Source organism: Lissotriton vulgaris, chromosome 4_1 (genome assembly GCF_964263255.1).
Source record: "Lissotriton vulgaris chromosome 4_1, aLisVul1.2, whole genome shotgun sequence".
NCBI lineage: Eukaryota > Metazoa > Chordata > Amphibia > Caudata > Salamandridae > Lissotriton > Lissotriton vulgaris.
The window spans coordinates 2,106,045,063-2,106,117,151 of NC_141691.1; the positions used below are offsets into that span (position 1 = coordinate 2,106,045,063).

The 72,089-nt window shown below is 43.8% G+C and overlaps 1 protein-coding gene across 2 annotated transcripts; it reads left to right on the forward strand.

The window, feature by feature from the left end:
- Window positions 1-3,124: 3,124 nt before the first annotated feature.
- On the forward strand, window positions 3,125-32,336 carry LOC147725134 (phospholipase A2 inhibitor and Ly6/PLAUR domain-containing protein-like). 2 transcript variants are annotated; one of them, XM_086967114.1, is made up of 6 exons: window positions 3,125-3,176; window positions 6,237-6,239; window positions 11,213-11,329; window positions 11,922-12,077; window positions 24,638-24,787; window positions 32,206-32,336. In XM_086967114.1, the coding sequence occupies exons 1-6, from the start codon at window positions 3,125-3,127 to the stop codon at window positions 32,334-32,336; spliced, it is 609 nt and encodes a 202-aa protein (XP_086823240.1). The 2 variants fall into 2 exon arrangements, with proteins under 2 accessions (XP_086823240.1, XP_086823241.1); XM_086967115.1 differs by lacking the exon at window positions 6,237-6,239.
- Window positions 32,337-72,089: the final 39,753 nt, after the last annotated feature.

The following is a 72,089-nucleotide window of genomic DNA, read 5'->3' on the forward strand; positions in this document are numbered from 1 at the left end:
GTAGAAGTTTAGAGATTAATTTTTATAAGAATAAATGCAAAAACACGTCTCAGAAGCCAATCGCGCTAAAGACTTACTTGAGGTCGCAATAGACAAGTGTAAATCTGAAAAGTCAAGAGGACATCCATGGTGTGCAGGATATATACAGTTCCAAACACGTCCCGCAGAAGTTTTACTGTCTCAAGCTGAGCGAAGAGTTGCTTTCCTGGGGCAGAGGTTCACTGGAGCACAGTAAGCATCACTGACGATGGTCTGCTGTGCAGGAAGAACCGCCAGGAATTGCAGACAGCGAGGCGGAAGCCTCACAGTCACGGGTGGTGATGCTGCTGTGTGAAGAGACATAGTTGAGCATCCTTGCAACGCATTTACAGAGCTAAAGGGCCAGTTTGTGGTCTTGAAGAACAAAAAACCTGATTTAAAGGACCCAGGAGATGTAGATAATGAAAATAGGTGCAGAACCCAAGCCACAGGCCCAGAGCCTGGAAGGGGCACCTCAGGCAAGAGTATGACTCACAGAAGGCAGAGTCCCAAAGCTCCAGCAGAATTGTAGGAAGTATTTTGTACCTCTGAGACTTAAGAACACTGAAAGCAAGCCAGCATGGGCTTTGAGTTACTCTGGGTTCAGTTCTTATCCTCAGCGGGGCAGAGATCAACAAGAAACAGGACAGCTCAGCAAAGCAGAGAAACAGTTCCTCAGAACAGCCAGTCACAGCAGAGTGGCAATCCTTCAGCCCACCAGGCTTTACTCCAACAGAGTTCTTCCTAGGTCCAGTAGTGTACTGATTTGATAGAGACAGTGGCCTGATACGTATACCGAAAAGTGCCTTTGATGTAGAGGGTGAAGTCAAAGCAGTTTTCTGAAGAATCCCTTTGAACCGACCCCTGGCTCTAGACAAGCAGTGGGGGGTAAATCAGCACTTTTGTGTGAGGGCAGGACACAACCTATTCAGGGGAGAGGATGCGGCCTAATAGCTAGAGCAGAAGACCTAAGACCTGGGGATCTGGGTATGAGTTTTGATAAGGACGCTCAACACCCAGTAATACTGGGCAAATCACTCAAACCCTCTATGCCTACCAAAATACATAGGTCTGTCTGTAATGCAACTGGTGAACGTGTAAAGCACTCTGATACCTTCCGGTCGAGTTCTGCACTTTATAAAAAAAAAACTTCCAAAAACAAAGATGTGAGCCACCTCTCCTGCTTCCTGCCTAGGAAGGCTTTCAGTATGCAGATGAAAGCAGATGAATCGACCTGCCACACCCAACCCTTCCTGTGTTGCGGTTTTTCTAGAAGAATGCACACAGTATAGTTGTCACCCTGCCCAAACATGTATTGGAGACAGGCTGCAGGCACAGAGAGCAGAGTTAAGAGCAGCACAATCTCCAATTTCTAAAAGTGGCATTTCTAAAATGGTAATGTCAAATCCAACTTTACCATTAAAGAGGATATAACACCACTAGGCCAAGGATATTAAGCATAAATCAGCTACTCCTTTCAAATCTGGAATTACATCTTAAAAGATGCTTTAATAAATACCCAAAGACCACCCTAAGGATGATAGGTCTAACATCGCTGTTAAGTGGAAGCTCAGCGCTGTGACAGTCCATGGAGTAGGCATGCACGTTCCCATTCAGTCATTCATTCATTGATTCATTCATATCTAACACTTCAAATTACATCTAGGAGCATCCTTAGACCAGATACATGGCTCACCGGTTACAAGTCATAAGCCTTAAACAATGGCATGTTCTGACATGGACATAGCACCATTCCCATTTCAACCTATAATGCTTATATCAGAGTTATCTAGAGTAAGCAAACATCTATGAAGGGCCAACCAAACTCTTTAACTTATTGAACTGCCACACCAATCCCACCAATGTTTTTATATGGTGTCTTCTCTCCCACTTACCCTCTACAATTGATCGTTTAGGTTTTCCAGTGCAGAGTCATACCTATGGTGTTAACAATCCCTATCTTTGAATAATGGCACAACTTGTCTTATTCGTAAAGTTCATAGTTTTGACCACCTTAATCCCTTATCAGGTCCACTCATGTCGGACCGCCTAGCAGAAAACAACAATAGGCCCTATTAATTTTATGTACAGAGATAACTTTCCATTTAACAATCAATGCTGCCCTATTCACTTTAGTCTACTTTTGAGGAGCTCTTAAAGTGCCCCTCTTTTCTATCAGCTTACAAAGTATACTATTACAGTGGGTTAATGTCACACCTCTGTGTTGGCTGTCCACTCCTCAGTGTGTCTCTAAAGTGATTAATGTAAACAAGGTACCAGAGAACAAGGAACACTGAAGAGAATATATAGAACATAAAAAAATGTATGATAGAAGAGGGATACAGGTCTGTCTTATCCATGGTGTCTGTATCTTCACTATACATGTTGAATTAATTATCAAACGTTTGCCTCAGTATTCAAGTGGTTGTATTCCACTTTGCATATGTACTCAACAGTTAATAATGTATGAATGAGATAATGTACAAAAGTCAATGAACATCTGCAACATATCTGGCAGGAAGTAAAACACAAAGGCGGACGTGGTGGAATGAGGATTGGCCCTGGCAATGTGGGAAAGCATGTGGATGCAGTATTTACCACTAGAATTTCTTCATGTTTTGCTTATTCTCTGGGAATTTTCCCTGATAAATCTCAGCTTCATTGACCATTCAAAATGTGTCAGCGGAAAACTGTCAGAGATGAGGTAATTATCCTGTGCATCCAATTCCGTCCCTGGGTCTATACCCTGAGAAGAAAATTAATGTTACTCATAATTATTGTTCTTGCACACATTTTTATTTGTAAAGGAACTAGAATTCAGCCCTGCACTTACAGTTGTGGCTTCAGTACAATTTGGTATGAAAAGAATTCACATGACATCATATCATAAGATTGTTTTAGTATATCTCTAAGTGCATCCGTTCACAAGGCAGACACAAATTAAAAGTTCAGCCACATTACGTTTTTTCCTGTGTACAGAGCTCAAGCATCCTGTACCCCTCCTCTTCTGTGACAGTATAAAAGAAATGCCCTGAGCATGAGATGTACAACGGACACAGGAAGGTGATCAGGCACAGAGACTCCATCACCCAACTCCCCTACCACCATGAGAGCCATCCTTGCAGCTGTCATCATGCTCCAGGCACTGATAACTGGAGGTAAGATGGTCATAGCCTTCTGTGTTCTTGAAGTGTGTCAACGCGCAAAGATGCACACTGATATGAAGAAGGTAGTGTTCAGGATAGGGCTTACCTCTCTCCAGAAATCTGCTGTAAAGTGACATGGTTCAAGCTAACTCTTACTACTCTCACATTATTGCCATTTCCTCTTCCCCCCTTTATTTGTTTTCTTTAGCTCAGTTTTAAACACTCTTTAATTGCAATGGATGTCTCCAAACGTAAATGTTTGTGTTCTCTAGGCTCACCCTTGATGCACTCAGGAGTAGGCTATGACTCAACCTTGTCTCAATGACTTGTAGTCCTCACATGATGTCCCACTTTACAGAGGTTCTGCCCAGTTACACCTTGCTACGATTTTGAGTTGCAGTAACTGTACCCAGGGACTATTCCTGTATCTCTCTGTGACATCAGAGTCCAATGACCTCATATAAACTAAGCACTGTTTGTTAATGAATGTAAATCATCATTAACACGATTTGGATTGTGTTTTCAACAATGATCCTAAATATTGCAATAGGTGCAATGGAAGTATGATCACAATCCCCTTCAGGGAACCAGTTGTCATGGTGACCATTAGATGATCACTAACACAGTTTTGCACGAAAGGTGACTGTAAGATGGAGGATGGCTGCTGCCAGCAGAGAAACAACAGTTTTTGAAGTTCCACAACAACCTATTCCTGCCTCATGCTATTTTGTCCCCAATGTATGATAGAGGGAAATACACAAGGGTCCCTCTAGATGTACAGTGCACTCCTGGAAGCAGAGTAAACATGATATACTTAGGAAGGACAGTCTGCTCAGAGTAGATTGTTGGATATTTTTAGTTTTAGAATGGACCTAAACTGATTAGTAAATATTCAACTGCTGTCTTGGAATAAACAACCTGTTTGTCTTTATTTCAGTTATGTATACCTTCCATTATCTTTTCATTTTAAAACAGTGAGCCTGATTCACTAAGACATTAAAGATAGTAGATGTATTTGTGCAGATTTCTGATATATACAAATTGACAAACGTTTCCAACAAAACTGGTAGTTTGTATATTCCAATTTGACATCAGAAGCTATACAGCATTTATTAAATTCATGTTTTGCTTTTCTACATGAGTAAAACAAATAAAATCCAGATTCAACATGGCCTTGGGCTTCTCTAAAGCAGCAGATGTTACCTTTCTTCAGTTGATATTGTGTCCCTCCAGACATAACCAATAGGTTTCAGAGGATCAAGCTAGAGGAAGGTCTACTTTCCACTGGTGAACTAGTTCTTATCTGGTGACAACAGCTTCTTCAGGACCTTTTATTATCTCCATCGTAACATGTCAAGGGTGAAAGCGGGCTTCACTGGCAGGACCTAGACACATGTATGCTTGAGGGTTAGCGCGTGTCTTGTGCAACTAGTCAATGGATAGGATCTCTGTCCCGTTGGGGTCAAGACACAGCTGCAAACAACTGTTTCCACAATCCTCTGTTAGGCATATAGGAGTCAGTAACGTCTTCATCTGTCCCAGGTAGTTCTATGCTGGGGTTGGGTCACATTTTAAGCGATATAACCAGTCGGCCATTGCAGATAATGTTGAATGGAAAACCATTACAATTGTCAGGCTTTTCCACACAGAACTTGCATCAGTTTGACTCGGTTTGTTTCTAGTGAAATAAATCCTATTGTCTCATTTAACCCAGTAGTGAGTTGGTGAAATTGTGTACCTGAGTTTGGCTCTTCAAATAACAAAGCTACTTGCTATGATGGCCCAGTTACTCTCATGAAGTTTGAAACATAATCTGTTCCAATACCCAGAATTATACATTCTTGGACTATTTTTATGCTTGTTGGCTACTGAGCTGAGACCTAGCTTGGTATCTTGTGCTGCTCTGTCTTGTTTTGCATATTTAGGGCCTCATTTATGAAAAGTGTTGCATCACTGGGGGAAACAAAAATGCAACCGTTGTCAGTGCGTCTTCCTTGCTAAATCATGGATGAGCCGTATTTACTGTACGGCGCTCCATGTGGCAACGATTGACAGATGCGTCAGGAATCCTGACGTATCTGTCAGCTCAAAAAGCCACACATTGCTGACGATGTATATTTTTGAAATTGCATCCCCTTTTAATTGATTTTACTTCTGCGAGATTTGCAAACTTTCTGCCCCAGCTAGAAGTCTTCCGTAGTGCCTTTTACGGGACTTCGGACTCTGAGGCAGGCATTTTGAAGGTAGGCAGGTCAGCGGGCCAGTGCTCACAGCCCTCACTCTACTTAAGCAAACACTGGCGCGAGCCTGTCGGCGCACTTCTTCCCTCGTGACGTGCTCAGCGCTGTCCCCCCTGCAAAAATGAACACAGGTATCAACTAAACCTTTCGATACTCTGCTAATGAATTGGTTGAATTCAACCGATTTACCCCCAATCATAATTGCTACAAGCTCTGTCCTGTTGTCACACGACTTCATGGTCTTTCCATCTGCCCTTGGTGTAACCCCAAAATCCCTGAGTTTATCTTCCTGCCCATAAAAGACATCAGAGCCAAACAAGCCCCAGAAAGAAAAGACGTCTCTCTCCTCATATGGAAATTTGTACTTCTTAATGGCAGGTCTCTGGTTAAACATTCTTCAGAAATTGCCTCCTTCATAGGTGATAATAAATTGCACGCAGCATTTATTGCCGAGTCTTGGACTGATCAGGCATCCGGTCCCGATCTCGTGAAGGCCACACCCGACTACTTCTGTTACACACTCAACAGACAACAGAGGCGAGGGGGGGTTTAGTTTTTATTTATCATAAATCTATTATGGCCTCGTTCCATCCTTTAGCTATTGAAGAATGCGAAGCTCTTGAGTTTGGGTTTGGCCTCTCAAGTCACTTCACCTTTAAAGGCACTCTTATATATAGAGCACCAGACCCTAAAGGTCGTTTTCTAGAACAAATCATATTTGGCGATTTCAATTATCACCTAGAACTCACCTCTGACCCAGACACCCTCAATTTGATAGACCTGATGAAAGGTGGAAACCTTGAACAAAAAGTAAATTCCTCAGCTCATCAAGCTGGTCATACTTTAGATGGCATTTTCTCTAACAACTTGCAACTCTCATTTACGAAGGTCTTGCCGTTAATTTGGTCTGACCATTCGGCAGAATTATTTGAGCTCAATGTGCCGGACCGCACGGTGCCGAAAATTAACTGCAAATCATTTCGAGAATAGGGCCTGAAATAAGATTAAGGCAGAGGACTTTCACGACCTTTTAACCTCTTCTTCCACACCAATTCCCACTAATCTAGATGTGGCTACTAGCTCTTACACTAAGTGGTTAAAGGCGGCAGGGGACAAGCTAGCTCCCACCAAACGTCACAGTCACAAGAGACAGCAGCCCTCCTCTCCAAAGTATTCGATATATTTGGAAAGAAATTGGTGGAAGGGCTATAAGAAACAAGATAAAAATTAATACAAAGCAGGATTGGCACTTTATAAACAGGTACTGAAAAATACTAAACAAGAATATTTCAGTAACAAAATTAAAACAGCCAAAAATTCTCCTAAAGAGCTTTTTAGAATTATAAATGTACTAGCCCATCCCTGCTCACCGCCTTTTTCAGCTAGTCAAGAGCACTGTGAAACTATTGCCAAATGTTTCTTCAACAAAGTTAATAGTATTTTCTTAACCTTCTCCGACCTGGTACCCAATACCAATTCAAACTTGGGATTTGATCAGGTCAAATTATACCAAGAGGCGCCTATCCTGAATAACTTTTCCTCCCCGAACATTTCTGACACTCAAAAAACTACTGGAGAAAGTGAAATCAGGCTCTCCATATAAACCCTGTCCTTTCTAAATACTAAATACTAAAACTGGCGGCCAAGCCAGTTTCAGGGCAACTGACCCTTATCATCAATAATATGTATCAAGAAGGTTACTTTCCTAATGATTGGAAACATGCATCCATCCTACCTCTTCTTAAAAATAAAAAAAACTTGGACGCTAGTAATCCCAATAATTTCAGACCGATCTCCAGGCTAACTCTCCCAACAAAAATTATTGAAAGCAATAAGAATATCCAACTTAACAAATTCTTGCAGGACTCCCATGCCTTAGAACCAACTCAGTACGGGTTCAGAGAGGGCCACAGTACCGAAACGGCACTCTTGAAGTTCACTGAAGAAATCAGAACCATTTTAGACCAAGGCGGACACACAGTTCTGATTATATTGGATCTTTCCGCGGCTTTTGACAAGGTCCATCACACACTGTTGATAGACCGTTTGTACGAGAAAGGAATTAGGGGCAAGGCGTGGAAGTTCATTAAATCATTCCTCACTGATAGAACTCAAACAGTGGCATTGGAGGAATTTGAAGCAGAATCCTTCTCTCTACCCTGGGGGGTGCCTCAGGGCTCCTCGCTGATCCCAACCCTATTCAAAGTTTATGTCTCGTCTTTAGCACCCCTAATCCAGAACTTTGGGTTTACACTGACGACACCCAAATAGTGGTGACACTACTCCCAGGGGTCACTCATGAGAATGCGTCAATGCTACAGGACAGCATGAAAGCAGTAGGGGGGTGGCTGGCCCAAAACTGGCTGAAAATGAACTCAAGGAAAATGGAGATGGTGTTGTTTGGTAACAACCCTACTTTCTGGATTCCCAAATGCTGGCCGGAGGGCAAGAATCCTCTACCTACGTTGATCAAGAAAGTGAAGAACCTAGAAGTATTGATTGACGATAAACGACATTTTAGGGATCAGGTTAATCAGGTTGTATCTGCCACATTGTTTATCCTCAAATCTTGTAAAAGAATAATTCCTCTTCTGCCGACAGACGCTCACAAAATTGTAGTCACCACACTTATAATGTCCAAATTAGATTACTGCAATAGTCTGTACCTTTCCATCCATAAAGAGTCGTTAACCAAATTACAGATGTTGCAGAACGCCATACCAAAGTATGAGTCAATCTCTGCCAAAATAAAAACGCTTCACTGGTTAACAATCAGAAAAAGAACTCAATTCAAGTCTCTCTGCTTGGTTTTTAAAGCCCTGCATGGAATCGGCCATGAATTCCTCAAACACTGGTTCAAATGGTATTTACCTAAGAGAACACTGCAGTCCTCCAACGCAAAACTTGTAGATGTCCCACGGGTAAAAAAAGTCAACTGGGGTGGCAGAAGTTTCACGGTCAATGCAGCCAAAGCTTGGAATGCTCTCCCTCTGGATCTTACAAATATGACCAATCTTCTGCCATTTAGAAAAGCACTCAAAACATGGCTTTTCCCTAATTTATTGGCTGTATTTCTCTCTCCCGCCCCTGCCCAGGGTGTTTCTTCACATAGCACCAGGACACCTAGTATCAGATGGGCTCTATAAGTACTCATAACATTAACATTAACAGTTGTGCCGTAAGCATGACGCAGCTCCAGAAATGCACTGGGGAGGCCTATATTTATTGCACTGCATAACCGTTACGCCTGCTGTGAGGCGGACATAAGGTTTTGACACAGCGGTGTCCTAGAAGTGGCACAGTGAAATCTGATGGATTTCACTGCGCCACTTCTATAAGGCTTTCTTGAGTCTGAACGCCCCCCATGCCTACATTATACCTGACACAGGTGTAATGTATCCAGAGGTTTACAAAGTGATGCATTTGCACTTTGTGAATAACGCACCACATGGCACATTATTAACAATGCCGCTGCATCAAAAAAAGTAACGAAAAAGTGTTGCAAAAGTGTTGCAGGGGAGTCATAAATAAGCCCTTTAATTTGTTCATGTCCTGAGACTAGTATTTTTGCATTTTAATAAGGAAAGATTTATTGAGCTCTTTTTTCTGTGTGACTCTTTTATGGATAGTTTTAAACCAAAGTAAGATTTATTGCTTGATTGCAAAAAGTATAAGGCTTATGTCCCAACTCAACTTCAAAGATTATGTGAAAAATATTCAAAGCCAAACATATTCACAATGTTACCATCCAAGGCAACTTCATCTGTTAAACCAGACCTTGGCTGGACCGTTGCCAGACAAGACGGTGAAGTCTGACCCATGCAGCACTACAGCCGAGCTTTGGCAGACTGTAATGTTGCAAAATGGCGGCATCTATAGATAAACTATCACTAGTCCATTCATTGTTCTATACTGGAAGCCTTAATCAAGATTTTATTTTGAAAACAATTTTGGCATCCCTTCTCCAGAAAGCATACACCTCTAGCAGCAAGTTACAGTTTAGGTGTCAAATGTTTTACATTCCCACCAACAGTTTATTTAGAAAAGTAGGATAATAAAGTAAATGTGGTTCATTGCTGATTAAGTACAAAACGTGCATCTGTTGATTGATGAGCAGGTCTGACCCACAGAAGAGGTCTGAAGTTCTGTTGTGATCCTGTGTCTTACAGGACAGGACTGGCTACCGGTTGCTTCAGTGGGCTGGCAGGGTGGGGGCTGCTTTCACTGCTGGGGCAGGTTTACTAGCTGGGGTTCTGTGGGCCTTGTTCCCTCTTGCAACGCTTTTAAATAAACAATGCAACAACAAATAGTTTTAAAGTGTGTTTTCCCCTTGTTTATTTAGAATGAAACTCCCAGTAGCCAGTCCAGGCGTGGCATCTTCGAAAGCAGAAACACCTTTCATTTCGGCATGGAAACATGGGTTATTGAACATGCAGGAAGCGATGAACTGTTATTCCAGCAAACGCACGTTCATAGCATATTCTTCTGTACTGTAAATTCGTCATGAAGTTATGATAATCCAGATGAAGCAAAAACACAATCAGTGATTGTTTAGTTCAAAAAGCATTATAAACTATCATAAACACTATATCTGTGCCTCTTTATAATTCTATTATTTCATTTATTTTATTTATTTGCTTTTCACGCTTCTTTTTTTCATTTTAGTAAAACATTTGAGGTTCTTAAACACATGCAGCCCAATTTACTAAAGTGGGTGGGGGGGGATAGATCATATTGAAGGGTGGGCAGAAATTCTCTCCGCCTGCAGAGTTTTGCCCTTCTCGCGTTACACTTGTGTTTCAGAGTTGGGGCAAAATTCTGCCAATTGCGGTGTGGCACAGTTTATTCTCACGTGCATTTTGCCAACTTAAAATTGTCTAGTGTGAGCGAGACGTTGTGTCCTCTAGTGTGATTTTCAGATGCTAAAACGCCACCTGGTGAGATTTTCTTTAAGTTGGGAGTCGCTGTAGGTCGCAACCGTTGGAGTTGAGAAAGCTGCCTCTTGAGTAGGAAATCTACTTGAGCAGCAGAAAGAAGCAGCGCCCTCTGGTGCACAGTTGATGCCATTCTCGCTGATTTTTAAGTGCTGAATAAGCTTTTGGTTCTAAAAATCAGTGCAAGCAGTGCAACGTGCCAAATTCTGCCAACTCGCGGAACTCTGAGGAATCTTGCAGAGTTTATGGATCTCCGCCCAATTCCAGAATGGGACTCTGTGTGTTCCACACACCCTCAATCATATCTTAGTAGATATGGCCCTGTTCTGCTCTCTCCCTCTGACACAAATCAGCACATCAACTTTGATTGCTGCTCTTTGTTGACTCAAATGTTAGTAATTCTATCCCCCGTCTTTACCTGTCTCTTAAGTATGTCTGTCATTGCCTCCGTGTATTTGTATCTCTTGCTATCTGCCTCTGCCTTCCCATTTCTCTGTGCCTGCTTGACACTTTCTTTCTGTTGTAATCTTCATTCTGCCTCAGTTTTTGCTTGTCTCTAGTCTTCGTTTGCCATTTGGGGCTTATTGTCCATCACTTTTCTATGCCCCAAAGAATGTAACTCTCTGCTACATTCCATTTCCATCCTACCACCACTAGTTGCTGGTGCATTTTTTTTTGCATTTATTTTTGCAATATACTGTGCACCAGAACCTTCTTATCTTCTCCTTATGTCCAAAACCTTTCAACCCAAAAGATGAAAGTCCCCCACTCCAGGCACCAAGACTCATTTTTACACCTGTATTGTTTTTTTTTTTTTTTTTTTTTTAAACAAAGTGATATACAGAACTTTCTATTGAATTTCTGTTTCCTGCAGATTGCCTACAATGCGAACAGTGCTTTGCTCTCCACACCAGCAGCTGCTCGGGTATCATTACACAGTGCCCTCTTGACGTCACTCACTGCATCACAGGCCTAGAGAACAACACACTGGGTGAGTGCGACACGCCATGTATTTGTAACACGTGATCCCATTGGAAGCATTGTGTCCATTTATGAAGGTGCCTGCAAGCTTCCTGTCTGACCTCCAGAGTGCCCCTCCCTTGTGTCCACAGGGAACCAACTTCTGTTTGGCTATGTGCTGTCTGGTCTAAGTATCTCAATCCTCACTTCCAGAGCTCTTTCTTGCCTGATTTCAAACTCTTAATTTGCAAACAATTTACGGAAGAAAACAAGCTCAGGAAGGGCAGACTTGTGAAAATGGATATAAAAGGACATGAGGTAAAACCCAGTGGTAGAATGCCATGGAGTAAGCAGCATTGTGGGAGGAGGGAAGTGTGACACCTGATTCATAAAACGTTCAGAAAAATGTATTGCCTAATTAAAATTGTTATGTGATGAATAACATAGATCTATGTTTAAAAGAAAAAAATAACACATGAACTCTTGCTTGAACACATTAAAGATGATCAAGTAGTGGCTCTACCTGTTTCACCACCGGTAAATCACCAGACTCCTTCAAGATGACCATCTATGTGCTGCAACTTATGCTCAGATCTGTTTGCAAGTATGCATTTTTCCAACAGGGAATGATGTTATTCTAACTGCGTTCAAGGACTGTCTGGATCCTTCCCAAAAAGCCGCCTGTGGAAGAGAGTTCTCCATCAAATCCTCAGTGTTGTCTTTCCGGATCAGTAGAACATGCTGTGACTCCGACTTCTGCAACGGAGGGGATGTGCAGGGTATGTATGATTTGTGACTCTGAAAACTGTAACACAGGGATGGACATGGTACATGCAATCTGTGTCCCCACATCAGTAATGCAGGAGATGCATAGAGTATATGCAGTCTGCGACTCCAACATCTGTAACAGAAGGGATATTCAGGGTATGTGCAGTCTGTGACTCCAACATCTGTAACAGAAGGAATGTTCTGTCTGTGACTCTGATATCTATAACAGAGGGGATGTGTAGGGTATGTGCAGTCTGCGACTCCAACACCAGTAACAGAGGAGTTGTGTATGGTAAGTACAGTTGGTGACTTTGAACACTTTAACACATGGGATGTGTAGGGAACGTGCCGTCTGTGACTCCCACATCTGTAACGGAGGGGATGTGCAAGGTACATGCAACCTCTGACTCTGATATCTGTAACAGAGGAGTTGTGTATGGTACGTACTGTTGGTGACAGAAAAGTGTAACACAGGGGATGTGTATGGTACATGCAGTCTGTGACTCAGATATCTGTAAGAGAAGCGATGTTCAGGGAACATGCAGTTTGTGACTCCCACATTTGTAACGGAGGGTGTGTGTACAGTATGTCAGGTCGCACTCCGCACTCCGCAGGGTCCAATTACAGCAATATAGGCTCCACCTCCTGACCTCACCAACACCCTGATATAGGAATACACAGGGTGTTCGAGTGATCGGGCGAGGGAAATAAAGAGAAGGGAACAGCTGGGAAGGGATAGCTGAAAGAGAAAACACACCAACGTTATAATATACACAGGAAAATACTACTCTCATTTTATTCTCGCTAATGCCCCTCTATTCACTTGGCTCAGGTTCTCCAAAATGCCCTCCTGCTTCTGTAATGATATGGTGAGCTTAATATGTTCCTGATCCCTAAAGGTAGAAGAGACAGGTTACTTCTCAGACACTCGAACATTGGTGGAGTACTGTTTTAGTAACATATCATTATGAAAACGCACCCCTTAGTATTGAATCTCATACTGGAAGAAATGCTCCCTTGAAACCGTTCCCAGCATAAGGAGAACCCTTCTCCGTTGTTCCCAAAAAGCACACAATCCAAAGTCATCCAGAAGGGTTCCTTCACCCAACAGGAGATGCAAAGAGAAGCAGTTCGTTAAACGGTAAGATGTAGCCTCCTACTACTATCTTCTGTTTTTTAACACAGTGCTTAAGATCCGTATTTATCCAAAAGAAAAGGTACAAAACGCCATACTCCAAATACGGCAAAGTGTAGGACTTGCCCACTACTTTCCGCTTTGGCACTTCCACCTCAATCCTCCTAATTCCACATTGTTTAATGTTTGTCTTCGTAACGGTAGCGCATAGCGCTGCCACAGCGCTCCGCTCACGGCATGGAAAATAAATGAAAACTCGAAGTAAGCAGGATAACACTCCACAATGTCTTGGAAGTCTAAACAAGGCAGAAAGCGTTTACTCCCGCTAGAAAGACGGGAAGAATCCTCCACTCGCACCGCTATGTAGCTAGCAACCCCTACACTCACCAGCCAAACTTCGAGTCAGGAGAAACGACCCGGAAGTACCAAGACCCGAGGAAAGGCACTCGGCAAGCACAGCGCTCGGAGAACCCGAGCGGAGTCAGCGTTAAACCAGGGCTTCTCCGAAGCAACAGCAAAACAGCGAGTAGACCTCCACCAAGCAGGAAACTATGGTAACGGACAAATGTGGAGATTGTCGACGACTCACAAACCAAAATCACGCACAAAGTCTCTCGGTCCCGCCTTCCGTTATATACCGGGAAACCCACACCGGGCTCATGGGACTTGTAGTTCAACCTATTAGGTAGGCACGGCTAAGAAATCCTGACACGGTACGTGCAATCTGTGACTCTGACATATGTAGCAGAGAGAATGCACAGTGTAGGCACAGTAACAGAGTGGGTGTGCAAGGCACAAACCATCTGTGACTCCGATATCTATAACAGATCAGATGTGTATGGACCATAAAGTTTGTGACTCTGTAAACTGTGACACAGGAGATGTGCAGGGTGCTTGCAGTCAGTGACTCTGACATCTGTAATAGAATGAATATGCAGGGTACTTGCAATCTGTGAGTCTGATATCTATAACGGAAGGTATGTGTAGGGGACGTGCAGTCTGTGACTCCCACATTTGTAACGGAGGGTGTGTGCAGGGTACATGCAACCATTGACTCTGATATCCTTAACATAGGAGATGTGCAAGATACATGTAGTCTGCAACTTTGAAATATGTACCAGAGAGAATGTACTGTGTAGGCACAGAAACAGAGGGGGTATGCGAGCTACAACAGTCTGTAACTCCGATATTAATAACAGATCAGATGTGTATGGTATGTACAGTTTGTGACTGTGAAAAATGTAAGACAGGGGATGTGCAGGGTACATGCAGTCTGTGACTCCGACATCTGTAACAGAAGGGATGTTCAGGGTACGTGCAGTCTGTGACTCCCACATTTGTAATGGAGGGTGTGTGCAGAGTACATGCAGTCTGTGACTCCGACATCTGTGACAGGAGGAATGTGCAGGGTTTATCCAGTCTGTGACTCTGACAGCTGTAGCAGAAGGGATGTGCAGGGAACAAACAGTCTGTGACGCCATTTGAAACAGAGGGCAAGTGAAAGGTGAATATACTTTGTCCCTCTGACGTCTACAGCAGAGGGAGCAGCAGAGTAGGTACAGTAACAGAGGGAATGTGCAGGGTAAGTACAGTCTGTAAAGGTGAGGACGCGCAAAACCTACCTGAACAATTTCTGCCCCAGCACGGAGCCGTGAGGGAAACTGCAAGGGGTTCTAGCAGTCCTTGTCGTGCCGTGAGGGTAATGGCCAGCGAGACCCGGGCTGCGAAACCACAACTCCCAGCAGCCTCGGGACACCAGGCGCACCAGTGACATCATAGCCTGCGCCCAGAGGCACTTGCAATTCGGCGAGCGTACCACACACCGCGGGACGCGCAACCTACCTGCACACTTTCTGCCCCAGCACGGAGCCGTGAGGGAAACAGTAAGGGGTTCCAGCAGTCCTTGTCCCACCGTGAGGGAAACAGCTAGTGATACCCGGGCTGCGAAACCACAACTCCCAGCAGCCCGGGACACCAGGCGCACCAGTGACATCACAGACTGCGTCCAGAGGCGCTTGAAATTCGACGAGCGCGCCACGCACCGCGGGTCGCGCAAAACCTACCTGAACACTTTCTTTCCCAGCACGGAGCCGTGAGGGAAACAGCAAGGGGTTCCAGCAGTCCTTGTCCCAACGTGAGGTAAATGGCACAGCGGGACGCGCGCGGGTGGCGCCCGGGCAAAGCCCGGGCCAAGGGAGGGCCCGTTTGCGCCCGTCAGGGCCAGAAATGGGCAGGGCAGAGCCACCCCCCTTGGACGCATTTTCGGGGACTATCTCCTGAGTCGCGGTAAGAACATTGTTGACTCTGAGCCCCTTTTATGACTTTACTGTCCACGTCATTTGTTTTGAACAATTGCAAAGTAACATTTTAATTGTAGGTTACTTTATAGCCCCCAAGTACGTTTTATTCTTTTTGTATTATTGTCCTTTGGGGATGTTGACTGGTAAAACATTCTTCAGTTTTACCATCTTATATTTGGAATACTTCCCCCCAGCTCAGCGGCATATTAAGAAGATTTGTTGTCAGCCCCAGCATTTGTATCTTAACCTCAGAGCTTCCCTGTCCTCACCTCCTGTTTTACTGGTTGGTTTTTATTTCTGTATCCATACAGGTTTATTCAGTAGCTTGTTTATAGGGGTTACTATTGTCACCAAAACTGAGAACTATGGAGAGACGCAAGAGTACCGTAGGCACGTTAGACGCCTTCCTGGTTAGAGCCGAGTCCCTTCTCACCCACGAGATACAGTTAACCGAGCGGAGGCTTTCACTAGATCCTTCTCAGTTCCCATTGACCAGGGAGGAAGAATCTAATTGATCATTAACACCTAAGGTTATAATTCAACGAAATAATACCAACTCCCCCCTCGTTAAACAATCCCCAGCCCCTCCGATTCAAGATAGGGAGACTGAAAATACGACATCAGTAGGGATAGGGCCTCAAACACGGAACCAATCCAAACTGATGAAAGGGAACGTAGCAAGAACTAGAATGAAGGGAGAAAGGAAGGGCAAGGATGGTAAGAATAAAGATGCCCCTGGCTCTCGCTCACAAGTAACTGTTCAAGCAGAAACCCAAACAGAGGAACCTCCTAATACCTTTGGCCCTCAGACAGAAGTACCGATCCCAAATTTAAATGAATTGTTATCGGGTAGCAAGGTTCTCTTTGAAGATTTAGTTAGGGGGTTGCTGGAAGCTCAGATCAGTGCCATGATGACCCAGATGAGTGTGCTCATTGAAAAAAGATTTGGCCGCATGGAGGAGAAAATCGAGCAGCGGAAAGAGGTTGTAGGGACACTTAGCAACTCACTGGACAACATGAAAATGGCCCACAGTAGTAAGGTTTCCAACACCACACAAACAGAGGGACACAGGCCCATGATCCAGGTAAATACATCTGGTACCCCAAGAGAACCTCAAGAATTAATTTTACCTAGACATGTAGCAGAGGATCCCCAACTTAACCCCCAGCTTAGAGTGGAGGAAAAGAGTAGACGAGGGTCAAACAGAGGGGAAAACATAAACAACACTAGTGTCCAACCCAGCACGGATACTTTAGATCTACCACCCGCCTCCTGTCCCTATGTACTAATTCTAACTGGGGCTCCGGTACTAAAACAGGGACAGAGCGAGTCCTGGCCTACTCTCCGTAACAAAGTGGTGGTCTGGTTGACCAAATTCAAGAATTTTAGCCCCCAGTATTTAAACGAAATACTGATGGTCCGCAGAGTTGGGTGGGTTGGCACCTCACCAAAGTCCATTCCTGGTGACTGCATTGTTATACATTTTTGATTCCCCGAATGGTCCGATCTCTCCTGAAGCATAAAGAGGAAATTTCTCATCTACATTCCAGCATTATAGCCCTCCCTTTGGGTTTCTTTTACAAACCCCCCACTAGGTCCAGAGGAGAAGGGAATGGCTCTATTGTAACTTCATATAGGTTTGAGATGTTATCCCCTCTTGAGGAAGTGGACTGACAATCAATCTATTTTTCTAGGAACACGTCCTGCACGACCAAAAGCCCTAAAGAGGCTCACTCAGAAATCCCCTCCCCTACATCACAAATCGTAAAGGCGCAGTTACCAAACATTATACCTCCCACCTCAAATCCCATCTTGGTCCAACCTGAGATGGAGCAAGAACCTACCACAGTCAACTTTGGTAATAGCTCTACATCACAGAGTTTACCAATAACAACTAGAGTAGATCAAGGCCCGGGCACTCCTACTACTGGAATTTCCTTAAAGGAACCTGGAGGCCCTGTAACAGTCCTTCCCTCTGACGCAAAATCCACGAGAGGGGAACCACTCAGCATTATTTTGTGGAACATTGCCGGCCCACGCTCAAAGGTCAATCTTGGAGAGTAGCTTACCTTCTCTCGGACCTACGGCATCCTCTGTCTCCAAGAGACTTGGGCGGTCTCACCTATCAATTTAAATGGTTATAAAACCTTTTTCTCTTCCGCGATTCCGTTAATATTAGGGCGCGCAAAAGGAGGGTTGGTGGTTTATATTTCCAATTTAATCTCAGTGCGAGAAAATATAGCCCTAAAACTCGAGGCTAATTTTCAGATTAAATATTCTTGACAATAACAAAATGGATTTACTCGTGATAGTCAATTTTTATAATAACTTTCAGCAATGCCAGCTGATCGACACCCTGAAAGAAATTTGCTACCTCCTTTTAGAACTCAATAACAAATATCAAGGTAAATACCCTATTATCATCTGAGGTGGTGACTTTAATTCATTCTTGTGCGCCCAACATGACAATATAAATTGTGGCCTATTAGATGAGAAAGATAACAACATGACACATTTCACTCATACTCAGACTGGGGCCTGTTTGAATGAGACAATTTTTATTCTGCAATTGGTCCTGGCCAACAAATTACTATCTCCCCCTGTCCCCCTTACTCCGACCTTTAATGGTAGAGTTGCTGCTAGTTGTATAGATTTTATTTTTCTGACCAACAGGGCCTCATCCCTTATCTCGAACTTCACAACAGTGGAGAAGTGTGGCTCAATGATTAGAGCGGCAGACCCTGATGCAGAGGTCTAACCCGGGACCAGGGTTCAATTCCCCGCCTCGGCGGGTCTTGGGCTCAAAATTCCACGGACCTGATAATTCTCGCCTCGGTGCCTATTCCAATCATGGAGTCCCACTCTGCAACTCTGGGCAATAGCTTGCTTAATCTCCACAGCGGCCCCCACAACGCTAAGGATGCCTGGCCTCCACCTTGGGGGTGCCCAGGAGTGGACGCCTCACAGGGAAAGCCAGGATGGGTTCCACAGCGGTATTCGTACAAGCGCCTTGAGACCCTTGCGGGTGAGTAGTGCGCTATACAAGTATCAATTTACATTTACAACTCACAACTGTGCTTTTAGTGACCACTTCCCTATTTCCATTGTTCTTTCTCTTCCATTGGTGCGAGGAAAGATAAACCATATGAGGTCCCACAGGGAGGAAAGCTTGGTCTTGAACAGACTAAACGGCTATTCACTTAAGTGGGTACACGCTGACCCAGCAACGATCACCAAAAAAGTCGTTAAGAACTCAATGACAGCAATCATGAACTGTTTGGCTGATTCATCAACCCCTCAGGAGATTCTTGACAACTTTTTGGTTGTAACCAAATCTGTAAAGGAAGCACTAAATATTAAAACTAATGGGGAAAGAAAGAACAAGGGGGCATATTACCAAGCATAAGCGATAATCGAGCGGCGGGACACCCGTTGGGGTAGCCGTGCGCTATACAAGATACACTAAATAAATAAATGAAATAATTATCGCTATGCTTGGTTAGCGGCAATAATTTTATCGCCATGCTTCGCCTATTTTTATCGCTTAGGAGCCTTGCTATTATCAAGGTTTATCTCCTAGCGATAAAAATCGGCCGAAATGCATGAAAATCGCTGAGAAGTCAGCGATATTCATGCATTACCGAGCTAATGCTCTTAGCCATGTTATCCACCTACCATTGGATAACATGGCTAAGAACTGCTCAGGGCAGGCGTTAGCTTTTGGAGATATTCGCGCTTAGCGCAAATATTTCCAAAAGTTGGTAATAGGAGATAGAGATATTAGCGACTGTTTTCAGTCGCTAACATCTTGGCACGCCCACTTTGCATGTCATTAGCGATAATGATCGCTGACATGCAAAGTGGGCCCCTAAATGCCCGCTATCGCTTGGTAATAGGGCAATGAAATTATCGCCGCATTAGCGGGAAAAAGTCCCGCTAATCCGGCGATAATAGCCCTTGGTAATATGCCCCACGGTGGGCTGGTTTAATAAAACCTGTACCAAAGCATATTCAAATCTTTAAAACGCTCTAAATAGAATGGTAAGAGACAGGCAAGAGATAATCCAACTTAGGAAAAACTATCACCTGGAATTACGGCAAAGGAAAACAGAACTAAAAGAGGAGCTGTGGGCAGATTTACATACTAGTTGTTTAACGAATGACAGTGCCACTTTTTGGGAGGTGATTAACACACCTTTTTTGTCTGGATCCAGGTACAATTGAAGTTACGATTGACAAATCATCCTGGATAACTCATTTTTCCCAAATATTCGGAGAAACTGCCAACGTGCCCATAGTCCAGTGTCACTCAGGGACGAGCGTTAACAGTACTAAGTCCACATGCACCTCTTTTGCTTTAGACTTCACTTTGACTGAAGTTGAGCAAGCTTTAAGGGCAAGCAGAGGGGGTAAGGCGCCAGGCCCCGATGGGGTTCCCGGTTCACCTTTACAAATATAAAATGGACCTCTGGGCCCCAATTTTGCTCTGGGTATTGGAAGCTACTTGCAAAGTTGGACTGTTGGACTCATGGGCAGAATCCATCCTGGTTCCAGTCTTCAAAAAGGGGGATCGCCAAAGCCCAACCTGCTATCGTCCCATCTCATTACTTGACTCCTTGGGAAAAGTTGTGGGGTGCATTATATTAGCGCGCCTACAGCTTTGGGCTGAGGATGACATGATCCTATCAGATCTCCAGTACAGATTTAGGGAAGGTTTTGGCACCATTGAGCAAGTTTTAAACCTGACTTTACTTACGGGCAAATATGTAAATGCTAAAGGCGGGAGACTGCATATGGCCTAAGTAGATCTGACATCAGCTTTCGACTGCGTAGGCCATTCGAAGCTCTGGGACATTTTAACAGCTATAGGTGTCGATCCCCCATTAGTAAATTTTCTTCGGGAAATATACTCCAATGCCACGGCCAGAGTGAGATTCGGAGCGGGAGGAGAGGAGAGTTGACAGCCCCATTTAGGGTTGAGCGGGGAGTCAGACAGGGTTGTGTCCTGGACCCCTTCCTTTTCATTCTCTACACTAATGGCCTAGAAGAAGCCATGTTGGAGGGGTGCCAGGACCTACCTCAAATTCAAAATCGTCCGGTCCCCGCTCTCCTCTATGCGGACGACGCAGTGATTATCGCCCACACTCCCCTGGAAGTCCAACGCTCACTAAATAGATATAACTCATTCATGTCTAACTTAGATTTAAAAATTAACATTAAAAAAACCCTTCACCGTGAATTCCGGGCCAAAGCAAAGAAAAGGGAGAGACACTTATATAAATAATTCCAGGGTGGAGAATACAACTACTTATCCCTATCTTGGAGTTTTAATAGACGAGAAAGGCTCATGGAAAAAGCTATAAAGGCCAGAAAATTGCTGTTTTTAAAGTCAACCGTGGCTTTAGTAAACTTCTCTCAGAGACTAGGAAAAAGACCTCCGGTCGAGATAATCCGTATTTATCAGGCAAAGTGCATTAGCACTGCTATTTATGGAGCAGGGGTATGGGGCTACATACAGGCGGAATCCCTCCAAAAAGTGGAGAACAATTTTTTGAGGTTCCTCCTCGCCGTTCCCCAGGGTACTTCAACCTTCTGTTGCCCTTTAGAATTAGGTTTGCCTTACATTACAGATACCATAAAGATGCAGCCAATCCTGTTATGGCATAGCCTCTGGTCATCAAGTAAGTTAGTTTTCACTCAAAGTCTCCTAAAGGACTGCCTTTTACTCGAAAACTCTGCTAAGATCGGTTGGCTCCGATATGTTAAGCAGTTTTTATATGACCTGGGCTTAAAGAAATATTATCATAACCCTCACTAATAGCAGAGCTCTCAAGGAAAATGTTAAAAACACAGTGCTTATGCCATCTAGCGGACTTTCGTCTGGCCTCTGAAGCACAGCACTCTTTGCTGAAACAATCCTCCTTGGTTATTCAGCCTTACCTAACTTGGAAATTAAGCAGCTATGACAGATTTTTGTTGACCCGGTTTAGGTTCAACACTTTCCATCAACTAGTCACATTTCCAACTGTAAATGACTGATCAAAGCTGCTATCCCTTTGTCCCTGCGACGGTGTCTCGCCCCAATCTCTTATACATATGACCCTTTTTTGTAAATTTTATATTGAACCTAGAAGGCGATGGTTAGCTCCAATCTTAAAAAGCCTAGGCTTACGCCAATGCCGTCCTGCTTTCATGTTTCTCCAAATTTTGGATTCTGATTTCTTAGCTCTAAATGTTGCCAAGTTTTTAAAATGTTGTATTCGTCATAGAAGTAACCATTCACCGAAGACTGATGCACTTTAATCTTGTTGCTGTATATTCTTTTAATATGAACTTTGAAATTTAAGCTATGTTGGTAATCTACTGTGTTTTAATTATTTATGTAACATTTGTGGAAAATGTATTTATATGACATGTCTATACTTTTATGGTTTTCTACTAATTGAAACCGAATAAAGTAAACATTGATTGATTGAGTGAGGGTGTGTTCGGAAGGATGCAGCATAGGGGAGCAGTGGGGTTTATGTGAATGTGGTCGGGTGTTTGGTATTTCCAGTGTGTGTTGTGTGTAGTGTATGCAGACGTTGTCAGAGTGTGCAAGAGACACAGGAGAAAGACCCTATGGTGTTTTCTAGTGAGCCTTGGCCATAACTCAGGGACAAGCAGCTGGGCTGAGGTGCTTTGAATGAGTGGATGACAGCGACAGGCATTCTTGAGACAAGTGCTGTGACTAGGACCTTGAGATGCCTCACAGAAGGGACTCTTGAGACAAGTGCCTCAACAAGGTCCTTGGGATGCCTTCTGCCAGGGACGCTTGAAACAAGTGCCCGGACAAGGTCTTTGGGATGCCTTATGGCAGGGACACTTGTGACAAGGGCCCGGACAAGGTCCTTGGGGTGCCTACCGCTTGGACTCTTGAGATAAGTGTCTGGACAAGGTTCTTGGGATGCCTCACGGCTCGGATTCTTGAGAAAAGTGCCTGAACAAGATCCTTGGGATGCATTTCGGCAGGGACTCTTGAGAGAGGCGCCCGGACAAGGCCCTTGGTATGCCTCACGGCTATGACTCTTGAGACAAGTGCCCAGTCTTGGGAAGCCTCACAGTTGGGACTCTTGAGAAAAGTGCCTGGACAAGGTCCTTGGACTGCCTTACAGCTGGGAATCTTGGGACAAGTGTCCGGACAAGGTCCTTGGGATGCCTCACTGTTGGGACTCTTGAGAAAAGTATCCAGACAAGGTCCTTCTGGATGTCTTACCACATAGAGTCTTGAGATACATGCCCCGACAACATTGTTGGTATGCCTCCAGGAAGGGCCTTTTTTTTAACGCGCCCAGATGAGACCTTGGGATGCGTCATGGCAGGGATACTTGAGGGCACACAAAAGGGTAAGAAATGGTCACCGCTAGGTGGACACAGCACTTGTCGCCTAGGCATGGCCACGGGGACAAAAACACCACACATTTGGTAGCAAGTTGAAGCCCCGAAGCCACAACCTGATGGACTAAGTGACAGAAGTAGAGCTGTCACAGCAATTGAAAGCGATTTATGACAACATTGAAGGGACATTATGACTGTAAGGTTGATGCATTGCAGTATTAGGTAAGTTATGGTTATTAATATGGAATAAAGTATAGGATGTATACTGTATAACCTGTTATGAGGTGACTTGTGTTGTAATCTAAAATAAGCCAGAAATGAAGCATGTTGATGACCAATACCATCATGACAAGTGTGTACCAACTAATCATGTGAATAAACTGTGGAAGTTCTAATGGAAGAAAGGTCTTTGTCTCCAGAATTGATGGGAAAGAAGGAATGGCCGGAAGGCCCATGAGATGCTCGCACAGCTGGTGGGGGGAGGGTGTGTTAGTGGAAAGAAGGCGCCAGACAGCAGCATCAAAAGGTGGCAAAGAGAGACTTTGAAAAGCACTGCAGAAGTGAAAAAGATAGATAAAGCTTAGAGCAAGTACACAGCAAATGGTGATTGTGGTGAGAAACTGTTAAAGAGTCTAGAAAATAAGGAAAAATCGGGGTTCAAAGGGCACGGAGAGTGGTGAAACAATAGGGAGCAAGGGAGTGAGAGGGAGGATGAAGTAGAATGTGAGAAAGAAAAGGAGGATAAGCTGGGGGGCCTTGAACAACACTGGAACTGGGCACAAAAGGGAGTTGGCCCCAAGGGCCCAGGTGCAAGCCAGGCGGGGGTCAAGTGTCATTGGCTTCATGGCTGGTTCCCTTGAGGTTGCAAGAAAGTAGAAATGAGGGGAGGCTTAGAACATTGTGGAAACCACCCCTGGGGTGGAAGGAAGACACAGAGAAGAGCAAGAGGGCAGAATGAAGGGAATGTGTAAGAGGATACAGATGGTAAAACAAATTTAAAGGAACGTCAAAGAAAATGGTACATTAGATGGGCAAGTCTTCATTGGCCTGATTCACAAAGGTAAATTACATTTTAAGTAACTGTACAACTTTTGGTTGTCACACAATCTGAGTGGAAGTTACTAATGAAAATAAAAAAAATTCAACATTTGTAAGTGCAGCACCACACAGGGACAACCACTGCTACTGAAACACCCTCCATTAGCACATAATGGAGGTAGGAGATTAAGATAAAACCCAGTAGAAAATAATATTAATTCAATTATTGAATGTTCAATAGTTCAAATTGCAAATAAATATACATTAAGTTTATTGTTACCTCAATTTCTAAGTTACAACTTAGTATATTAAATCTTCCTATATTTACGTTTTTATATTTACTATTTGTACATATTTTTAGAATCAATTTATATTTTGATTTAGTAGCATAAAATGCAAGAGGCCATAGCATATTTTTGCATCATTGATATGTGTGTGTATTTTTGCCCTTCCTACTCACATACATGAAACATACAATCAAGCCAGTGAGCTACTCAAACCACACACATTTCTACAGCACTCGCTGATAACATATCATTTTTATAGACAAACATACAGTTGAGAAATCTGGGACTCAAGAGACAAATCTAACATTTCTGTATGTGCATTCAAAGTGGGTTGTCTAAAGCTATTATTGTGAGAATATGGTGATTGAGACATGACACCACCATTTTTATGAACAGAAGTATGCTTCTCTATTCCTGTACTTGGTTGTTTCAGTGCCTCCTTCAGACAACACACCCAACGGATACATATGTGAAGATTGTTTCAATGACCAGTCCACAGACCCTTGCACAGCAACTGGAGTGGTTCAGTGCACCGGGAAGCAGAACGCCTGCGCCGGCATCTTTGGAAAGGCCTCCAGGCCTGGTGAGATTTGTTAATTCTTGCACTTAAGAGTTATATATCCTGCAGCACTACTCTTCATGATTTCCAACTATTTCTTTAGATTTTATATCAAGGCTAATTATTTGCAACTCATAGAAACTCACTGAATGTCTTCAGCAAGCATCATCATTCTACAAAGCATACATCATGTAGATATACATTATGTTTTTTTCCATTATGTTTATAACTGGTACCTGATCAGACGGTCTTCAAATGGTGCCAATATTCTTTCAAAAAGTGTCGGTTTTTGTGAACCGCAGTGTTTGTGAAATGAAGTCTAAGGCTCCCGGGATGTGTGTGTCTTGATAGATCCATCCTACCCCTTGATAGATGTTGCTGCACTTCAACAGGTCCATCAGACTCCTTTATCAGCTTGGCCTTCTCTGCATTGGTTGGCGCTTGTCAATGTCTCCAAGTAAAGACTATGTGCATAGTGGATAAAGCATTTAAAAAGACATGGATAACCCATGCTTAGAATAAAATGTAATCTATATATAACAGCGGTCAGCTTTGTTCCTCTAACATTTGTCCTGCAGGTCTTAATCTAAGTGAAACCAACAATTGACCCCAGTACAGAGATCTGGGCCTAAATCCATTGTTTTTTTGCACTCCACACCATCCCAGTTCAGACATGGCCCTATGCAAATCAGCCTTGGCCCTGTGCCTCATGGGAACAGTCCAGCCCGAACTGCGGTCCATCATCTTGTGTGTTTTGCTATTCACCCTATGTGGGAAGGGTATGCCCAGACGTGGGTCCCTTGCTCACTAGGCCACTGGAGTCAAGCTATTCTGGCTGAAGATGGCTGATAGCCAGAAACCGGTCCTAGGATGCTTGATTCCGGTCCAAGAAAGACATGGCTTGGCAGTTCGGGCTGGACTGTTCCCATGAGGCACAGGGTCAAGACTGATTTGCATATGGCAATGTCTGAACTGGGGTGGCTTGGTGTGCAAAATAACGATGGATTAAACCCAGATCTATGACTGGGGGTGAATGTTTTGCCAATGTGCAACATTCCGTCCATCATCTTGTGTGTTTTGCTATTCACCCTATGTGGGAAAGGTATGCCCAGACGTGGGTCCCTTGCTCACTAGGCCACTGGAGTCAAGCTATCCTGGCTGAAGACGGCTGATAGCCAGAAACCGGTCCTAGGATGCTTGATTCCGGTCCAAGAAAGACATGGCTTGGCAGTTCGGGCAGGACTGTTCCCATGAGGCACAGGGTCAAGACTGATTTGCATATGGCCATGTCTGAACTGGGGTGGCTTGGTGAGCAAAATAACGATGGATTAAACCCAGATCTGTGACTGGGGGTGAATGTTTTGCCATTGTGCAACATTCCGTCCATCATCTTGTGTGTTTTGCTTAATCTAAGTAAGTCACCTGCTGTACTGGGAGAGCTCAGTTCTCACTGCCAGAAGGCTACCTATTGTAACATTCATGTGTAATATCCATGTGAGAAGTTGGCCTGGTATATGCTGTCCACTAATTAAAGTGGGCACCTTGCACCAGTCCAAATGACCTTTATTGATGATTAGGTTAAAGACAACCTTAATTGAAAGCTATCCTAGTGATAGCTATGGAGAGCAGCATTCAGGGTAAGTCTTGAAGGAATGTAAAGCAGCTTGTTTTACCAGATCATAACTTCCTCAATGACCAAATAAAAGGAGAACCACATAAGTATTATTATAAAAATATGTATTTATTACTAAACACTCTCTTTATGAGATTAGAGCACAAGATACACAATATTAAATCACTAGAACAACAGTAAATAGCACAATACACACTGGGCTCCAGGGGGAGACCAAACCATATACTAAGAAAGTGGTATAACAACCACGACTTGACTAGACACAGTGACTAGATCACGTAGAATCACTGCAATCCAAGGAACCACCCAAGGTATTGTCACAGGGGACCCACGGAGGACGTGTGCAGTGTGAGAATACAGGCGCGAGCTCAGTACAACTCTCTGAGAGATTAAGGAAACTTAGGAGAGGACTTTAAGCAAACCCTTTCAAACTTAGAAGATTCTAAGGCCAGAACCCTTGAGAGTACTTGAGTACCCGTGTTACCTCAACCAGGGAAGTGGGGTGCAAGGGTATCAAGTGGTGTTGGGAATCTTCGTTGTTTTCAATGGCGTGATGCTGAAAAGTGCTGCTCTCATGAAGAGGAAAAGTGTCTGGTGTGATCCAAGCCTGAATTGGAGCTTAGAAGAACCTGAAAGCAGAGGGGACAGAGTAAGGGTCACTTCAGGGTGACCAGGGACTCGGTAGACGAATGCCCACCAATGTCGGGTGCATCAGGTGAGAAGAGGTGAAGCTTGACACTGCAGCCACGGGGACCAGGAGATGTCAAGGATGACCAAAATCAACAGGTGAGCTGTCCCATGAAGGATGTCGAGTGCTGGGGGTCATTGTCCGGATTGAACACCAACAAGCCGTGGCAACTGCAACCCACGCGGTCAGAGGAATGATGCTTCGGTGAGGACCAGCAATGTCCTGGGGACTCTCCAAGCAATGGAGAGTCAGGGCACATCTGGAGCAACCAGGAAAGCCCACTGCAAGTCAAAGTTACCTTCACAGGGACCTACAGGCCAACAGACCATGAATCGCAAAAGGACCTTGAGAGGAATCACAAAATACCAACCCACGGAACACTCGTGGAGTGTAAAAAAAACAACAATGCCCCTGCGCTAAACACATGCAGTAATAGATTGGTATCAATGTAAGTATTGGTAGGACAAAAGTGGAAGTAATATAGGACAAATCTAAACAGTTCGTGGTTCTCCGAGAATAGGTATTGAGAAGCGAAAACACATCGATGGATAAACAGTCTGTTCTTAGTGTAGTCACTTCTGTTTATTGTTCCAGATTAACAGCCAACACGTGTTTCATCGCAGGGAACATACTGCGAATCTTCAGGGCTGGATAAAAACATAAGATACATTTTTTGGGAACATGTTTGTTTTCGATGATATATTGTCGTGACTTCCTTGTGTCAACCATAGGTGACAAAGGCATGCTATTTGTGTGACTTTGTGGTATCGTGAAGAAAAAGAACACTAGTAAGGTGACATATGTGAGAAAGCAAAGGGTAGTACGACTCTAATAGGACGGAAAAGACAACACTGGCCGAATCATGGATGGAGTGGCGAAGTGAATAAGTGCTATGTTATTTATATCACGGCATCCCAGGTGACTTGTGATAATAGTACTTCCAACAAAAACGAAGAATGGCGTCGTGGAGTGTAGGCTGGTAATCTTCAGTGGAAACACTGCTCGGGGTCAGGACTACAAATAGCCCAAAACACAGCCTCAGGGATTTCCGAAAAGCATATGCTGCTGCAAATAGACACCATGTCCAGGGGTTTGGGTTGCACAGTCCCCACGAGGGCTGCGGGTGTCAGGTTTGCTGAGAGTACCTTTCGACCTTGGGGACACTTGGAAACCCACCTCCTGTGTTGCAGAAATCTTCAGCGTCCTCAGGAGTTTCAGTGATGCAAACTGGTCAGATGCATCTTTGGTGCCTGTTTAGCAAGGGAGTAACTCCTTTACTCAAAGGGAGATTCTTCATTCATCCAGCATAGTGTAGCTAGTTAAAGGTACTTGGTTGCTATAGCCCAGTTTTGTCCTCGTAAATCTAAAAGTCCTGTAGTCAGAGGTTCCTACTTTAAACCCAAGGAAGGGGTGGGACAAACTCTGGGGACCCACCTATGGGAGGGTCAGGACAGAGGGGTAGCTACACCCATGTCCTTTTCCAGTTTCATGCTAGAGCAAGAGCAAATGGCTCCTGTCACCGGTTGGAGCTAGACTACGCACAGGGACACCAAATGTGCCCCAAGTGCAGACATCAAAGCACCCTCAGAGTGCACCCACCCAGCCCCAGTACACTTAAGCCTGTCTGACAGGAAGCCTATTGTGATGCAGGGTCGAGAAAGCTGGTACCGGGTGTACCGGTGTAGTCATATTTCTCACTCTAGGAGGGTGAAGTCATACCTCTCACACCAGTTACTGGTGTGGAGGTATGATTCCAAGGTGTTTGACACCAAACACAACATGTTTCCATGCAGCCGTTTTAAAGTTAGCATTTACCACAAGGTTATAATGCACTTAGGAGTATATGGTTGGCTGCATCACAGAACAACCCTGGAGAATAGATTCAGAAGGCTGCAGAAGGCTCTGCTCATGCATGGGCACCCTCTCACATAAAACCCAGTACCCTGCCTTCAGAATTGATAAGGCCTGCCATAGGGGTGACTGATAGGTTTACATATGCAGTGATATAAGGTATATATAGTGAACCTATATCTAAGTAAGGGGTGCATGCACCAGCTTACACAGGTTGCAGTAGCAGATCTGTGATGTCAGTTTGAGGGGTCTCTCAGGGTGGCACAATACATGCTGCAGCCCCTGGGAGGCCTCTGTAGTACCTATGCCCTAGGGTCATAGTATACCATATACTAGGGACTTATAAGGGTACCACATAATCTAATATGAAGTGTACCTAAAGTACATGCAATCAATTTAGAGGAGAAAGCAGAAAGGCTGGGGTCCTGGATAGCAGGATCCCAGCCAGACTATGTCGAAAACAGTGAAACATCAGCAAAAAGTGGGGGTAACTATAAGAAGCAGATCCTTCTCTCCTACAATCCAAATTACATTCCATTATGTGTTATAACATACCATGACATGGCTGAATGATGCAGTTCAATGAGTTATGAGATGCACACAATGACTTCTTACTGATAATTAAACCAGGGATTTGAAAATGCATTTGATGTGATTAATCAAATTCAGTAAAAACACAGTCAAGTGAGATCATTTCAAATCAAATCAAAGATTGTAAATCATTTTGGCAAGGTGCCTGTTCAGGACACATATTGTGTTAACTTCTCAGGACCAGGAGAAAAAAAGTGTGTCCAATCCTACCAATGCTTGGACAGAAACATTGTGGTCTATGTGAGCAAATCGAGCAGGGCTTTGTCCGCACTTTGCTATCCAAGGAAGCATAGGGCCGATGGGGTGAATATTCACAACTAGTGCTTCCATTTGAGACCCAAATGGCAGGTGTGCTTTGTTAACATGGAGATGGTGGGTAGAAGGGTTGTTCCTCTTCTTGACGATAGCTGGCAAACCTTCAAATGAAATAAAGCTGATGATAAATGTCACAACTTCAGATCATCTAAATCAGTAAAATCATGCATGTGAATAATTAAACTGGAGTGAAACAAACACATTTTTATGATTTCATAAGTACTGGTCCAACATCTGAGTGTATCCTTCCAAGGAGAGTGTCTACTGGATTTTAAAATATTACTATCATGGTTGTCATAAGTATAGCTAGTAAAAAATTTGAGCACATTTTAAAAAGGTAGAAACCCATTTGTAAAATTTCCATAAATGAGTTATCTCTCCACATCTGAATTTAAGAGCATATTATATTGTTTCACAAGTATTGATTTTTTTTGTTTACATTTGTTTATTGGGTTTTTGCATTCATTCATCACAGCATTGGAATACAGCGCATTAAAGCAACATGTGAATAAACATTCATCAGGCAATTTAAGTACACGTCTCTACCAGCTTATAGTTCGTTGTATGACGATTTCATGACTATTCAGTCCATGCCTATGTAAATGATGCTGCCTCACCACGATAGTACTGTATAGCCTATAGCAGAGAACCGTTTGGGGTAGGCTACACGTTTCCCTCAGCTTGTCAGCGACCCTGTGTCATGATCGGGTGTGGTGTGTCGCTCTGGGCGCACATATCTGGATCACTGTGTGTGAGTGTTCCCAGTCAAGTGCAATCGTACCTATATGCGTTCCCAATAACTCACTGGCTGGGTCTTCCGCCAGTCTAACTTGCAAACTTTTCCAACTGTTGGAATTAACTATAGGAAAAGGAGGGGGGAGTTGTCCACTAAAGTTTAATGGGAGCATTCTAAGTTATGGCATTCGTCCTTTGGCGGAATGTGGAGGTGCGTTAGTATACGTTCGGAGTAGGGTCGGGGATTGAAGCCTACGTGGTATTCCCTCTTATTGTCTGTGGATGGATTCTCTGTATGTCTGTGCGTCTTATACTCAGGGGTTACTCTGGTATTGATATAAGAAAAATTAATGGCTAATTCCGCTGATTGAAAAAATAAGTCTACACAGCCCTACTCATAATGTATTCATCATCCAGTGCCATGATCTGCAGAACTGAAGGTGACTGAAAAAGGTAAATACAATAAGTTTAGCTGCCAAATACTGTTTACAACCAAGAGAGGGCATCACATCTATACCAAATGTAGAACTAGAACACAAATCCTCAGCATGTACAGAGATCCATTACTGTGTTTGATATGCTTTATATTTTACACAAACTCCAAAATGCCAGTTGATGCACAACCCAATAACAACAAGATCTAAGCACAATAAATCCACAAGATTCGTTTTCAGATTACTTTTGGTTGTCCTGCCTGTTGGGGGAAGAGATGATAGGATGCATACGTAAATGCCAAACAATACCATCCCCTCATTCTCTGCAATTCTTACCTTTGTGCTGTGACTACATACCCATCATACAGGTCATCCCAAGGGAGCCCTTCATAATACCCTCTGAAATAATGAGAAGATATGGAAGTTAGTGAGTGACAAGTGAGTAGAAAGGTGATAATCCAACATGACAACATTTATCACTCTGTCTCCAATACCCACATTGTAAATGCTCAGTAATTCACTGCTGGTGTCAGACCCAGCCATGACACACCCGGCATCTTGGCATGTGTTCACGTCTCAGCTATTTGAGAGAACTCACACTCATTAACACACCACTCAGGTACAGAGGTATTTTAAGTTGTATGCTGGAATTAAGTCCACCATAAGAGTTTGCACAAAGAGATAATAAATACAAATAAAACATACTTTCTGCCATGAAGGTGGTACACCTCATGGCTGCATTTTAATTAATAACAGCTGAGTAGTCTTGGTTTTCAGTTGAAATGTGCGAAGTATCCAACATTATTTGCAAAAGAAAAAGTAAAAAAGGAGTCCAATAACTGTATAACATAACATGATTTCTCACATTATCTCTATCAAATAATATGATGATCATTGCGAGCAATAAAAAGCTGAGACTATAACGTACAAGTCAGGTCGACAGTGTCCTTGTCCCATGCAGAGCTCCTAATTCCCACCATGAGGACATTTATGGACCGTCTGTAACACTTATAATTCAACAATAAATCCCAGACCCTTGAACCTGGGTCAGGTGGGCTCCAACAATTACTGTTGTGGGTCAGCTGCCAATCTGAGCCCCTGGGCACTGGGATGGAAGTGATTTTCTTCCTAAATGCAGAAAACATTGATCTTACAGCAATGTTGACAACTGATTATTGTTTGCTTTTTTCAATAGGTGTAGCTGGGAGATCATATAGTGTGAAAGGATGCTCTACTCAAGATTTCTGCAAACTTGGAATTTTTAACCTGGCAGGAACGCAAGCCTACGATTATGGTTTAAAGTGTGCCCCTGGCCTGAAAGTTTGAAACCTTCGTTCATACCCCATATGCACTCCTTCTCCAGCTTAGTATTTGTTGGTAGACACATTCTTAAAGCTCAAAAAGTAAGTGGAAGGAAGTGTCTGGTCTTGTAAAAAGGAAGCATTTGAACTCATGTCAGCCTCTCTGAAACACAGTGTACAAGTGGCCCATGTGCTCAGTACAATCCAGGCCCACATGCTGTTTAACCGCTGGCTTCTCTATTCAGCCATCTTAAGCACCTGGGCATGTTGGAGTGTTACATTAGATTCATGCATTGAGTGGTCCAAGCCCAGCCTTGCAATCACCCATCAATACTGTCTTATGGTTGAAGAAGGAGCTTCTCCTGATGTGCTATTAATGCTGACTTCATATGTAGCCATAAACAGCCATTCCTGCTTTTCTTCTGATTCTTGGTTTTAGAGCTGAATACCTCTTCTAACATAAAGTAATGGAGAATATCTTGCACAGATGTGTTGATGATGTCAAAATACAAGAGCTCGGGGTTAATGGTTCATCTCTTCAATGTTAATGTGTTGTGTAATCCAGCTGTCAGCATGCTTTGTTCTACAGCTATAACTCATAATAGAAAGAAAATATACACCTGTTTTATATTGCACATTGAAAAATGAATACATCTTAGTTTACACCACTGAATCCATGATGGGCCTGTGTCGTTAATGCCTAGCTAGAGGTTGGGTGCTTAATGACAGATGTGTAAAAGGAATGAAGGTAAATACCATACCAAGACCAGTTTCTTCTGTCAGATGAAGCATCAAAGAAAGACGTTCAATGCAATGCAGGCAACAGAATGAAGATCCAGAGTCTGATATTATCAGTTAGTCCCTGCCAATGCTTCAGACCTCTGATGGAACCCTCACTGTTGGCATGCCATGGTGGATGCCTTGACTGATACGGTGGAGTCCAATGGAGGACAGGTTGCACCAGAGTGAAGTTCAAAACTAGGGACCTGATTTAGATCCCGGCGGACAGGTTACTCCATCACAATGGTGACGGATATCCTGTCGGCTGAAAGATAAACTCCATTATATCTTTTGGATTTATATTTTGGCGGATGGGATATCTGTAATTATTGTGATGGAGTAACCCGTCCGTCGAGATCTCAATCAGGCACCATGTCTAGCAAATGGTCGACTTTAGGTTTGCCATGAATTTCACTTCATGAAAGTCCAAGCAATCATTGGGGGTTGTGACAACTAAGTCTCAGCTCGGCTCGGGAAGCTGGGTATACTCTTAGCTGATTACACCCTAATATTTAGTTGATAGTCACAAAACTAAGTGTTTCAGACACATCCTAAATCTTCTTACCATGACTGTGGATAAAACAAGAAAGCGTTAGGTCTGATGACAACTTAGATATCAGACAACCTTTGACAGTGTTGTCAGTTTACCTGTTCAGAAACTTCTCTAGAGTTCCAAATATTTGTAAAAAACATGAAGGAATAGAGTAATATACATAATACAGAACATATGCGGCATCATAGTAGGAGTGACTGTGAGGAAATGAGATGTATTGTGTGGGGTGGTTGTGTGTCTTCAAGGTGTAGTACACTACCAACCCCTTTATGACCATTCAGGTTTTGTTTGTTAAACCTTAGCTCATCCCTGGGTAGCTGTGGCTCTGAGCACTCAGGCATACACAAATGTAAATCAGTTAGAGCATAAACATATTTGAAGAAGAAAGAAATTCCACACAAGAAATTGGACAAATATTTATTTAAAATAGAGTATATTTTTATGAAGTCATGAACAACAAAATAGAAAAGATACAGAGAGATGGAGTTTACAAGAAACAACAAATCAAGATTTTCATTTATACATGAACAAGCATTAACAAATTCACACATTTTACACTTAGGAAATTTTTCAAGTGGAAATTGGTTACTTAGAGTTACTCTTGGAGACAAACTCCAGCAGGAAGCCCATCAAAGGATCAGCGAGCCAAGCAGACTTCAATATAGTCATTAATGTCAGTGGCTTCTTGCCATTCACTTCTATGTAGTGTTCCTAATGCAAGTGATACAGGTTGCAGACTATGCTCAAGGGTGCTGAAGATGCTGTGCAGTTGATGGAGGTCTTCCTGGTGCTACCTGCCGATCCACCATCCTAGAGAGGTGATTCTGACCACAAGGTCGGAAACCCCACAAAGTCTGCTCTGGGTCAGCAGAAGTTCAGTTGCCTCTGGGCTATAAGTGACCTGGCTTCTTGTGGCAATAGCTCTCCTTCTGGATTACTAAGCTACACTCTGATGACTTTTCTGGGTCCATCAGACACTGGTGGAACTTTTGGGCATTGAATTCCGATCTCTTAGGCTGCACAACAGCGTTGGGAGGGATGCAACGATCTGGGCACCAATACACCAGAGAGGCTTCATTAGATTGTGTGGCCCTGTGCTTTGCCCAGGAAATCGGCAAACTGACTCTTTGAGTCTACTCTTACAGCTGGGATTGGGGGACTACTTCTTCATGAGCAGGACACCACAGGCCAGTCCTTTCCTTCGCTAGGACAGGAAGCAGCAGGTGCAGTCTAACTTTGGTGCAGTCTTTTCTTTGCCTGTTCCAGGGCCAGCAGTGCAGTCCTTCTTTGGCCCTCTTCTTCCACTAAAGTGAGATGCTAGGGGTGCCCTTTTTTATGCCCACAAAGTGCCCTTAGGGGAGGTTACCCTCACAAGCCAATGAGTTACTAGGGTCCCTCTTGTCTGACAACATCCTGTGAAGACTCTATTTTGTCATGATGACAGAACCCCTCTCTCATCATCAAGAGCTTAGTTGCCCTCCCTGGAGGTGTGGCTACCTGTGGGCTACAGGCCCACTGGAAAGCCAGTTTTGTCAGTGTTTAACTCTCTCTGTCCCCGATTCAAGCCTGTCTTCCCGAACTAAATAGCAGCCCACCTCGAGTGTGGTTACAATTTGCAGATCAACAGCGTCCTTTGAAGCTCGACTTTTGGGCTAACACCCCATGTGCCTTATTTCTAGGCGGAAGCAACTCCTCTTCCAATGGCAGGTCTCTGTTGTTACCTGACCCGGGAGCCATTAACATGACTTCCCAGGTGGGCAGAAGGCTGTATCATAGTCAGCCTATGTAAATGGCCACTTGAAAATGTGGGCAATTTTATAAAATGCTGCAATTTCCTCCATGTTACATTAATTTTGACATGGGCATCATGTCAGGCGTAGTGTAACAAGTTGTTTGATACTAGAAGTACCAACTTTGTTAGTCCTATTCAGAAGAGCTGAGATGTCCGTGTGTAACTCTATATTAGCCAATAGGGATACCAATATCTTTTGCAGCAAAACTACAATGTCAGCTTTTTGCTGCTAGAACATGGTGTACCCTTCTCTAGGGCTTGTTAGGCCTGCTGTAGGGATGACATAAACATATTAAAAAGAGCTAAGTCTATTTTCATGGCCTTACCTGGCAAAGTCCAGTTAATATTTTAAACTGCCCTTCCACTCTGCAGTGGGTATTACAAAAAGCCACCTTTCTGAACTATTCAGCATAGTTGTGGGGCTCCCCTTGTACCCTGCCCCCTCCATATCTTAGAATGTGTGTCGGGGAACATCTTCCCTGTCCTCCTGGATTTGCTGAACCTGTCTTTAACCAGGTTTGGTTTCCCCTTAATAGAAACATGCAGTGGTGAAGCTGCTACTAAAAATGCCCAGTCAAGACATGGGGTAGGACACGGGTACCACAAAAGGAGGGATGGCATGTAGACGCAGTGTTTTATCAGGAAAAGCTGTCTGCATACAGAAACCTAATGCCCACACAATCCCAACCTAAAGATGTATGGGGCCTGCTGCAACTCCACATGAGATTGCATGCAATAGCTGAGGAGGCCTTGTACCCCCAGATCCCGGACATCTAGGAACAACACAATATACACCTCCTGCGGGCAACAACAGGACTTACATACACCCCCTAACTTGATGAACCTGAATGACTACCCTCCCTTGGCTTTCCCCTATGACCTTCCTTTCCCTCCTGTTTGGTGAACATGGCACATTCCCTCTTTCTTTTTTTGTTTACCTTACAGGATCACAAAATGTATCCTGTGCACAAATATTGATCTTTGCAGTATCCATATCCACATTGGCTCCAATTTCTGCATACAGATTGCATCTCTGTGTATTATTTGCAAGGACGTCTGACATCCACACCAACAAACCTGATTCTAAGGTGAACAACTGCACCTTCTGTGCCACAGTCTTAACCACTTGCAGCGCAACTTGGGTGTTGCTCAAGACACCTTAAACCACAAGGTCAAAACAGAATGATTTGTAAATGTGAGCAGACTGCCCCCGCATTAGGATCATATCAAGCATTACCTGTAACGTGATTTTAATATCACATATTTGTTTTGGGGTACATAGCTTGAGAATGATGTTTCTTCAAAGCACAGCAAACTATGGGCACTGTTTGATTATGAATGTTTTGAATGTGTAGGTTAACATTTGATGAAATGTTTGTGGGATTATGGAATTCAAAATTTGAAAAATATGACATTTCACAAAAAGTATGGTTCTACACTAAAATGGATGAAATGTGTCCTGCCCTTGAATGTGCCACACAAAGTACATTTTTGCTGCATAGTTTCGAATAGCTTAATTCCCAAAATAAACACATAAAAATGCCAGACGAAACCTTTGATCCAGTGGGTTGTTCATCAAGACTGCCTAGCTACAGTTGCAGTCACTCTGCCACAGGGCATGGTAGCCATCACTGTTTTTATCCTCTTCAGGGCCACCTTGCAAGACATGGAGGTCTTGGGAAGGACATTTTCTAGAGTCCCTGACATGCTGGTAGAAAGCTACCTGCGTGTCAGGGACTCTTGTCTTTTGTTTTTTACTAACACATCCATGGTTTGGAAGTGTGCTGCTTCAAAGCAAAGGAGAATTCGGAGCAGGTCACTTCCACATGGAAGCCCACCAGCAGGCAAAGTGCAACTGCCTCCCTGAACCAGCGGTTCTCCATTGATCTGGCGGGCAACCCACCATTACCAAAGTGACCCTCTTTCTGGTCACTGAGACAGAGTTAAAGAAATATATTTTAGATTTTTGACGGAAAGGATACTTGAGAAGAAAAAATATGAATAAAAAGCATACTCAAGAATATGATTCATGGCAACTTAGTCAGAGTTGCATTTAACAGCTATTGTTTTTTTCACTTTAATGCAGATAGCCAAAAAAGAACTTGTTCGGTCTGACTTGCAATTACCTTGGGACTGTATGTTATAAACCAAATGACATAAACAATCCTGAGGAGTCAAAATAGTACATTCTGAGTGGTGCTAAGAGTCTACACAGAAACATGCCTAAGCTCGGAAGAAGTTGTTCATAACATGTTATAAAAGTCACTTGGGAGGTGGAGACAGGGCATAAACAAAGATGGTGTCTGGAGGACCGAGAGGTCTCAGGGGAGCAGTGGGCATACTCTGACAGTGGCTCCCTGCCTGGGTACCAGCGACAGGGAGATTAACCTCTAGATTATGTCTGGCTGCCTTCATGGGTGCTCCCAGCTGGGGCACCGAAAACCATGACACGCTGGTCTCTTCCTGTTTGCCAGTAAACACCACAGAGGCGTGGAACATCCGGCCCCACAGCATGAGGATGACAGCCAAAACACCACCGTGAACCCTGAGGGGGATGCTTAGGAGGGGGTCGCTGACAGAATATTGAAAACAACAATATCAAGAAACAAAAACTTTTGTTTCAAAAATACAGTTTTCAAAAATGTTATGTCCCTATATACTAATATTGTTAAGAGACTTGCAAAAATATAAATATATTAAAATAGTACATCCTAGATATTTCAATATGTAACAATAACTTAATGTAAATTAACTAAATGTATATTTAATACTATAATTAAATATATGCTTATATAAACACACACATATGTGTGAGTATGTTCATATAGACATATATATAATGTAACACTGTTAATAAAAATATATATTTTTATATTAATTTACCCTTTTTGGGATATTCTGTTAATTTACTAATATAAAGAGCATATGTATGTATGTATGTGTGTGTGTGTGTGCATGTGACTATACATAGTCACACATATATATACACACATACACACACACACACACACACATAGAGCTTAAATAATATTAAGAAATTAACTACAAAACAATTACCAAACAAATAAAATGTAAAAAATCTAAAATCCAAAAAAAGACAAATACAAAACATCTATACTAATATAATAAAGAGAGAGTCCAAACCTTTGAGGAGGGTAATCTCAGGAACCACAGCACCAATCACAACACCCAATACAGCGTTGGAAAGGGCAGTTGAGGCAGAAGGACATAGGCTAAGCAGACGCCCACCATATACATTTAAAAGGTAAAAGAACAGTGCCAGCAAAGTAGTCCCTTGTGGGCGTGTCTGCGTTGTGCTGTGGGTGTGTGCTGGGGTGTGACAAATGCTGGGGGCGTGTGGTACGTTCCACCCATCATGCCATGTCTCATATCGTGTGCTAATCACACCCTGCTCCCTTTAAATACCCCTGCACCCCATAATCATACCCCACCCTTACTCCTTAAAATACCCCAACACCCTTAAACACTAACCCATCTTAACCCTATAAATATACCCTGTACCCCAAAACCCAAACCTACCCTAAACCCTAAAAATACCCCTGTACCCTAAAACCCAAACCTAGCCCTGAACCCTATAAATACCCCTGTACCTCAAAACCAAAACCTACCCCTGAACCCTAAAAATACCCCTGTACCCCATAACCCAAACCTAGCCCTGAACCCTAAAAATACCACTTTACCCCAAAACCACCCCTGAACCCTAAAATACCCCTGTACCCCAAAACCCAAACCTACCACTGAACCCTAAAAATACCCCTGTACCCCAAAACCCAAACCTATCCCTGAACCCTAAAAATAACCCTGTACCCCAAAATCCAAACCTACCCCTGAACCCTAAAATACCCCTGTACCGCAAAATCCAAACCTAGCCCTGAACCCTAAAAATACCCCTGTACCCCAAAACCCAAACCTACCCCTGAACCCTAAAAATACCCCTATACCCCAAAACCCAAACCTAGCCCTGAACTCTAAAAATACCCCTGTACCCCAAAACCCATACCTATCCCTAAACACTAAAACTACCCCTGTACCCCATAACCCAAAACTATATCTGAACCCTTAAAATACCCAAACACCCCAAAACATATACCTCAGTACCCCAAAACATATACCTCTATACCCATACTTACCTTATCCAAACATTAAAAAAAAACATGCTTTTACCATTCATGCATTTACAACGAATTTCGTTGTAAATGTATGCGTGGTAAAAGCATATAAAATGTAATGCCATGCGTTATAATGGTATTGCGGAGTCATGGTACTTTCGTAATGAAAGTATGCGGAGTCATGGTATGCGGAAAGAAAGTTGCGGAATAATGGGTGTTTACCCTCCCCCGGTAAGTACATTGGTGGCACGGTGGCCCACATCTCCAGCAACATACTCATATTTTTTCACCACCCATTTGAAAAATGCACAGGTCTCTCTCATTGATGGCCAGCACCGACATACACTTTTAGACACACCTCCCGCCACAAGTTCTAGAATTGCGAACTTTAGAGCTGGGGAGCTACGTTCGAATCTCGGCATCAGCTCAACATTCTGTGATTCCAGGCAAATCGCTTTGTCTCCCCGTGCCTACCACAAATGAATTTGTTCTTCTGTAATGTAAATTGTGCTCATGCCATGTTGTCGAGTTCGCGCTATATAATATTGCAAGGAAAAATAAAGTAGGGAAACTCGAGTTCACACACTACTGAACGTGCACTCTTAAGTGCATCAGCAGTGCACTGTGAATCGGAGCGTTTCACAGGCCTGTTACAGATAAGAAGTGCTATCAAAACGAAATCCTACAAAACAATATACTACTGGCTGGCAGCAATTCATACCCGAACAACGTCGGGACGGGCTGCTAGTATACTATAAATTGATATGTATAAGCAAATAATATAGAAGGCTCTGTTTTGTCTTTTCTGGTCTTTTTTCTACCCTCTGTTTTGCAAAGTTTCTGCTATGTTTTTCCTTTTCACCTTATTTTTATGCACTGTATTTTGCCCTCTTCTGCTCTGTTTTGACTCCTCTGCTCATTTTACTGCCCTCTGATTTGTCTTTTCTCCTTGCTCATTTTTCTGGCCTCTTTTTTGCCCTTTCTGCTAATTTTTCTGTCCTCTGTTTTGCCTTTCCGCTCATTTCTCTACTCTCTGTTTTACTTTTTCTGCTCGTTTTTTTGCTCGCTGTTTTGCCTTCTCTACTTGGTTTTCTGCACTCTGTTTTGCCTTTTCCACTAATTTTCAGTCCTCTATATTGCCTTTTCTGCTCGTCTTTCTGCCCTCTTTTTTGCCTTTTCTGGTTGGTTTTCCTCTTTTGCCTTTTCTTTTTCTGCCCACTGATTTGCTTTTTTCTACTCTCTGCTTTATCTTTATTGCTCATTTTTCTGCCCTCTGTTTGACCTTTTCTGCTCACTTTTCTTCATTCTGTTTTCCCTCTTTTGCTCTGTTTAGCCTTTTTTGCTCATTTTTCTGCCCTCTGTTTTGCCTTTTCTGCTTGTGTTTCTGCCCTCTGTTTGCCTTTTCTGTTTGCTTATTTTTCTGCCCTTTGCATTGCCTTTTTCTGTTTGTTTCTTTCCTCTTTACTTGTTTCTACAAGATCCAGCTTTTTTGATGGAGCCTTCACACATCAGGGCCCAGGTACCTATGGGGGTGTCAATGCCACGCCCTAAAAATGGTGATTGATTAGTAATAGTAGCCATACTAGTCCTATTCCAGTTTATGCAACAGTAGTGAAATCATCGGATTTCCAAGGGGTAACAATAACTATTTCCACTCTAACAAGGTCAACAGTAGGAAAAGCACTGGAGTTTGTATGGGTTAAATGTACTATTCCTATTGCAGTTTGTGCAACAGTAAGGTTAGCATTTGATTTCGGAGTGGTTAAATTTGCTATTCCTACTATAGTCTGTGCAACAGGATGGAAAGCATTGGACTTTGCAGGGATTACATTTACTATTACCACACCTGTCTGTGCAATAGTAGGGAAAGCAATGTACTTTCGAGGGGTAAGATTTACTATTTCGATTCCGGTCTGTGCAATAGTAAAGAAAGTGTTGGACATTGAAGGGGTAGGATTTACTATTTGTAACACCAGTTTGTGCAACAGTAGGGAAAGTTTTGTACCTTGTAGCAGTAAAACGAACTATTCCCACTTCAGTCTGTGCAAAAGGAGGGAAAGCGTAGGACTCTGGAGGGATTACATTTAAAACTTTCATTCTAGTCTATGCAGCAGTAGGGACTTCAGAGGGGTTACATTTACTATTCTAATTTAAGCAACAGTTGGCAAAGTACTCAAGCACATTATATATTTGAAAAACTCTATTAATTTAGAACAAATGTAAAAGTCTTATTATGAATATTATCAATTAACCCCCAAAAATTATATAATGTAATCATTTAAAAAAAAACTGTTAAACAGTTTACATGATTATTACTCAATATAATAATTCATTATCAATTAAAAATATCTATGTTTATTTCAATTCAATAAACGTTATTCGGTTTTCAGAGACAATAAAAGTAAAAACACATGTATCCACTCCACTAAAAGTTCACATATGTTAAAAGCAATCACAAGACATAAAAGAACAGCAGTTCATTGTTTAAAGTATAACCCTTTGTTACTGTCCGAAAATTGTAAAATAGTTGTTATGAAAACTTTCAACTAATCAATTCAGAGTACCTGATACCAGGGTCCAGTGAACTGTTTAAAATCATTTTACAAGAAATAAAAACAAATAGACAAATGTGATTGTGCTGTCATTGACATAAAAAATATAAAATCAAAACATAAACAATTCACTCAGTGACAAGGTTTCATCATAATCAGGTTCATATATTATCCATTTAGCCCTAGGTTTCGTGTATGCAGGGCAAGCAAATAAGACATAGGGGCATATTACCAAGCAATAGCGATAATTATCACTATTGCTTGGTTAGAGACAACAATTTACCGCCGAGCTGCGGCGATTTTTATCGCAGATAAACCTTGGTATTACCAAGGTTTATCGCAAATGCAATAAAAATCGGCCGCAATGCATGAATATCGCTGAAAAGTCAGCGATATTCATGCATTACCGAGCTAATGCTCTTAGCCATGTTATCCACCTCCCATTGGATAACATGGCTAAGAACTGCTCAGGGCAGGTGTTAGCTTTTGGAGATATTTGCGCTTAGCTCTAATATCTCCAAAAGTTGGTAATAGGAGATAGCGATGTTAGCGACTGTTTCCAGTCGCTAACATCTTGGCACGCCCACTTTTCATGTCATTAGTGATAAATATCACTGACATGCAAAGTGGGGCCCAAGATGGTCGCTATCTCCTACTAGCTTAGCGACAGCTAGGTAATAGGGAGATAATTTTATCTCCGCTTTCTTGGCTTTTAAAGCCAAAAAAGCGGAGATAAACCCCCTTGATAATATGCCCCATAGACTTTTGATTCAATCAATGCAGAGCAGTAAGGGCAGCCTTTTATCTTGGCAACCTTACATAGCCACGAGTTTGTGAATTAATTTACGGGAAAACAGCCGTGCCTAAATTGTATATGTAATTTTCTATTGTCCGGCACCTTGATAATATCATGATAACTGTCAAGGGAACAGCTACATTTAAAATCCATATATTCCTCAGATAGTATGCCCCACTTATTGTCCCTAAATTTGTTCTGCTCTACCCAGTCACAATACAGCACTTTAATTTGTTTCTTGATGAAAGGTGGTGGACAATTAATGCTGTGCCCCATTAACCCAATACGAGTGATGAAGTTTCTAACGTTTGATCCATCCTAATTTGCTCGATGTATCCAGAGAGCAAACCTCTTTGAAGGCGACTGCATACGAGGACAATTCTGGGATGGAAACAAGCCTCCACCATAATATAAGCGACAAAGCTTCACAAGGTCCTTGACTGGTTTAATACACATATCAAGCTTTAGGAGGTGAAGTGGTGTGCTCGGTGGTAGGGACACTAGATTCCTAAGAAACGTATTCCCAGGAACTGTGAGGAAATTCAAATTTTCAAAGCCCCAGAGCTCTGCCCCATAGAGGGCACTACTTACAGCCTTTCTTCTGTATAGCTCCTCAGCTGGGGCTCCTGATTTTGTGTAGGATCGACAATGTTCCGTCCTTAGAGCCCCAGTTACCTGAGAGAATTTAAGGTAGGCCTTGTTGAGGTGTTGTTTCCTGTTTCCAGGCCATACCTTTGGACAATGTAATGCCCAAGTAGTCAATACAACTCGCTCTCTATAAAGGGATGCTATTTAAGGTTAAGCGCCCTCGAATGGATTTTTGGGGATTCAGCAACATCAGTTTCATCTATGAAGTGTTCATTTCAAGGCCCCTCTCGTCACAAAAGGTCTTGAATCAATTTAATAGACTTTGCAGCCCCATAGGTGCTTTGGAGTAGGTGCAATAGGTGCTTTGGAGACGAGTTGCCATTTTCTGATTCCCCAAAGAAGGTTCATCCGTTGGAGTTGCTGATAAAAATTCAACCACTTGGTTGATGTATAGTGAGAACAATGCTGGTGCCAGGACTCAGCCCTGGCAAACCCTGCTCATGATTTTAACAGGATCGGTGTCTTGTGCCTGACAGCCCCATCTCATCCTGGTGTAGTTCTCTGTATGGAGCTTTATAAATAGGTCAGAATTTCCAATGGCATACCCATCTACTTAAGCACCTGCCAAAGCTTATTCCTGGGCCCATGGTCAAACACCGGCTACAGATCTATTAAAGATACGTAAAGACTCCCCTTGCTCGGTAATACCACTTTCCAATAATGAAGCAGAGAACGTAAAACCTAATCAATTGTCCCCATTATCTTGCAAAACCCTGCTTGAAGTGGGGACAGAATATGGTTCTCAGCCATCCACTCTTGGATCTTCGCTGTGAGGGAGCCACAGAATACTTTTTTACACAATCAATCAAGCTAATAGGCAGGTAATTGCTGGGTTGCTCCTGTCACCCTTTTTGTAAATAGGATCACTTCAGCTCCCTTTCACGCTTTGGGGATGGGGACCCCCTAGCAATGTCGTTGGAAAGTGTCATTATATAAAAGGTCCAGTTGTCCATGTTTATGTACAAAGCACTAAAGTGCTCCTTCCATGCATTGGACGTGATTTTGTTGGCTAGGGGAGGTGGATTTTCAGGGTTGCCGTTGCTCAAAATGTCCTAGTGTCTGGTTGGGAACAAGTCTCCCCAAGTTCTTCCCACCTATTCTTGTCCCACTCTTGCTTTACCGTTACTTGAGATCATTTATATAGCTTCCTTAGGTCATGTTTTAGGGGCATATTCCCAAGTCTGATTGTCTCCTTAGGCACCTACATTCCTGTGTAAACAATGAATTTGCCTTCTTGACTTCACACTGTTTTAGGCTACGAGGATGAGAATAATAGTTATTTGTTATTTAATGAACTTCCCGCCCTATATCTTCTCTAACCACACCTGAAATATAACTAAAATCTTAGGTTATTACAAAACTTACATCATTAATAATCATTTAAATAGTACAATTAATTATTACCTCATTAACTTCCCACCATATACCCCTAAAAAACAGTGGATGCATTTTTCAGGACAGCTTTTTCAAACTCGGCGAACTTTGGAACGAAAGTGGGCATATTACAACCTTTTGCGCCTCGAAATTCTTTGGGCTTATCTTGGTCCAGGAAGGGTAACATTAACCATTCAACCCAATAACAAGCTTGCAAGTATAGGATTGAAGAATTCAAATAAAGACCCTACCATTTGGTCACCTTGTCTAGAGGGAACATTGGACTATTTTCTACAAAAAAAAGCCATCCGGGTTGCAAGGGCTACTATACCCTTACATTAAATTAAAGAAAAAATCGAGGATCTGAATGTGTATAGTGCAGTTCTATCTATGGATGACAATCACGCAGTGACTCAATAGGACGTGGTCAATCTTACAGGAAAACTCTGGGTTTCCACGACATTTGAACAAAAGGTACTGGATTGTTTTTTAAGACTTGAAAAAGTTACTATGTAACAAAACACATGTCGGCTGCCGATCCATCGTTCTACAGGAAGTGTACTGTATCAAACCTTCCATCTATGTAATACTGTGTCATTGCAATTTATGTGTTTTGAACCAAATTGAATGAAATGTATTAAGAATATTTCGGAGTTTATGTATCTTATATACATTAAATAGAACTACAATCTGCTTACTGTTCCTCGTCTGAATTGGGTATTATAGGATAGAACAACTCTTCATGAATAAATCATTGAACAGGTCAGAGTGCTGAGGTTATCTCTATATGTAGTATGTACACTGGGTTCAGTTGAACCACAGTAAGTAGACACCCGAGGTAGTGGGGTGTTTAGTGCTTAACATCGAGGGGCACCAGTTCTAAATACTAGTCTCCAGTTTACACAAAGAATGATGTGCTACCATTGAAACATCCACTGCTGTTTGTTGATTGTTGTACCACTAAAAACCTAGCAGCCTGCACTTAAAATGTAACACAACATATAATTATGACAAAATGTACACAAGTAATCCTCAATGAAATTATATATAAATTAATAATTAATTGTTAAATAATTATTACTTAATTAACTTACCACCCTATTCTCCTACAATTCTAGCAAACTACTACAACACTATGAATTACTATTAAATACAAAATTATAAAAAAATTATTAATATGCAAACACGCAAAACAAGTAACATTAATATATGAATTAACACACATTATGTTCATTAAAGAATTATATTTTTATAACTACATAATTGAAAATGATATTAACAATATTCTTAACAACACTATAACTGACGTAAAAAAACGCCATTCTTAATATTAACAACCATTTTTCTGCACTATGATATTTTTGTATCCTAATATGTTTTTCACATATTTCTGTCTCATGCTATTTCCATACAATATATTGTACAAATAACATTTTCCATTAGCAGACTTGGAGGAACAGAGGAAGAGAGGAGCGCTGGCCAAAGTTTGCTTTGTCCATCACTCATGAGAAAATGACAGAGAATGACAAGATCATCTATAAGCTGTTGGAAAAACTTGAGACCTAACTGCAGGTCTGAATGTCGACGACTGATCATGATTGGTCCGATTTGACTATGATCCTCGCATGTACAGCCACACAAAATCTTCCTCCAAGGAACACTGCAAGGGGTCCTCCATCTGGACAGGAGTACTGTGTAGGAGAGTAGAATCTGTCTACTATAGTTACCCCCACGTTTTGCTGGTGTTTCACTGTTTTTAGACTTACGTCTGGCTTGGGCCCTGCTTTTCAGGACCCCAGCCTAGTTACTTCCTCCCTAAATTGTTTGCATGTACTTTAGGTACACTCCAGATTGGCTACTGGGGTGCCTTGTGAGTCCCTAGAATATGGTACCTTAGGTACCAAGCCCATAGGTACCCCAGAGGCCTACCAAGGGCTGAAGCATGTATTATGCCACCCCTGGGAAGCCTTCCAAAATGACACCACAGGACTGCTACTCCTATGGCAGACATTATCAATCCTGAAGGCAGAGTGCTAGGTTTTGTGTGAGAAGATGCTTATGCATATGCTCGATGAAACTCCGGCAGGGGAGGCCTGGACAATAAGGGCCTTATTTATGAGGCCTTGCAACAGATTTGCGCTTCCGATGCTTCACTTTTTGTGATGCATCAGCAGCGTAAATCATGCCTCCTGTTGCGCCCTATTTACAAAGTAATGCATCTTAGCAGATGAGTCACTTTGTAACCCCCTGCTCTACATTATACCTGCATCAAGTATAATGTATGCAGGGTGGGCGTTCCCACGTAGGTAAGCTTTGTAGAAGTCAAGCAGTGAAATCTACCAGATTTCACTGCGCCACTTCTAGGACGCAAATGCATCCATATCTTACGCCTGCCTCATGGCAGGCGTAAGACTGACACAGGCCCTTTCACATGGGTCTTGCCCCATGTGAATGAACAAATTGCTGGAGTTGCGTCACTTTTGTGGTGCACTCCAGCAATGCGTCACTTTTGCGCCATACAGATATGTCAGAAATACTGATGCATCAATCATGTCGCAAGGAGAGCGCACTGAGAAGTGACACATCACTGCTTTCACGCAGAGATGTGTCACTTCTCATAAATGAGGCCCTACGTTTCCTGTCACAGGGAGGTGTAACCACCTCCCAGACAAGCTTTAGTGCATTGGGGCTGGATGGGTGTACTCTGAGAGTGCCTTGAAGTCAGCACTGGGGGCACATTTGGTGTCCCTGTGCATAGTTCAGTTCAAACCGGTTGAAGGGGCTACCAGCCCATGCTCTGGCGCGAAACTAGACAAAGGAAATGGGTGTAGCCAGCCTCTTTCCCAACCCTCCCATAGGTGGGTCCCCAGAGTATGTCCAACCACTTTTCTTAGTATAAGTAAAGGACCCCTGGCAACAGGACTTTAGAGTACACCTGGACAAAACTCTGAAACATAATCCTGGAACTTCGACACTCTACAAACGATTAAAGGACAGACGAATCTCCCTTGGGGTCAAGGAGTGACTCCCCTGTTCAAACAGGCACCAACAAAGCATTTGCCAGTCTGCATCTTTGACGCTCCTGCCAGACACCAAAGTACTTGTAGCCCAGGAAGTGGACTTCTAGACTTCTCTAAGGCCGACCTGAGTCCCCAGCAAAGCTGAGACCCGCAGCCCTCACGAGTGACGTGGAACCGGGACCCTGGACACTGTGCACATTTGCTAAGTGCATTCACTTCCCGAGCTTTCTTGAAGTTGTCCTTTGGGTTACTTGTAGCCCAAGCCCCGAGCATCATCTGCACCAACGATTGTGGGCCTACACTCTATGAGTGTTCTGTGAGCCCACTTCTTGCATTTTCGCTTGAGGCTACTTCGCAATCCCTGGTTTGTCGGCTGGTGGGTCCCCTCGAAGGTAACTCTGATTTTCCTTGGGTTTTCCTGGTCCCTCCAGACGTGCCCTGACTCTCTACCAAGTGGGGAGTCCCTCATACCTTGCTGGTCTGCACCGAAGCCTATATCAGCTTTCTGAGATAGAAGGTTATTGTCACTTTGAGAGATAGAGGAGCAGGAGAGAGCAGTAGAGCTTAGATGGAAGGTTTGTGACACTTTGAGTAGTAGAGGAGTAGGAGAGGGCAGTAGTGCTCAAAGATAGATGGTTTTTCTCACTTTGGTAGACGGAGGAGTAGGAGAGAGCAGAAGATCTCAGAGATAGAAGGTTTGTGTCACTTTGAGTGATGGAGGAGTAGGGGAGAGCAGTATAGCTCAGAGATAGATAGTTAGTGTCACTTTGAGACATAGAGGAGCAGGAGAGTGCAGTAGAGCCTACATAGAAGGTTTGTGTCACTTTTAGTGGTAGAAAAGTAGGAGAGAGCAGCTGAGCTCAGAGATAGAAGGTGTGTGTCACTTTGGAGGGTGGAGTAGTAGGAGACCGCAGCTGAGCTCAGAAATTAAAGGTTTGTGTCACTTTGAGAGATGGGGGAATGGGAGAGAACAGCAGAGCTCAGACAAGGGAGGTGTATGTTACTTTGAAGGATGGATGAGTAGTAAAGAGCAGCAGAGCTCAGAGATAGGTTTGTATTACTTTGAGAGATGGTGGAGCATGAGTGAGTAGCAGAGCTCAGAAATAGAAGGTTTATGTTACTTTGCATATAGAGGACTAGGAGACCAGAGCTGAGCTCAGAGATATAAGTGATGGAGGAGTAGTAGAGAGCAGCAAAGCTGAGATAGAAGGTTTGTATCTTTTTTAGTGGTAGCGGAGTAGGAGAGAGCAGTAGAGCTCAAGATAGAAGGTTAGTGTCATTTTAAGTTATGGAGCAGTAGGGGACCACAGCTAAGCTCAGAGATAGAATGGTTGTGTCACTTTGAGTGATGGAGGAGTAGGAGAGCGCAACAGAGCTCAGAGATAGCAGGTTTGTATTACTTTGAGAGATGGAGGAGCAGCAGAGCGTAGCAGAGCTCAGAGATACAAGGTTTGTTTCACTTTGAGAGATGGAGGAGTAGCAGAGCTCAGAGATATCAGGTTTGTGTAACTTTCAGTGATAGAGGAGTGTGAGAGCACAGCAAAGCTCAAGGATAGATAGTTTGTGTCACTTTGAGGGATGGAGGAGCAGAAGAGAGCAGCAGAGCTCAGAGATAGAATGTTACTGTCACTTTGAGAGATAGAGGAGCAGGAGAGTGCAGCAGAGCTGAGATAGAAGGTTTTTGTCTTTTTGAGTTGTGGAAGAATAGGAGAGAGCAGTAGAGCTGAGATAGAAGGTTTGTGTCACTTTGAGTGGTGGATGAGTAGGAGAGAGCAGCAGAGCTCAAAGATAGAAGGTTTGTGTCATTTTAAGTTATGGAGCAGTACGAAACCACAACTGAGCTCAGAGATAGAAGGTTTATGTCACATTGAGTGATGAAGGAGAAGGAGAGAGCAGCAGAGCTCAGACATATAAGGTTTATGTTACGTTGAAGGATGGAGGAGTTGTAGAGTGTAGCAGAGCTCAGATTTAGAAGTTTGTGTTACTTTGAGAGATGGTGGAGCAGGAGTGAGTAGCAGAGCTCAGAGATAGAAGGTTTGTGTCACTGTTGGAGATGGAGGAGTAGGAGAGCTCAGCATAGCTCAGAGATAGAAGTTTTGAGTCAGTGTGAGAGGTGGAAGAGCAGGAGAGACCAACAGAGCTCAGAGATAGGAGGTTTGTGTCGCTTTAGAGGATGGAGTAGTAGGAGAGCGCAGCTGACCTTAGAGATTGAAGGTTTGTGTCACTTTGAGAGATGGAGGAGTAGGAGAGCTCAGAGATAGAACGTTGTTGTCACTGTGAGAGATGGAGGAGTAAGAGAGCAAAGCTGAGCTCTCAGTTAAAAGGTTTGCATCACTTTGAGTGATGGAGGTGTAGGAGAGAGCAGCGGAGCTCTGAGGTAGAAGGTTTGTGTAACTTTGAGTGAAGGAGTAGGAAAGAGCAACAGAGCTCAGAGAAGGAGGGTTAGTGTCACTTTGAGAGATAGAAGAGCAGGAGAGCGCAGCAGAACTGCAATAGAAGGTTTGTGACTATTTGAGTGGTGAAGGAGTAGAAGATACATTCTTCTACTGAGATACATTGTTTGTGTCACTTAGAGTGGTGGATGAGTAGGAGAGAGAAGCAGAGCTCAGAGATAGAATGTTTTAGTCACTTACAGTTATTGAAGAGTAGGAGAACGCAGCTGAGCTTAGAGATGGAAGGTTTATGTCACTTTGAAAGATGACGAAGTAGCAGAGCTCAGAGAAGGACGTTTTCTGTCTCAGGGGTAGAGGAGCAGGAGAGAGCAACAGACCCCAGAGAACAATCAATCAATCAGGAGTTTGTTAAAGCGCGACTACTCACCCGTGAGGGTCTCAAGGCGCTAGGGGTGGGGGGGGAGGGGAGGGGGGTGCAGGTTCCATTCCATCAAGGAGGGGGTCTGTCGAAGAGCCAGGTTTTGAGGTTTCTTGCGAAGATGGGGAGCGATGTTGTCTGTCTGAGGTGGAGCGGAAGGGCGTTCCATGCTTTGGCCGCGAGGAAGGAGAAGGAACGGCCTCCCGATCTGGTCTTTCTGGTGCGAGGGACCACGGCGTAGGAAAGCTGGGCTGATCGTAGGGTCATTTGGGGTGCGTGGAATTTGAGTCGGCTGTTGAGGTATGCTGGTCCGGTGCCGTGGAGGGCCTTGTGTGCGTGGGTGAGCATCTTAAAGGTGATTCTCGCCTCGACGGGGAGCCAGTGGAGTGTGCGCAAGTGCTGGGAGATGTGGCAGTGTTTTGGCAGGTTGAGGACCAGTCTTGGGGCGGCGTTCTGGATGTTCTGTAGCTTGCGGATGAGGTTTTTGTTTATTCCGGCGTAGAGTGCGTTGCCGTAGTCGAGTCTGCTGGTGACCAGGGCGTGAGTGACTGTCTTTCGGTGTTCGAGGGGGATCCATTTGAAGGTCTTACGAAGGAGGCGGAGGGTGTGGAAGCAGGAAGATGAGACTGAGTTGATCTGGCGGTCCATTTTGAGCTCGGAGTCCAGGATGATTCCCAGGTTGCGTGCGCAGTCTGTGGGGGTTGGCGGGTTTCCGAGGGCGGTGGGCCACCAGGTGTCGCTCCAGGCGTCGGGGTTTGGGCCCATGATGAGTACTTCTGTTTTGTTGGTGTTTAGTTGTAGGCAGCTGTTTTTCATCCATTTGGCGACGGCTTCCATGCCTTCTCGAAAGTTGCGTCTGGCGGTGTTGGGCTCGTTGGATAGGGAGAGGATGAGCTGGGTGTCGTCCGTGTATGACACGATGTTGAGTCCGTAGGTTCTGACGATGGGGGCAAGTGGAGCCATATAGACGTTGAAGAGCGTCGGGCTGAGGGAGGAGCCCTGGGGGACTCCGCAGGTGGTAGGTGTGGGGTCCGAGAGGAAAGGGGGGAGTCTGACCTGCTGCGTCCTGTCGGAGAGGAAGGAGCAGATCCAGTTGAGGGCCTTGTCCTGGATTCCTGCATCGTAGAGTCTGCGTATTAGGGTGCGGTGGGAGACTGTGTCGAACGCCGCTAATAGGTCGAGGAGGATGAGGGCTACTGTTTCTCCTCTGTCCAGTAAGGTGCGAATGTCCTCTGTTGCTGCGAGGAGGGCGGTTTCCGTACTGTGGTTTTTTCTGAAGCCGGATCGGGAGGAGTCGAGGATGTTGTGTTCTTCAATGAATGTGGCGAGTTGGCTGTTGATGGCTTTCTCGATGACTTTCGCTGGGAACGGGAGCAGGGAGATGGGTCTGTAGTTTTTGAGGTCGGTGGGGTCTGCTGAGGGTTTCTTCAGGAGGGGGTTGACCTCAGCGTGTTTCCAGTCGTCGGGGGAACGAGGCGGTCGCCAGGGAGCGGTTGATGGGGTGGCAGAGCATGGGTGCGATGGTGTTGGCGGCTCTGTTGAAGATGTGGTGGGGGCAGGGGTCCGTGGGGGCCCCTGAGTGGATTGACTTCATTGTCTTCAGTGTGTCTTCGGTGGTGAGGGCTGTCCAGTCATCAATCACTGGTTTCCGGGTGTCGGGGGTGGTTGGTGAGGGTTCAGTGTGTTGGTTGTCTTCGTCGAAGTTGTCGTAGATGCTCTTGATTTTGTGATGGAAAAAGATGCTGAGTTTGTCGCAGAGGTCTTGTGAGGGAGGGATGTCGGTAGACTCACTGGTGGGTTGGGCGAACTCTTTGATGATGCTGAAGAGTTCCTTGCTGTTGTGTGCGTGGGTGGAGATTCTGTCTTCAATCGCTTTTTCCTCGTTTCTCTGATGAGTTGATGGTGGGCGTTGGTGGCGGCTCTGAAGTTGTTGTGGGCTTCTGTGGATTTGGTGTTTCTCCAGGTCTTTTCGAGGCGGCGGCATGTGCGCCTGGACTCTTGAAGTTCGGTGGTAAACCATCTGGCTTTCTTGGCACGGGTATTGTTGTTTTTCTTGAGGGGGGCTATGGTGTTGGTGCTGTCCGAGATCCATCTATGCAGGGTTCGGGCTGCAGTGTTGGGGTCGTCGTTTTCCGCGATGGTTGGGGTGGAGTTGTTGAGTGAGGAGGTGAGCTGGTCATCGGTGATTTTGGTCCAGTTTCTTTGTGGAAGCAGGTGCTGGTGTCTGTGGATGGTGGGTGTTCTGAAGGTGAAGTGGACGCAACGATGGTCGGTCCATGGGAGTTCAGTGGTGTGGCTGAAGGTGATGGAGTTTCCTGTAGTGAAGAGGGGGTCGAGGGTGTGTCCTGCTGAGTGCGTGGGCTCGGTCACGATCTGGCGGAGTCCAATGTTGTGAAGGTTGTCCAGGAGGCATGTGGTGTTGGGGTCCAGTTGATTGTCGAGGTGGAAGTTGAGGTCTCCCAGCAGGGTGTAGTTGGCAGATGCGATGGCCTGCGGGGAGATAATGTCCGTGATGGAGTTGGCAAAGGGTCCGCGGGGTCCAGGGGGTCGGTAGATAAGGGTTCATCGGAGGGCGGCGGTGGGGCTGGCCACTATCTTGAAGTGAAGGTGTTCCATCAGTTTTGTGGACTCGTCAGGGAGTGTGCTCAGGCGGAGGCTGGATTTGTGGACGATGGTGATTCCTCCTCCTGGGTAGGTGGGGCGGTCCTTCCTGGAGATCTTGTATCCTTGGGGGATGGCGATGGCGATGTCCGGTCCCGAGGTGGTGTTGGTCCAGGTTTCGGTGAAGAATGCTACATCTGGGGTGTGCTGTCGAGGAGGTCCCAGATTTCTGTGGCGTGTTTGTGGAGGGATCAGACGTTAAGGAGGATGCATTGCAGGGTCTTCGGTTCGGTTGTGTTCTTGTGGACGGGTTGTGCTGGATCCGTGTTCTTGGCGGTGCTGCAGGTGTGCCGGCAGCGGTGACAGCTGAAGGGTCCATATGTGTCGGCTGGTGATGCTAGCTTGCAGTTGTTGTTGCAGCCTGGGTTGAGTGCGTGGAGTGCTGCTGGGTCGTAGCGTTGGCGGGGCAGAGGTCCAGGGTTCCTGGGGCTGGTCGCAGACGGGTCGCAGACGTGCTTGCCTTTGACGCGCTTTCGGTGCAGCAGCGGCGCGCCCGCAGCCCGCGGCCGCGCAGTGGCCGCCATTAAGTAGGGGTCGGGGAGGGCTGGACAGCTGGGAGGCGGGAGGGGAGCTGGATTGGGCCGGTCGCGCTGGGGGGGGGGAGGGGCCGCGGGGGCAGCAGCGGCGGGGAAAGGTAAAGGGAGGAAAGAAGGGATAAAGAAAAAAGGGAAAATAAGCAGAAATAAGGCACAAAAGAGCAGAGATGCAGAAAAGAGCAGAAAGGTGAAAGATAGAAAGGGTAGAAAAACGAGTGAAACGAGTGAAGGAGCAGAGGGAGAGAAAGGGAAAATGGGCAGAAATAAGGCACAAAAGAGCAGAGGTGCAGAAAGAAAGGTGAAAGATAGAAAGGGGAGAAAAACGAGTGAAAACGAGTGAAGGAGCAGAGGGAGAGAAAGGGAAAATGGGCAGAAATAAGGCACAAAAGAGCAGAGGTGCAGAAAGGTGAAAGATAGAAAGGGGAGAAAAACGAGTGAAAACGAGTGAGGGAGCAGAGGGAGAGAAAGGGAAAATGGGCAGAAATAAGGCGCAAAAGAGCAGAGGTGCAGAAAGGTGAAAGATAGAAAGGGGAGAAAAACGAGTGAAGAAGCAGAAAGAAAGAAAGGAGACAGAGGTCCACTGGACCACCAGGGATGAGGCGCAGGGAAACCTGCGGGTGGAGGAGGGCCTCGATCACCAACACTCAAGAGTGCAGGGGCAGGGGCACCTCACTTAATGGTGGAGCTGCGAGGGTGGGAGAGCAATTTCACTGACAATGAGTCAGTGGTCTTGCTCGCCTGTCCCCGCAGTGGCCGCCATTAAGTAGGGGTCGGGGAGGGCTGGACAGCTGGGAGGCGGGAGGGGAGCTGGATTGGGCCGGTCGCGCTGGGGGGGGGGAGGGGCCGCGGGGGCAGCAGCGGCGGGGAACGGTAAAGGGAGGAAAGAAGGGATAAAGAAAAAAGGGAAAATAAGCAGAAATAAGGCACAAAAGAGCAGAGATGCAGAAAAGAGCAGAAAGGTGAAAGATAGAAAGGGGAGAAAAACGAGTGAAAACGAGTGAGGGAGCAGAGGGAGAGAAAGGGAAAATGGGCAGAAATAAGGCACAAAAGAGCAGAGGTGCAGAAAGGTGAAAGATAGAAAGGGGAGAAAAACGAGTGAAAACGAGTGAGGGAGCAGAGGGAGAGAAAGGGAAAATGGGCAGAAATAAGGCTCAAAAGAGCAGAGGTGCAGAAAGGTGAAAGATAGAAAGGGGAGGAAAACAAGTGAAGAAGCAGAAAGAAAGAAAGGAGACAGAGGTCCACTGGACCACCAGGGATGAGGCGCAGGGAAACCTGCGGGTGGAGGAGGGCCTCGATCACCAACACTCAAGAGTGCAGGGGCAGGGGCACCTCACTTAATGGTGGAGCTGCGAGGGTGGGAGAGCAATTTCACTGACAATGAGTCAGTGGTCTTGCTCGCCTGTCCCCGCAGTGGCCGCCATTAAGTAGGGGTCGGGGAGGGCTGGACAGCTGGGAGGCGGGAGGGGAGCTGGATTGGGCCGGTCGCGCTGGGGGGGGGAGGGGCCGCGGGGGCAGCAGCGGCGGGGAAAGGTAAAGGGAGGAAAGAAGGGATAAAGAAAAAAGGGAAAATAAGCAGAAATAAGGCACAAAAGAGCAGAGATGCAGAAAAGAGCAGAAAGGTGAAATACAGAAAGGGTAGAAACACGAGTGAAAACGAGTGAAGGAGCAGAGGGAGAGAAAGGGAAAATGGGCAGAAATAAGGCACAAAAGAGCAGAGGTTCAGAAAGAAAGGTGAAAGATAGAAAGGGGAGAAAAACGAGTGAAAACGAGTGAGGGAGCAGAGGGAGAGAAAGGGAAAATGGGCAGAAATAAGGCACAAAAGAGCAGAGGTGCAGAAAGGTGAAAGATAGAAAGGGGAGAAAAACGAGTGAAAACGAGTGAGGGAGCAGAGGGAGAGAAAGGGAAAATGGGCAGAAATAAGGCACAAAAGAGCAGAGGTTCAGAAAGAAAGGTGAAAGATAGAAAGGGGAGAAAAACGAGTGAAAACGAGTGAGGGAGCAGAGGGAGAGAAAGGGAAAATGGGCAGAAATAAGGCACAAAAGAGCAGAGGTGCAGAAAGGTGAAAGATAGAAAGGGGAGAAAAACGAGTGAAAACGAGTGAGGGAGCAGAGGGAGAGAAAGGGAAAATGGGCAGAAATAAGGCGCAAAAGAGCCGAGGTGCAGAAAGGTGAAAGATAGAAAGGGGAGAAAAACGAGTGAAGAAGCAGAAAGAAAGAAAGGAGACAGAGGTCCACTGGACCACCAGGGATGAGGCGCAGGGAAACCTGCGGGTGGAGGAGGGCCTCGATCACCAACACTCAAGAGTGCAGGGGCAGGGGCACCTCACTTAATGGTGGAGCTGCGAGGGTGGGAGAGCAATTTCACTGACAATGAGTCAGTGGTCTTGCTCGCCTGTCCCCGCAGTGGCCGCCATTAAGTAGGGGTCGGGGAGGGCTGGACAGCTGGGAGGCGGGAGGGGAGCTGGATTGGGCCGGTCACACTGGGGGGGGAGGGGCCGCGGGGGCAGCAGCGGCGGGGAAAGGTAAAGGGAGGAAAGAAGGGATAAAGAAAAAAGGGAAAATAAGCAGAAATAAGGCAAAAAAGAGCAGAGATGCAGAAAAGAGCAGAAAGGTGAAAGATAGAAAGGGTAGAAAAACGAGTGAAAACGAGTGAAGGAGCAGAGGGAGAGAAAGGGAAAATGGGCAGAAATAAGGCACAAAAGAGCAGAGGTGCAGAAAGGTGAAAGATAGAAAGGGGAGAAAAACGAGTGAAAACGAGTGAGGGAGCAGAGGGAGAGAAAGGGAAAATGGGCAGAAATAAGGCGCAAAAGAGCAGAGGTGCAGAAAGGTGAAAGATAGAAAGGGGAGAAAAACGAGTGAAGAAGCAGAAAGAAAGAAAGGAGACAGAGGTCCACTGGACCACCAGGGATGAGGCGCAGGGAAACCTGCGGGTGGAGGAGGGCCTCGATCACCAACACTCAAGAGTGCAGGGGCAGGGGCACCTCACTTAATGGTGGAGCTGCGAGGGTGGGAGAGCAATTTCACTGACAATGAGTCAGTGGTCTTGCTCACCTGTCCCCGCAGTGGCCGCCATTAAGTAGGGGTCGGGGAGGGCTGGACAGCTGGGAGGCGGGAGGGGAGCTGGATTGGGCCGGTCGCGCTGGGGGGGGAGGGGCCGCGGGGGCAGCAGCGGCGGGGAAAGGTAAAGGGAGGAAAGAAGGGATAAAGAAAAAAGGGAAAATACGCAGAAATAAGGCAAAAAAGAGCAGAGATGCAGAAAGGTGAAAGATAGAAAGGGTAGAAAAACGAGTGAAAACGAGTGAAGGAGCAGAGGGAGAGAAAGGGAAAATGGGCAGAAATAAGGCACAAAAGAGCAGAGGTGCAGAAAGGTGAAAGATAGAAAGGGGAGAAAAACGAGTGAAAACGAGTGAGGGAGCAGAGGGAGAGAAAGGGAAAATGGGCAGAAATAAGGCGCAAAAGAGCAGAGGTGCAGAAAGGTGAAAGATAGAAAGGGGAGGAAAACAAGTGAAGAAGCAGAAAGAAAGAAAGGAGACAGAGGTCCACTGGACCACCAGGGATGAGGCGCAGGGAAACCTGCGGGTGGAGGAGGGCCTCGATCACCAACACTCAAGAGTGCAGGGGCAGGGGCACCTAACTTAATGGTGGAGCTGCGAGGGTGGGAGAGCAATTTCACTGACAATGAGTCAGTGGTCTTGCTCGCCTGTCCCCGCAGTGGCCGCCATTAAGTAGGGGTCGGGGAGGGCTGGACAGCTGGGAGGCGGGAGGAGAGCTGGATTGGGCCGGTCGCGCTGGGGGGGGGAGGAGCCGCGGGGGCAGCAGCGGCGGGGAAAGGTAAAGGGAGGAAAGAAGGGATAAAGAAAAAAGGGAAAATAAGCAGAAATAAGGCACAAAAGAGCAGAGATGCAGAAAAGAGCAGAAAGGTGAAAGATAGAAAGGGTAGAAAAATGAGTGAAAACGAGTGAAGGAGCAGAGGGAGAGAAAGGGAAAATGGGCAGAAATAAGGCACAAAAGAGCAGAGGTGCAGAAAGGTGAAAGATAGAAAGGGGAGAAAAACGAGTGAAAACGAGTGAGGGAGCAGAGGGAGAGAAAGGGAAAATGGGCAGAAATAAGGCGCAAAAGAGCAGAGGTGCAGAAAGGTGAAAGATAGAAAGGGGAGAAAAACGAGTGAAGAAGCAGAAAGAAAGAAAGGAGACAGAGGTCCACTGGACCACCAGGGATGAGGCGCAGGGAAACCTGCGGGTGGAGGAGGGCCTCGATCACCAACACTCAAGAGTGCAGGGGCAGGGGCACCTCACTTAATGGTGGAGCTGCGAGGGTGGGAGAGCAATTTCACTGACAATGAGTCAGTGGTCTTGCTCGCCTGTCCCCCCAGTGGCCGCCCTTAAGTAGGGGTCGGGGAGGGCTGGACAGCTGGGAGGCGGGAGGGGAGCTGGATTGGGCCGGTCGCGCTGGGGGGGGGGAGGGGCCGCGGGAGGGTAGAAGGGAGGGAGAAGCAGTAAAGGATAGAGTTGAGTCCTTGGAGAATTACTCAAGAAGGAACAACCTCAGGATTTTAAAAATCCCGGAAGGAAAAGAGGGAAGCGAACTCAAAAAATACGTGGTGACCTTGCTTAAGGACTCGCTGAAACTAGAGATGTCAGAAGCAGACTTGGAAACTGACATACAAAGAGTTCATCGAGACCCATTTCGCTTAAACCCAAGTAGGTCTAAACCTAGGAAGATCCTAGTAAACTTCTTGACTTATACAACCAAGGAAACGATTCTTACCCTAGCACTCAAAGCCAACACTCTGCAGACCTCAGATTTTTCCTTTGAAATAAGATCTGACCTATCTAAAACTACTTTAGATAGGCAGTGGGAGCTGGGTCAACTTATAGAAAAATTTAGAGCTTTGGGAGCTACTGCGCAGATGCGATTCCCTGCCTTCCTAAAAATTATGTTTAACAACAAAATGTATAATATCAAGACACCTCTTGAGGCGGACGAATTATTAGTCTCCATCAGCGAATTTTCCCAAACTCCTAGATAATAAAGAGATCCACATAAATAAATAGCAACGGTGTCCCCCGCATCAAAATTAAAAAAAAAAAATATATATATATATATTAAAAAAAAAAAAAAAAATATATATATATATATATATATATATATATATATATATATATATATATATATATATATATATATATATATATATTACCTACTGGCGGTCGCCAGTAGGTATATATAGTTAGGATTTTTTCTCTATGGGATTTTTGAAGATTCTATGTCTAATAACTTTGGCGTTTGTGGACGGAATTGGCTGAAATTTTCAGGAAAATGGAACATTTTGTTTCTGAGCAGCCCCTGACAATTTGGGGGGGTTTCATCAAGGGGGGGCCGAGAAAAAAGGGGGGTCCCAAAACGCGTTTTTCCCATGTTAATTTCCATAGGGCGGTTGGCCTCACTTTTAGCTCGAACGGCTGAATGGATTTGCAGGAAACTTGGCAAAATTGTAGGGACTGTTAGCCCGATGTGCCTTTGCTAGGTCTCAATATATGTGCTCCAGTGGATTTTGAGTAATTTAGGTTAAAAAAAAGATATATATCTGGGCGGAGCCTAACCACACATCTGATCTGATTGGCTGTCAGCACTTCATCCAAGAAGTGTTGGCAGCCATCTTGGGACCAATATACATGATAGCACCTCATTAAAAAGCATTGTAGTTAATAGAGGGTTTTAGGACTTTAGTTACATTATAAATCATTTGTTGATGGTACCATACTCGTTTTAGGAATTGTGGTGGGTTCTAAGGTGATTTTACCATGTGAAAAAACCTTCTGCTGTGATATCATGAATATTGTTTGAAAGAAAACTAATATCTCATGATTTTCCCACAGTGGTTTGGAAGGGGATCTATAAGCTAAACTGAAAGCATATTTTCTGTAAATTCACATTATCTTTCTCAGTCATGTGAAAATGAAGTCTGACATTCTCAGTAAAACATGTACATCCAACAAGGACAAAGACTGTCAGTTGATTCCTTTGTGTTCTACTGCAGCCTCCTAGAGTGTTCTAAAGAACAACTAGAGCGCTAACAGTCCTACTTATTACAAAGGTATGGCACACCTGAAGCCATCTTGATTGGAATAAAGTGGTAACTCTTAAAACATTTAATTTAAAAAGAAACAACATGAGGGGGTATATTTTGCCATAGAAAGTATGATTAGTGCTGCAGAATGAAAAATTAGGGCACATTTTGAGTGACTTCTCAAATCCTTTTCTATTTCATTAAAACATTCTGACATGCAGTCTCCCAAAATGGCCACCAGAGACAAAAGAGCCCAAATGTAGCCCAAATATCACCCAGATGTAGCCCAAGTATAGCCCAATGACAGAATGTCCCAGAGTGTTCTAAAGAACAACTAGAGCGCTAACAGTCTGTAGCAGGGTTTCCGTTCTCCCACAGAACTGTGCATAGAGATCTAGAACCTCAGTGAGTTAGGATGATCCAAAACTCATCTCAGTGTCAGAAATCCCCTTACCTAGCTAGCTACAGTGTCTCATGGCTCATTATGGAATGATCCATGTCTTAGACAAACCAGAACATGAACTTTAGAATACCTCAGGAATCGTGGAACACATGAACACTCTTTCGTTATATAATCATTTCAAACCAAAACTGAGAGTCAAAGAACACACGTGCAAGTTTGAAATATTTATTATTCAATGCAAGGTTCTCAAACGCAGTATCTTGTATAATACCAAAATGCAGATTATAAAAATCAGAGTTAGCAGCATAGTCACTAATCCATAGTAAGCAAACGGTGATAGCATGTTACAATGCAAAATCTATAGAAATCTATATAACCTATATTTCGCGCACCCTATTTAGCATATTATTTTATATCTAAGAAGGTCTCATTCGGGCTTTAGCAGGGCGGCCCCATACCTCTAAATGTCAGTAGGAGTAGATCACATCAACAGCTACCAGCTCTCTTCATGCGCAGCACCAAGTGTCTACGTTCATTCCGTGTAACTCTATCTTAAACCCGCGTAGAGCCCAAAATGTTGGCATCAACATTATTTGTGTTATGTCTAATGTGGTGCGAGGATCAGGCCTCCCAGCAACCTTGTGTTAGGTTATTATTAGAGTGTGCAGCTCTCAGTGTGCAGACAGTTGTACCAAGTGTACCAGGCAAAGCTGATAGCATAGTAATAACATATTATTCTCAAATAAATCACCTCACCGCTTCTAGGGTGAAAGCGACAACAACAAGTAGGTGTCGTGTGCAAAACTGAAGCCGAAGGAAAAATGGCTGTTTAAACATGTAATACACTCATGCTAACTTAACGCAATATATGTAACGAAGTATCCATATGACAAGTCCTACTTATTACAAAGGTATGGCACACCTGAAGCCATCTTGATTGGAATAAAGTGGTAACTCTTAAAACATTTAATTTAAAAAGGAACAAAATGAGGGGGTATATTTTGCCATATGAATTATGATTAGTGCTGCAGAAAGAAAAATTAGGGCACATTTTGAGTAACTTCTCAAACCCTCTTCAATTTCATTAAAAAAATTCTGACATGCAGACTGAAACATGCACTTTGAATACCAGCAGCAGACGTCCCTGGTGAGCAGTAGCTTTACTACAGTGATCTAATGTGCAACTAGAGTGCTAACATTCAGAATTTATGGCAAATGTGTGACACATCTGAATGCCTTCTTGATGGAACCAAAGTAAACAAGCATTGAAAATGCAATAGATCTCGCCCTCGTTTAAGTTAAAGCCATTCTGTTTGTAATGAGGTGGCTTTTTAGCTTTGCTTTTATTAGTGTTTTTTCAACTTTCATGTAAATAACATGCATCTGTATGCATATAAGTATATGTATGCATGCATTTATGTTTGTATTTATATAGATATACAGATGATATATGTTTATATATGTATGTATATATATATATTCACTGAAAAAACCATAGGTTATAGACCATATATAGTTAGGAATTAGCATTTACAAAACCTTGAAAATTCACTGAAAAAACCATAGGTTATAGACCATATATAGTTAGGAATTAGCATTTACAAAACCTTGAAAATTCACTGAAAAAACCATAGGTTATAGACCATATATAGTTAGGAATTCGCATTTACAAAACCTTATTTTACTCACACAAAACCATTGAAATTCCATATATAGTTAGTTGCACTAACTATATATCGCGCACCCGCAATCCACTGCTGATGATGTCACATATTACATCATTCATGACATGGTCAGTGACATCACTGATGACATCACTGATGACATCTCAAATGACATCACTGATGACATCACTGATGACAACATCCAGTGACTGTATGTTTCTGTAAAGTTAAAATATGTCTTACATATTGAAGAATGAGTGGATGTATAAGTGTCTGGATGAAGGATTTAGTAGGTGCATGACTGACTGTATGAGTGAGTGATTAAATGTGTCTCACTGAGTGCATGGGTTAGTGACTAAACTGTCTTAATTTGTGCATCATTATGTCTGTTGTTCTGTAAACTGTTGCATGTGTTGATAAGTAGCTATATGAGTAACTATATGGGTTATTGATTGGTTGCCCAAGTATTTGTATGGGAGACTGAGTGTGTGTGTGGGTGGCTGGGAGGTGTATGACTCTGTGCATAGATGTGTGAGCAGTTGATTCACTAGATGTATGGTTTCAAAAGTGCATGTGGAAACAGCTGTATGGGCGGTTGACTGTGTGCATGAGTGTATTGGTGAGTGAATGGATATCTCAGTGCTACATGTCAAAGTAAGTACATATGTAAAACACAGTACATGTGAGAGTTGACATATATAAATAACTGTGCATAAGAGCCAGTGAATGTGTGAGTGGCTGTATGGATCATTGTGAACTTGTATCAGGGATTGTATAAGAGAGTAAATATGTGTTAGTATATGTTTGAATAAGTAAAGTTTGTATAACTGTATAGTTGAGGAAATGGAGGTGTGATTGATTCTTTGCATGACTGACTAGGTGTGTGAGTAACTCCATGGATGAGTGACAGTCTGTGAGTGTCTGTTTACACTGATTGTATCTAAGGTTATATTAGAGTCTGAAGAGGTTCATCGTATTATCACATGAATGATATCATCAGTGATGTGATCAGTAATGTCAAATGAGATGTCATCAGTGATGTCATCAGTGATGTCATTTGAGATGTCATCAGTGATGTCATTTGAGATGTCATCAGTGATGTCATCAGTGATGTCACTGACCATGTCATGAATGATGTAATATGTGACATCATCAGCAGTGGATTGCGGGTGCGCGATATATAGTTAGTGCAACTAACTATATATGGAATTTCAATGGTTTTGTGTGAGTAAAATAAGGTTTTGTAAATGCGAATTCCTAACTATATATGGTCTATAACCTATGGTTTTTTCAGTGAATATATATATATATATATATATATAAAATAAAAGCTCCTCCTCAGCTTCGCTCTGCGCTCGCAGACACCGCCTCCACGCCAGCAGAAATGAGGACCGGACCAACAAAGTCAACAAAAAGGTGTTTTTTATTATTCTTCCAACAGAACCAGCGAAGCGTTTCGAGCTAAAAGCCCTTGTTCACGCTGCAACATGTTTAGAATGATATTGCTTTTTTATACTTGTAGTGATGCTAACACCACCCCCGAGTGGTGTTCACCAAAATCACGTGTTTATAACAAATAGTGAAGAAATACTATCGCTGGTAACATTTCCAATTTGCTGATGTTGTATCATGAAAAAACTATTCCTGGTTAAATCCAAGTAATAACACAAGTCAAAGAATCATAAAATTCATAGACAACAGGCCACAATATCACTCAATGAAAACATTTCAATATGGCATAAAAATGAATTTAACGGGCCCTGATGAACCTGATATAAAATATGCAAATATATATCATAACAGCGAAAGTTAAAGTGCAATAAGTGTATAAAAAAGTGCGTAAGTGAAAGAGTTACAAAAAGTGCAAAAATGCAGGAATAAGCCGCTTAACCATCAGAACGGAGATACCAAATATTATAAGTTCATCTACCCTCATAGAGTACTGGGTTCAAAGTAGATTAAATTATTCAATAAAAGGCTCTCTAAAAAATTACTAATGGTAAAAAATTGTATCAAAAAAGTTAAAAATGAAAATATGTACAAATAATACCATATTTCATATATATACACACACGTACTCTAAAAAAACCCATAATATCCTGCAAGACCTATACTCAAGACAACTGCTATTTCATCTGATTGTCATATCTCATATATATACACACACATATATACACATATATACAACCACATACACCCACTTCCACCCATATATTGAAATTTACTGTATAATACAAAACCTATACAAAAAAGTTGATAGAAAATATTTCATGAAATTTCAGAATAATGCAGTTCAAATATAGCAAAAGGAGGTGCATGTTAAGATATACATGTAAAATGTGAGACACATGAAAGTACAAAAACACTAAAACCCCACTATTTGTAGAAACTGGTACCACTTGATATATATCTTAACAGCTATGTGGGTACTGACATGAAGTGTAACTCCTAATAGGGAACCTAACTAGGAGAACATAGACCACACATATAAGAAGACTGGATACAAACAAATAACTCAGATAGGTAGCTGCCTCAAAAGTGTTTACAAGAAATGGTGCATTTCTTCAATGTTGTTGAGCCCATTAGGCCAGCGGCTATTGAGCTCAAGAATAAATCTAGATTCCAGTTTTCTAAGCTGTAATTCACGGTCGCCTCCTCTTTTTAAACATGGTACTGCCCCAATAACGAAGTAACTGAGGCAATTCAGATCTTTGTTGTGTACCCGTTTAAAATGCCGTGCAACCGGGTAAGTCGGGTCACTATGTAGGATAGCCCGCAGATGCTGTAATATCCGGACGTGCACCGGGAGCTTAGTGCTGCCAACATATCTAAGCCCGCAGGTGCACGTCAGGACATAGACAGCATGATCTGTCTTACATGAATAGTTACCATTGATTGGTTTGGCGACTGTACAAAAAGGGGTAGAATAATGTGTGGTAGTAGTTCCAAATTTACAAGCTCGGCAACTAGAGCACTTGTAGAATCCTCTGGTAGGACGTAACAAAGGTGTTTTCATTTTGAGTTCTGGGGCTGCCTTATCCAAAGAATTACCCATAGTTTTAGCGCAACTGAAGGTCACAGTAGGGGAAGCGGGCAATTTGGTATTGAGTATATGATCACTCAGTACGATAGGCCAATTTTTGTTCATAATGGACCTAATTTTTCTATCCTCTCTACTGTAGGTGGTAATAAGACGCAGACAGTCTAACTGGGATTCAATACTATTGGGGAGTTCAGTCTCAGAACTTGGTGTAGAAAAGAGACTCTCTCTAGATCTGGAAAGGGATTTAGTCATAGCTGCATTTAAAATGCGCTCAGAGTAGCCCCTTGCTTTTAGTCTTGTCATGAGTTCCCCTAGACAGATGTTAAAGTCTAAAGGGGAGCTACAGATCCTTTTTAACCTAAGAATTTCACCATATGGGATTCCTGAAATGGTGTGCTTTGGATGCATGCTAGTTGCGTGCAATGTAGCATTGCCTGCAGTCTGTTTTCTGTGTAATGTGGTGTTCAGTGTATAGTTAGTGACATACACCTCAACAATACCAATAGATATATATATATAGAAAGAGTATGCACAACAGCCAAAATAAAAAAAATAATAAAAAGGGGGGGGGCACTTAGATCAGCACATAACATAAAAAAAAATTAAAAAAAGGAGGAAGTTAGATAGCCATAAAAAAAAGGGATTCTCTTCATCCTTCTCCTCTTACTCTTGCATATCTTCCAATATGATCAATGGATCGACTGATCGATAGTCTAGATAAATGGGGCTCCAGGTAGGAGTACGTCGGGGGCGACAACCTGGCCAGCTATCCGGCCAGAGTAAGTAGGGAGGGGTTTTCCAAGGGAAGGAGGGGGGTGGTAGTGGGGGTAAAAGCACAAAAAAGTCCTCAGAACCAAAATTTCAAAAATCGAAAATTCATCATTTCCAGGGTCTACAGTATAAGAATGGTCAATATCCAAACTAATAAAGGATATATACTAGAAGGTCGAGTAAAGAGAAAACCAAAAACTATTAAAGGGAGAATGGGTAAAGAGAGGCAAGGGAAGGTTAGAGAGAAATGAGAGACATTAAATTTCTCTCCTGGAACGTAAATGGTCTGCGCGTACGAGGGAGAAGAAATAAAATCATGCAGTACCTCAGAGACTCGCCCGCGCAGATCTTAATGATCCAGGAGACACACCTAAATAAAAAAGAGATTTCAGATATCTTTAAAAAATTAAGATGGGTTGATAAATTTGTTACCACGGACCACAATGCCAGCATCTGTGGATTAGCCATCATATTTAAAAAAGGTGCTAGAGCCCAGATTGAAGACTTGAAGGCAGATCCAAACGGGAGATGGATAATAGCTAATGTCCAGTTAGATCTTAGGAGATTTACCCTAGTAGTCTATTACGGAGCTAACCAAGACGACCCCTCTTTTATAAACACAATACAAAATCATCTGATAACCATCACTAATCCAATAATATGGTCGGGTGATTTTAACTTAGTATTAGATCCTAAATTAGATAAATCCCCTAGCTCTAGGGCAATAATTCATAACAAATCAAGAGAAGCATTATTGCGCTGTATGTCTAATTTGGGAGTGGAAGACTTCTGGAGACAGAGAGCCGGGAAAACATTGGGGGTCTCTTATCATAACAACAAGTATAGGCATAAATCCTGAATTGATTATGCCTTATTTAGCTTCTCTCTAAAAGACCTGATAAGGAACATCACATATCTACCACCGCACTTATCGGATCATTTTGCCATCATTTTTTCGCTAACAGTAGACCGCGAACATAGCTTTGCCTAATGATCTTTCGACCGTACTCTTTTATTAGAGGAACCGGAAAGAGAATATCTTATATCCGAGACCACTGCCTTTTTAGAATTGAATTTAGACTCTGCCCCTTTGGTTAGTGTGTGGGGGACGTGGAAAGCGTATATGTGTTTATGTGGGGGATATTTATATAGCGCGCTGTCGCTCCAAGGAGCATCCTGGCGCTCCGACTCCATTGCTGATAAATTGATATGTTTTAACTAATTGTAGATGTTTTGTACACAGAGAGATCAGACAAGTGATTTGCAAACTGATTCGGCTAGCCCATAGATCCATGTTTTAAGGGATTTTTTAAAAATCTGTTCTGAGGTAATTGTGCGAAGATGGGAGGGCAGTTTGTTCCATGCTTTAGCTCCTATGACTGCCAAAGATTTTCCTCCCTTTGTGGCAAGTCTAAACTTGGGGACAATCATCAAGTTGGCAGTAGCTGACCTAAGTTCTCTTGTGGGGTAATATCTGTTGAACTTGTTATACAGATATTGTGGACCACGCTTGTGAAAAGCCCTAAAAGTGATCACAAGGACTTTAAACAAAACACGCTTCTGAATAGGAAGCCAGTGCAGCATGTCCAAAGCGGCCGATGCTGATGATTTTCTGGGCCACCTTAGCACCAGCCGCGCCACCGAATTCTGTACCATCTGTAGTTTGTGCAGGGTAGATTTTGCCACCCCTGCATACAGACTGTTACAGTAATCTATCCTTGATGTAATTAATGCAATTGCTACAGTACGGCGGGCTGATAGAGGCAGGAAATCAAAGAATGTTCTGTGGCCTTTTATGATATTAAAACAAAGGGCAGCAACTTCACTAGTTTGTTGTTTGAAAGAGAGCATCTCATAAAATTTTATTCCCAAATTTCGTGTTGCACTAATTGTGTTTGGTGGAGCTTCCACATCAGATGGCCAGCAGGTGTGTGGGGAGAAAAGGTTGTTTTTCCCAAATGGTAAGATCTCAGTTTTAGCAGAGTTGCATTTGAGATGGTTATTATGCATCCAGTTGAGGGTCGCGGTCAGACACTCTTTCAGAGCCTGTTCGGCTTTTTCTGAGTTTTCATCCAGAACCAGGACCAATTGAGTGTCGTCTGGGTAAGCTATGGTACTAATGCCATAGGAAGCAATAAGGTTGATCAGGGGAGGCATATAAAGATTAAACAAGGTAGGGCTCAAACTTGAGCCCTGTGGCACCCCTGAGCCAATCCTCTTCTCTTCCGAATGGAATTGTCGAAGCATGGTTATCTGTCTTCTGTGCAACAGGAAGTTTTTAAACCATTTTAACACGGTGCCCCCTATATTAGGGGTTGTATCACCAATAGGGCATCTTATAGGAAAAAGAAGTACAGAGAGGAATTATTGTCAATAGAGCAAGATCTGGCAAAGCTGGATTTGGTTGATCAAGCACCCTCTACCAACTTAGATAAGAAAAAAGAGCTAAAAGATAAACTAGACACATTATTACAGGAGAGACTAAACAAACGTTGGCAGGCCAGTAAACTCTCCCACTTTGTTTGTTTGTTTGTATAAGCTTTATTCGAGACAATTCTCATAAAAGCACATAAAATCAAAACAGTTACACAAAAATACATAGTCACAGAATAAAAATTCATTAAACATGGAGTACAGCTCATACTACATTTACTCATAACAACAAGTTATGCCAATAATATTACATAAAAATTTGTTAAAAGGAATACCTGGTTACCTGCCACCCCCCAAGGACCGTCGTCTAATCGCCCAAGCCCAACCCATGTATTTGGCTACCCCTATGACTATCGAATCCTGGTTTGTTGTGCATAGGATTCTTAAGGCCACTACACTGTCTCGTGTCCCCAGGTTTTTACATACCGGCGAGAGCCATTTTCTCCTTGGATTTACGTAGGCTTGACATACGAAGAGAAAATGGCCTATGCTCTCCTCGGCATTTTCGCAAGCAGGACATAAGTTGTTGGTGGGTCTGTGCCAGCCAGATGTCAATTTCTTAAGGGGGATAGATCCTGACCTTAACTGAAAGACAAGTTTCCTGTCCATAGGTACCGTGATGTTATCCCAGTAATTTTCTAGGACAGGAAAAATTTTTGTCTCCAGGAAACGACCAGACATAGAGTCTGCCCTGGTGTCATTCAGCATCCTACCACCCACCCAATCCCAATATTGCTCTTTGAGGGCTTCTTTGCTTGGGAAGATTTCTCCCTCGGGGTTATTCCAAAGATTCGAAAACCCTAGATTTGCTAACATGGTCTTCAGATGTTTTAACCATTTTATCTTATGGAAGATATCTTCCTTGATTATCCACAGAAAGCCCTCTGCGTATTGTCTTATTTCTGGAGTCGTCCAGAGGCGTCTCCAGTAAAGAACTGGGCGCAATCGAGCTCTGTCGACAATCGTACGTCTGCCTAGCTCCAGGAACAGTGGGATTAGGGGGGTGCTCTGTGGGAGTCCTGTAATCCCTCGCATGAACTTGTTCTCAGAAGTTTGGAGAGCCACCAGACTGTCCCAAGCCCATAGCTCCGCACCATATAGAGTGGCACCCAAAACCTTCGCATCATACACTGTCATTGCGGGTTTTATAGGTTTTGTTTTTGATTTACGGTGTTCCCCCCTTAGAGCACCTGAAAGCTGCTGGTGCTTTAAGACTACTTTATCCACATGATGCGTCCAGCCAATGCCCTCTGCGATCTGTACTCCCAAGTACGTGAATTCATTAACAATATCTAGCCTGCTGTTGTTTAAGGTTATCTTGGGATAACTCCTACGTCCTGTAGAGAAGGCCATTAGTTTAGTTTTTCCTACATTTACCTCTAGCCCGTGCTCCATGCAAAAAGCATCAAAAATGCTTAATGCACGTTGCAGCCCCATGGGGGTCTTAGACAGAATAAGAGTGTCGTCGGCGAACATCAGGATCGGAACCCTGGTGTCCGCTAACGATGGGGCATCTACACTAGCCTTCAACATTCTCTCGACTATCCCGTTAATAAATAACGAGAAAAGTAGAGGGGCCATGGAACAACCTTGTCGAACACCCCTTTCCACAGGGAAATCCGATGTTGTCTCCCTACTTCCACCCCACTGGACTCTAGCGAAGTTGGATTCGTGCAGTCGCATGATTAATGTTAGCAGATCTGCAGGAATCCCCAGCTTTTGGAGAACCGACCATAGCTTGTACCGGGGGACTAGGTTGAATGCCGCCCGCAGGTCGACAAACGCGACATACAGGCAGCCCCTTCCCAGTACAACGGTCTTTCACCGCAATATGGTGAAGCGGAAGACCTGGTCAATGGTACTAGTTGCTCGCCTAAATCCCGCTTGGTATGGGGAGAGGGCGTTATTGTCTTCTACCCAGTCCATTAGCTGGTTTGTTACCATTCTCCCAACAACTTTCTGTATAGTGGCTATTAAACTTATAGGCCTATAATTAGCAGGCAATGAGCGATCGCCCTTTTTGTGGATGGGGATAATGGTTGCACCCTTCCAAATGTCTGGGACCACTGCCCCCTTTGCTAGGGCATTTGCTACAAGGAGGGTGTATCTCGCCCATCTAGTCACATCATATTTGAAGATATCAGGGGGTATACCATCTGGACCTGGCGCCCTCCCACATTTCGCGGAGCAGATGGCAGTTTCCGCTTCTCTAAGGGAGAATAGATCTTCGGTTGCATAAACCGGTATTATATTATCGGCTGCCACGGGTTTGTTACTTTCCGCATACTGTGGTCCGAAGTAATCGACCCAAGCTTCCACTGGTACATTATTGTCAGGTTTTGCTGGGCCCGCTCCACTACCCCACTTGATAATTTTCCAGAATAACATTGAGTCTTTGTTATCAGAGGCTTCTTTTAATTCGGCCCAATGGTCTTCGTCCCATTTCTTTTTGGCACGATAGATGGCTAATTTGTACAGTTTCCTATTCTTTATCACTGCAGCACGGTCCCTATTCCTTATGGCATGTCCCAGGTCTAGTCGTGCTGTTCTACAGTGGTTATCAAACCACCTGCCCACTTCCTTAGTTTTCTTCCCTTTCCTTTTTTTAATGAAAAAACATGGTCTTAAAAGGGAGAATAACTTATTGTGGATTTCAGTGATACCATTGTCCCCTGGAACCACTGGAACTGCTGCTTCAATCGCGGAAATTGCACGATCAACCTCATTATTAATGTATATCATAGTGGCCTCGTTTGCTAGTACCTTGGGCCATTTTAACCTTCGCTCATCGTTACTTATAAGAGGGGTTTCATCGTGTGTCTCAATAGGGTTTCCTGAACCAGTATTCCACCACCTATGGGACACACATAGGGGGTTGTGGTCACTTTCAACCCGGGGCCTAACAGCCATATCAACAACCCCATTCCACAGCTGGAGGCTACACAATATATAATCAATTCGGCTCCTATTGATACCATTGTCAAAAGTGTAGCAGCCCTCCTTATCACCAAGTGTCCTCCCGTTCAGTGCTCTTAAACCATGTTCCATACAAATTCCGTTTAGTAATAAGATCTCTTTTGTCCATCGCTTCACAGGTTTTAAGTTTAGCGATGGTACTCCCCAGAGATTATCCTCTTCACTCTCCGTAAGGTCATTTGTACAGTCCAAGGGTTCAAAAGTCCTGTTTAGGTCCCCGACATTTATCATTACATTTCCCTGGGAATTGGCCTCCATGGCATCAGACAACAGCTCAATAGTAGATAGATTAGTTACTTTGTCACCTCTCACATAAACATTGTATAAATCTATTGGTTGGCCCTTAGCAACGGAGATTCTTAATGCTTGCAGATCAATATTTCCCACGTCCAGCATTTTTATGTTGATGGGCAGATCCTGTCTAACCCAAACAGTTAGGCCTCCCTTGGGCCGCCCTCTTCCCCCTTTTGAAGCTGGTATACAATAATTCAGGTAACCTAGGCAAAAGAGGGGATCACAAGCCCAGGTTTCTTGAAAACAACAAATGTCAAAACCACTTATAAAATTCACCCAGGATTGGGAATCCAACTTGCTAGCCAACCCGGCGACATTCCAAGATAAAAGTGTACCAATGTCGGCATTTGTCCCGTCCCGAGCATTAACAAATGGAAATACTTGGGCTGACATTGGGCTTTCCATAGGACTAGTCAGCCTTACTAAGTCTTCTATTGAGTCCGCAGTTAAGTCATCTGTTACTGGGTATATG

Bases quoted from the DNA above. Each gene is read 5' to 3' on its own strand.
- LOC147725134 (XM_086967114.1), top strand. From the start codon at position 3,125: ATGAGAGCCATCCTTGCAGCTGTCATCATGCTCCAGGCACTGATAACT. The intron at 11,330-11,921 runs GTGAGTGCGACA...TTTTTCCAACAG, and splicing joins CCTAGAGAACAACACACTGG to GGAATGATGTTATTCTAACT. The intron at 24,788-32,205 runs GTGAGATTTGTT...TTTTTTCAATAG, and splicing joins TGGAAAGGCCTCCAGGCCTG to GTGTAGCTGGGAGATCATAT.